The sequence below is a fragment of the Pteronotus mesoamericanus genome, unplaced genomic scaffold, assembly GCF_021234165.1.
Source record: "Pteronotus mesoamericanus isolate MK-2021 breed Mesoamerican mustached bat unplaced genomic scaffold, CSHL_Meso_final scaffold_85, whole genome shotgun sequence".
NCBI lineage: Eukaryota > Metazoa > Chordata > Mammalia > Chiroptera > Mormoopidae > Pteronotus > Pteronotus mesoamericanus.
Window position 1 is genome coordinate 32626925 of NW_026555329.1, and position 72089 is coordinate 32699013.

Sequence of the window (72089 nt, forward strand, 5' to 3'; positions counted from 1 at the left end):
TTGAGTTCCTTTTAGAGGATCTGTTTTTCATAGATGAGGGGAGTTCAGAAAAAGCCTCTCCTGCATTTGCTGTTTTTCGAGTACCTTCAGCTCAAAATAGCCAATATATGAAAGTGGAATATTCTTGTGTGGTATATCCTCAATTCTTTTATTCATCATACTTTATTTAATATGCCCCAGAATTCAGAGTGCTAATAAATCAAGAAAAAAAAATTAGGATCTTCAGGTTAGAAATATGATTTTTACATAAAAATAATAATAAATAGTTTTTAAATTTCTGAATATGGAAGTTAAGTTCTTTAGGATCTCTATAGATTACTTAGAAGGAGATTAAATCTTTTCTATTACCTTTATATCCTACATAAATCTAACTGAGCTGTTTTCATTTTCCTTTATCTCTTTTCATGTAATTTTAAAATTGTGTGCTTTTTTTAATGCCAGTATCTTCAAGATGAGATTCATATGTTCTCACAAGAGTGGAATAAAAGAGAGAAATGAAGACACATCTTGCAATATTGATAAGGTAGTCTTTTTTTTTGACTGGCATTAGGTAGCAAAACAGAGTCATTATTTTGTTCTAAGCTGTGTCTTTTTTCAGTGATATGAGTCACCTGAGTTGCTTTTCAATTATCACTATTGTTTTCTTTAAGGACAGTTCATCTGTGAATGTGCTTTGGTAAGGACACTTGACAGAGAAACAGAAGCCCTCCAAGAGTGCACCATTCTACTCACATTAAGTTTACCTGAAAGGGTCAAACATTTTCACATTAATTGCCTTTGATTAATGACCCTAAGTAGAAAGTTATGATTTTAGAGAATTCCAGTAAAGTGGACTTTATTTGTGGTCCTGATGAATACATTTTTTGTATGATTTTGTTTCTCAGAGATGTGGTAACAATTATAGAATCTTGAGGAAACTTAGGCATAAGATCACTGATCAGGACTTGGATGGTGGGAGATGACAGAGAAGTTGTTGAGGGTGATCACCACTCTCTACAATAAAGTCTGAGACTCAAGTAGAACTCAAGGCAACTTGGACTTGAAGTCATCTAAGCATAAAGCTGTGCGTCTTCTCCAAACCCAGTGTCTGCTTCATCTTTCCCAGTGTTGTTCAAGGTCTCTGTAATTCTTTTGCTACTTCTTTTCTTGACTTTGACCTCACTCTCTGAGAACTGTTTTATACTTCATTTTAATCATTCCATGATCTTTCTTTCTCTTCTCCTCCCTGACCCTCTTTTACCCCACACTTTCTTCAAAATGTGTTCCAATGTTCAGTCTATGGTCACCGCCATCTTGTCCTGCCAAGGCTCCCGTGGTGGCTTATCCCCTGGCCCACTCCATGGCTTCCTAGGGCCTTGTTTCTGATCCGTTTCATGGCTATTGTAAGGCCTTCCTCCTGCCCATGATGTCTCCATGAGTCATACCATAACCACCTCCATGGCTGTGCCTCAACTAATGGCTCACTCTATGTCCAAAGTCACATGCTGCTCTGTGGGCCAGTTCATTTCCCAAGCAGTGGAGCACCCCAGGGCCCCATCCTGTGTCCAGGACTCAAGCAAGGCCAGTTCTGTTGCCATGAGGGTAATAAGTGCCAGTATTTATCAGGGGGGAGGAAAAGTCCCTCATAAGATGGGAAGAAAATTTTTACATGAACATGATGTCTAAAGATCTTAATATGTTGTGTGTGTGTGCCAGTCCATGGTGTGTATAATTATTTGGAAAAAGCTAACTTTTCTTTAGTTTGGGGTTAATTTGAAAATACTAGTTGTGATACATAGTGTTTCGGACTTCACAAACTGCTTCCACATACATTAATAAAATCTCACAAACTTCCTGGAAAATAGATATTATAATTCTGCTATAGAATTTTTTAATTTAGAAATTCTCTGTTTAGAAATAGAAAATCTGATGCTCAAAGAGTTTGTGAAATCTGGACAAAAGATGAATCTTCTAATGCTACCTCCTTTGCTCTTCTTATTATACCTCAACAAATCTTACTTATATTGAACCTATGAAATATGCTCTTGGAAAGGTTCAAATAAGCATCACCACAGAGTTTTATTTTGGCACGTGGATTATTGTGAACTAAGGGTAACAGAGACTCTGAAGCCTCGAGAGAAAATTTAGCCTCTCCATTAAAGAGTTTAAATTGGAGACCTTACTCATAATAAGATTTATTACCAGAAATAACTTTTTATGAACTATCTATCTGGCAGAGCAAACATCTAATTACTGAATATCTGCTCTTCTTATCATTGTAAAAATTACCCTCTTCCATTCTGAAGCCTCAGACCCTTACTTCATTCCTTAACTCAGGATGTTCATCTATACCTCATTTTATCTTTTTGTCTTTGAACTGCTCATGTGTGTGGGGTCTCTGACTCTCTTAGGAATGTGGGGTTCTCGTGTGTACAATATTAAATTTGATTTTTTTCTGTTAATCTGTCTCATGTCAATAAAATTCCTAGACCAACCAAAAGAATTTAGAAAGGTAGAGTAAAACATTTTTCCCCATCACTCTAAATTTAAGAGCCTTGTTATTGTTATTAAGATGTTAGTCATTTTTATTAATAAATATTTACTGAACAAAAGAACATGTATTATTTTGAAACAGATGTCAAATTCTGGGATTAAGAGAATTTAAAAGACTGGCATTAAATAAGCTAAATACAGCAGAAAGAAAATCTTTTTATTAGAAAAGATATTCCCAACTGAAAATGTAAACAATTTAACGTAATTTAAGGATAAATATAGTTTTGAGTTCTTTATGTAATAAAAAATAGGGTGGACACTGTAGGTTAGCTATACAAAAACCATTCACACCAAATTTCCCCTTCCCTTCTTCATATAAACAGGTTAAAAATGTAAAATAATCATTTTTTTCTTGGTTATTTTAAAAGTGGATGTAACATGAGAACCAGTTCTGCACAGAAAATGTCAGCAGACATCACTCAGTAGGGATTCCAGAAATGTTTTTTGAAGGAACAGACTAAATCAGCCTGCTTGCCTTTAGTCTTTTGCCTTTCTTCATTCTTCTACCTGGGATGTAGATACAATTTCTAAGACAACAGGATTATCTTATGACCAGAAAAAAAGGCACATGCACAGGGTGCACAATGGGAAAATGGAAGAATTTATCTTTGAAAAGCTACTCTAGGCTTCTTATTCAGTGGGATATAAAAATCTTATAGCTGTCAAACTAGCCTTTATTGCAGCCAAACAGAATTTTAACAAACACAAAATGTAGTCTTGAAATTGGGGTGCCCCAAAAAACACTTTGCTAAGTATAAAAGAGATAAAAATTAAAAATAAAAAAATCCAGAAAGGCAAAGTTCTGGCAATTTCCAGATGGGAAGGTATTGATCTGGTTGCACGAAGAAAAACATTCAGTATAATTATAGCTTGCTATAGACCACATACTGACTCCGACTGTAACTTCAGAGACAATAATAAAAAATGAGCATTTGAGGTTTTGCCAATTTCAGCAGATTTCCGCAAGAAACGTTGGCCCTTCCAGATCTGGTCTACCAATTTGCAAATCAAAGAGAGATGGTCTTTGGTGCAATCCATGTTAATTGATACTCTCATAATTTTAAGTCCTATAAGTATTGAAAGGGCAAACCCAGGTTCAGGATGGAGGATCAGGAAACCAGAGCAGTGTGTGTGTGGCTGCACAGGTTAAATGCTGCAGGGAGCAAGTATCAGTCAGCATTACAGGAAACGAGAGTGGATCTCTAGCATTTCTCTAGCCTGTCTTACTGCTCTGCCACTCAAAGGTTTAGAATTGGCTGGCAAAAATTAAGAATTTTAACTCACTAACATTCCCATTTTTTAAAAAATTTGCATCAAAGAAATTACATTAAAAAGTGCTAAGAAGATATACTCTTCACTTGGTTCCTTCAATTGTTCCCAATCAGAGGAAACATATTGTTTTTCATCATTAAAATACTGTATGATTTCGTAGTTGAAGTCCTGTACTGATTACATTTTTCCTAAAAGTTGTTTGTTTGTATTTTTAAATCAAGAATGAATGTTGAGGTTTGTCAAATGTTTTTTCTGTATCAATTAATATAATGATGTGATTTTTCTTCACATCTTTTGCCTGATAACATGGTAAATTGCACTGACTGGTTTTCAATATTGAACTAGACTTGCACTTATGAATTAAAACCTACTTAAAAATACATTGCTAAATTTTATTTGCTAATATTATATTAAAGGTTTTGTATCTAGTCATGAGGGATATTAGTTTGTCACCTTCTTTTTTGTACTCTTTGCCTATTTTTGATACAAGAAAATACTAGCCACATAAAATTAATTGGAAAATATTTCCCCCTCAAACACAGTCAATAGCTGTTGGTGTCACTTAGCACTTCACTGAGTCCTGTGGCATGAGGAACTGTATTCCTTCTTATCTTCTGGCTAAAGACAACCATCAATTTCTTGCCTCATAGGCCTCTCCTACATGGCAGCTTGCTTCATCGAAGTGTATAAGCCAAAATAGCAGTAGAGAGAGTGCTAGCCAGCTAGAAGACACAAAAATTTTGGCAATTTATTTTTATTTGAATACTACATTTTAGCTTAGAAAGCAATTTTTTATCTATTATTTCATTTATTCCTCATAGTAATAAAATTTAAAAAGTGGAACAGGTATATTCTTATTGAACAGATGAAAATACTCAGGCTGTGAAATTTTGTGACTTGCTTTAAATTACTTCCCTAAGAAATTAGTATTTCAACCTTAGCCAGGATTCATATGCACTTTTGTCCCTTAAAATTTAATGTAAGAAAGTCAAATAGGTATAGAGCTTACTAAAATACACAACAATATAGAGAAAAATTAAACAAAAAGGAAATAATTAAAGTGTACTGAGTCATTGCTATGTGCCAGGCACTTAAAACAATGACCTCCTCTAATATAATGATATCACCATGAGATGGAAATTTCTATTCTAATTTTGCAGATCTGAAATTTAAACATTAGTATGTTTGATTATATTTTCCAAGCTTAGTAGCCAACTTTCATAATGGCTTCTGGCAACTTTGCCTGCTGGTATTTATACTGCTGTTTAGTCCCCTGGACAATGAATCCGGTTTAAGCGTGTGTCATCCATGGAATATGGTGGAAGTGTGGAGGCTAGGTCATAAAGCATTGTAGTTTACACCTTCCACTGTCTTATTACTCAGTCTGGGGAACACAGCTATCATGCCATATGCACACTCACGCAACATCGTGAACAGTCCAATATGCAGAAGAGTAGAGATCCTGGCCAATAGTTAATATAAAGTTGTCCTTATGAGTGACTCCCCTTGAAATGGAACCACCAGTCATTTTCAGATGACTGCAACTCTGGGAGACATCTGACTGCAACCACATGAGAGCCTTCAGGAAAGTCTTACCCAGCTGAGCCTGACCCGGATTACTGATTTATAGAACTAAAAGAAGTAACAAAAGACTATTGTTACTCTATGTCATTATGCTTGGGAAAAATTTGCTATGCAGTAACAGATAACTAGCACACTAAGATAGCACAGTAAATATTGAGGTCTAGATAGATTTAAACCAAGGTTTCCAAGTTCCTATGCAGTATTTTTTGTGACAGTAATTACAAACTGAAAATTTTCAAGTCATTATATCACTTTTGTAGTGTTTTATTTATATTGATTTGCAAACATTTAGCTCTGCTGAAATAGCAGCTAAATTGGAATTACTAAATTTCTTAAACTTAGATTAAGAAATTAACAATAAATTTTACCTGTCATACATTAACGTTATAAAAGAACTGCATGTGTGATAAATTATAATTATCAAACTATTACAGAAAATTTAAGCTTTTATTATAAAATTCATCTTGCTCTTTTTAAAGTAATACATAGGCATATATGGTAATGTAAACAATTGTTACATACTTCATCCATGTTAATCTAGATCTATAGATGTATACATTTAAGAGTAACATGAGTTATTTAAAATTGCAAAATATTGCTCCTTTTGTCTTGTATAACTTTGCAAAGTATAATTTTTTAGTACTTCTAGAGCTAAGGTATAAAGAGAAAAAGAAAATTGGTGTTTGGCTATACTGAGAAATCATATTTTATTATCCAAAAATAAACTGTTTTATGCCACTTGAGAGGAAGATATACATGTTAATTTATTTTGTCTATTCTCTTACCAAATCATTCCACCAACCAAATCCTTCTAGGAGTCTGAAACAGTGACACTCTCCAGTGTCAGCAACAATCCAAACCACAAACCTTCATGGCATTTGGACATGATTGACTTCTGTTTCTGAAACAGAGAGCAGGAATGTGAAAAACTGTTTTCTTTTCCTTGGTACTTAACATTTATTATGAGAACAGATATTTACAGCTACTGGTTGTGTCCTGTTAGTGCTGTACATTGGATCCCAATTGATAGACTGGCCCATGTGGTATTTATTAAATTTTTAGCTCACAGAGTGTAAGGAGACAGAAAGAAAGAGAGAGAGTCTACTGAACTGGAGACAGAGAGAGGGAGCAAAGATGAGGAGAGGGAGGGGTAACGAGAGGAGGGGAGGGGATAGAGGGGAGAGAGGTGAGGGAGAGAGGAAAGAGAAAAGGGGTGATGGGAAAGGGGGGAGGTCAGAGAAGAGGGGAGGTGAGAAGGAGAGAGGAAGAGACAAGAGGGGAGAGGAGAGTGGAGGAGGAGGCAAGGAGGGGGAGAGGGGAGAGGAAGGAAGGGATGAGGAGAGGAGAGGGAGAGGACCCTTCAGGAGAGGAGAGGAGACTTTTTATGACACAGGATCCCTTAAAACAGGGCCCAAGTCCGAGGTCCCTGACAACCAACGTTGTCCTAAAGTTATGGGAATATGTGATTATGGCAATACTATGCTTAGTCTAACTAAATTAAGCACTCAGATTCCTTTTTGTTAATAATCTTGGCACTTAGGCAACTTCCATCTCTAGACTAATCCAACTAGGTTTAACTTAGTAACAGAACCTAGACAGCTAACTGTTAAACAGTCACCTGACCAGATTTTCTCTGATGAAATAAGACTCTGCTGACTCTTTGCTCTAAGAGCTATTATTTATCATGTTTCCAAGAAGCCTGGGTTCACTCAGTAGCGTAATGGTTGTCTGAGAGTCAGACAGTTCATGTGCAAATATTCTATTTTCTGGATGGCTGCTGTTCTTATCATCTGCAAATGCAGTGGATATGTGCTTAGTATTACATATATACAGTCTTTTAAATTTTAGAAATTTAAGCTACTAAGTATTGAAAAAATTTAATTTTTCAATGTCTTAATACATATTTCTTATTCATTAAATCTCATTTATTTACATTATTTTACAATGTTGTGTTTCTCTGATTTCAAGATAACGAAGCTTCACAATTTTGAGGGAAAACAAAAAAGTCATGTAGAAAGAAAAGAATGGTTTAGAATAACTTAAAAGTGGGAGAGGATGTGAGGGGGATAAATGATGATGGAAAAAGAATTTAAAAGTTAAAAAAATGAAAATAAAAAAAGATGACAGAAAAGACAACAGAGTTCAAAGTCTCTATTAGACTGAAAAAATATAGTTATTCTTAAGACAACATTTAATTTCACATGTAAATGTTCACATTGGTAATTATGTGGCCATAAAAATAGTAGGTAAAATTTTTGGTCAAAATAAAGGATTATATTAACTTAGGGCTTAAATTTCCCTATGATGAAATATAATTAGGCTATAACAGATCAGTGGAAATCAGACTGATGAAATGTTTGTGGGTATGGAAAATATTATATTTTCCATAATATAAATAAAATATTTTTAAAAATGATAAAAACAGCTTTTTAAATAGTAGAATTCTATGTAGTTCTCACTTTATTTTACTTTTCTATGTTTTCTAAGATTTGCTTTGAACACATGTTGCTCTTATAATTAAAATATGTTTCCAATATAGTTGTGATATCACTAATAAACTCTTAAAATTGGTATAGGGATATCTGATTTAGCTCCTGTAAGTTAATAACTTGGAGGTTGTCACTCCCATCCTTACAATAGGAACAAACTGGAACAAACTGAATATGAACAATTTTTCTTATATCTACCAGCGAATTGATTTCACAAGGCAAATCGCCACCCTGGAATTTGTAAGGCAAGAGTCAAACACAGAAAATCATAGCTGAGATTGTCATACTAGTTACTGTGCTTTTAATTTCAAGTCCAAAATTAACACCACAGAAAGAAGAAACACTTAGAAGTAAATGTAGCAAACTATATACAATATTTCTTTAAGAAAAACTAAAAAATTCTAATGAAAGAAATCAAAGGTCTAAATAATAGAGAATTATTCTTTGATCATGGGTAAAAAGACTCAATATTGCTAAGATATCAACTCTTCCCAAATGTATTCATAAATTCAAAGCATCCCCAAAGAAAATCTCAGCAAGATATTTTGTGGATATCAACAAACTGATTTTAAAATGTATATGGAAAGGCAAAATAAACAGAGTAGCCAAAGCAATACTAAGGAAGGAGACCATAGTCAGAAAACTGACACTACCTAAGAAACTTACTGTAAATCTTCAGTAGTCAAGACAGTGTGGTATTTGTGAAAGAGTAGACAACTAGATCAGGGAAACAGAATGAAAAAACACAGATATACACCAACACAAATATAGTCAACTGATCTTGACAAAGATGCAATGATAATTGAATGGAGAAAGGATAGTCTTTCTGATTCCAGCCAAGATGGAGGCATAGGTAGAAATATTTCACTTCTTATACAGCCAAAAGAAGGATAACAACAAACTTAAAAACAAAACACAACCCGAACTGCCAGGAAATCAAACTTCATGGAAGTGTGACAACCAAGGAGTTAAAGAAGAAACATTCATCCCTACTGAAAGGAGGGGCAAAGACAGGGAGGGGTCAGAGAGGGCATGCAACAAGGTGGCAGACCTGACAGGTGAGTCAGTGGCAGACAGACAGGATTTCCCACATCTGTATGCAGATAGCAGGGGGGAACAACTGGGGAGAGAGACCAACAGCGCAACCCAGCATTCCAGCACAGGGAAATAAAGTCTCAAAACCTCTGGCTGTAAAAATATGTGTGGGTTATGGCATCAGGAGAAACTCCCATCCTCACAGGAGATCCACTGGAGAGATCCACAGAGTCCTAGAACACATACAAGCCCACCCACCCAGGAATCAGTAGCAGAAGGGCCTAATTTTCTTGTGGGGAGTGAGGGAAGTGACAGAAAGTGGGACAAGAATGGAGCAAGCTTCATTGTTCCCTCTTGGACCCCTCCCCCACATACAGCACGACAACACAGCGAGTGGGTTGCCCTGCCCTGACAAATGCCTAAGTCACAGTCCCTTGCATCATAACAGTAGTGCCAAGACAAAGAAATATGGCCAAATGAAAGAACAGATCGAAACTCCAGAAAAAGAACTAAGCAATGAGGAGATAGCCAACTTACCAGATGCAGAGTTCAAAACCCTGGTAATCAGGATGCTCACAGAAAAGATTGAGTTTGGTCACAAAATGAAAGAAGAAATGAAGGCTATACAAAGTGAAATAAAGGAAAACATACAGGTAACCACCAGTAAAGGGAAGGAAACTGGAACTCAAATCAACAATTTGGAATAGAAGGAATAAATGAACATCCAACCAGGACAGAAGGAAGGAAGAAAAATTTTTAAAAATGAGGAGAGGTTGAGGAAGAACTGGGACAACTTTAAATATTCCAACATCCAAATCATAGGGATGCCAGAAGGAGAAGAGAATGAATGAGATATAGAAAACTTATTTGAATAAATAATGAAGGAGAACTTCCTCAATCTGGTGAAAGAAAGAGACTTGCAAGTCAAGAACATTCAGAGAGTCCCAAATAAGTTGGACTCAAGAAGAAACATGCCAAGGCACATCATAATTACTTTACCCAAGATTAAAGCTATGGAGAGAATCTTAAAAGTAGCAAGAGGAAAGGAGAGAGTTACTTACAAAGGGGTCTCCATAAGACTATCAGCTGATTTCTCAAGAGAAACCTCACAGGCAAGAAGGGGCTGGAATGAAATATTTGAAGTCATGAAAGACAAGGACCTACATCCAAGATTACTCTATCCAACAAACCTACCATTTAGAATGGAAGGGCAGATAAAGTGCTTCCCAGATAAGGTCAAGTTAAAGGAGCTCATCATCACCAAGCCCTTATTATATGAAATGTTAAAGGGATTTATCTTAGAAAAAGAAGAAAATCAAAAACTGCGAACAGTAATATGACAATGAACTCACATCTATTAACAACTGAACCAAAAACAAAAACAAAAACTAAGCAAACAACTAGAATAGGAACAGAACCAGAGAAATGGAGATCACATGGAGGGTTATCAGTGGGGAGGGGGTGGGGGAGAATGGGGGAAAAAGGTACAGGGAGTAAGAAGCATAATTGGTAGGCACAAAATAGACATGGAGAGGTTAAGATAGTATAAGAAATGAAGAAGCCAAAGAACTTATATATACAACACATGGACATGAACTAAGGGGGGTGACATGCTGAAGGGTGGGAGGGGTGCAGAGTAGAGGGGAAAAAAGGAGAGAAAAAATTGGGACAACTGTAATAACATAATCAATAAAATATACTTAAAAATTCAAAAAAGAGAAAGGATAGTCTTTTCAACAAATGTTACTGGAACATTGGACATTGAAATGCAAAATCAAGGAAAAAAATTAATCTAAGTACAGACAAACAAAAATTAATTAAAAGTTAACCTTAGACCTAAGTGTAAAGTACAAAACTGTAAAACTTCCAGAAGATGACATAGGAGAAAATCTGTGTAATATTGAATTTGTTCCAGTGTATGTAGGTACAAAACCAAAACCATGATCCATAAAAGAAAAAATAATTAGTTAGCCTTTATTAAAATTACAAACTTCTTGCTTGTTACAGGCATTACTAAAGAATAAAATGCAATCCATAGACTAGGAGAAAATATTTGCAAAATACATTAATGGAAGATATTTTTACCTAAAATACACAAAGAACTCTTAAAACTCAATGATAAGAAAAGAAACAACCCATTAAAAATATTCATAGAAAAAGATCTAAACAGACACTTCACTAAAGATAAGTAGATGGCAAATAAAAATATGAAAGTGCTCAACATTGCATATCACTAGTGAAATCCAAGTTAAAACAACAATCAGGTACTACTACACACCTATTAGAGTGGTGAAAATTTAAAACACTGATGACACCAAATATTGGCAATGATGTGGAGAACAGTAACTTGCATTCATTGTTGTTAAGAATGCAAAATGGTAACAGCCATTTTGGGAATCAGTTTTACACTTTCTTATAAAACTAAACAGTCTTACCATATGATGTAGCAATCTCCTCCACAACTATTTATCAAGTTTAGTTGAAAACTTATCTCCACACAAGAACCTTAACATGAAATTTAATGGCAGCCAAATTCATAATTGCCAAGAACTACAGGTAACCAAGATATTTTTCAGTAGTTGAATGGAGAAATTGTGGCACATCCATACTCTGGACTATTATTCAGTGCTAAAAATAAACTAGAAGGTCATGAAAAGACATGAAAGAAAGTGAAATACATGTTGGTAAGTGAAAGAATCCAGTAAGGTTCCAACTAAAAGACATACTGGAAAAGGCAAAACTATGGAAATAGTAAAAGATAAATGGTTTCCAAGGTTGCGTAGTGCAGTGGGATGGAGTTGGGGGGTGGGGAATAGGGATGAACAATTGAAGCTCAGGAAAGATTCTGTATGATACTGTAATGGTGGATACCTAACATATTTTTCAAAACCCATAGAATTATAAAACACAGAGAATAAACTTAATGTAAAGTATGAACTTTAGTTGATAATAATGTTAGTATTGGTTCATTATTGTGCCAATATACCACACTAATGCAAGGTATTAATAATAGGAAGCTGTGAGAAGAAGATATCTTTAATGCTGTACTATCTGCCCAACTTTTCTATAAATCTAAAACTGTTTTTAAGAGCAGTCTAAGTCAGTTCTCATATGGAGATTTTTTATTTAGGATTATTAAGTTCATTAAATGAGGAGGCCATTTGACTGTAGTGGCTCTAACATCATGGCAACCTATGTAAGTAAACCAAAATCTAAGCCTGTAAATGCCTCAAGGTTGCAAAATTAAAATCCTAGAACTAGCCATCTTAAACAGCCAACTAGACTTTAAGCTATAGCCAATCAATAATTTCCTTGCTATGTTTCTGCCTTTTTCATTAGAAAATTCTCTCAGTTTTCTCCTGTCAATGGACCACTCCTAACCACTTCCCATTTAGAGCTACGTGATTCAAATTACTTCTCACTCAAAGAAACTCTTAAAACCTTTAATAAGCCTAAATTTCTCTTTTTACAGGATGAAGCCCTATTCAAGGAACCTTCCCTTCAATTTTTGGCATTCTGCTATTATTAGTCATTATTTGTTAGTCAAATAGAATAATAAAATTAAATTTTTCCCTAATCTTGTGCTCCACTTTCCACTCACTTTATTCTGACTTCATTCACATACCTTTATTTTTTTCTGTCACTTCTACAGCCCTAATATGGCATAATTTTTTTAAAATACAACATAGAATATATCATTGTCATGTGTTGTCATATGTGACGAAGATGGATAAGAATGTATTCATCCAGGCTCTAATTTGCTATTATTACAATAACACTTTTTGCCTCATAAATCCAAAAAATGTTAATAAATCACATTGCTTAACAAATATAATAAGTGGATGCATTTCAGATTTATTAAAATCTAGTAAACATTTAAAAATTCTGAATTTGAATAATTCTAAAGTCATTTCAAGGGCTTGTATTGTGATTCCTCTTTGTGTTCTAAAATAGTGATTTCATTTAAAAGGAGTCTATGGTTGATCTAATACACAAGGTAAGAATATTTTTCTTATGTTCCTCTTGACATAGTACTTTTCTCCATTCTTAACACAGTAATTTTTTAAACTGGGGCCTACCTTTTCATCTGATGCCTGAGATTCAAAAAATAATGTCTAAACATTTTTTTTTTTGGAGCTTCAATTACATTAGTCATTTTTTTAAATTAAATTTTAATTTATTTTTTCAAATACATTTGTCTCTGCGTACCCCACACCACTTTCCCTTGCCCCCTCCCTCCCTCCCTCCCTCCCTCAGCTCTTCCCCTTTGGTTTTGTCCATGACTCCTTGCTATATGTTCCTTGACTTTCCCCTTCCCTTCCTTTTCCCCGCCCCCCCTCCTTCCCTCTTTTCTCTATTGATTTCTTTTCCTTTCAGTGTTGCTGGTCTTATTTTCTATGCATCTTTGTATTGTTGGTTAGGTTTCACTTATAGGTGAGATCATATGGTATTTGTCTTTTGCCCCCTGCCTTATTTCGCTTGGCATAATGCTCTCCAGTTCCATCCAAGCTGTCTCAAAGTTTAGTAGTTCTTTTTTTGTTTCTGCTGCGTAGTATTCCATTATGTATATGTACCATTAATTTTTGATACAATCATCCACTGATGGGCATTTATGTTTCTTCCAACACTTGACTATTGTAAATTGTGCTGCTATGAACATTGGGGTGCATAGGTTCTTTTGTATTGGCGTTTTGGTTATCCTAGGGTATAGTCCCAAAAGGGGAATCACTGGATCCAAAGGCAGTTCTATTTTCAGCTTTTTGAGGAAATTCCACACTGCTTTCCACAGTGGCTTCACCAGTCTGCATTCCCACCAACAGTGGACTAGGGTTCCCTTTTCTCCACAGCGGCCAGCACCTGTTGTTTGTTGATCTGTTTATGATAGCCATTCTTACCGGTGTGAAGTGGTACCTCATGGTGGTTTTGATGTGCATTTCTCTGATGGCTAGTGATGCTGAGCATCCTTTCAAATGTCTCTAGGCCCTCTGTATCTCCTCCTTGGAAAAGCGTCTGCCCAGGTCCTTTGCCCATTTTTTGATTGGATCATTTGTCTTCTTGGAGTAGAGACGAGTGAGTTCTTTATATATCTTGGAGATCAAACCTCTATCTGATGTATCATTAGCGAATATATTTTCCCATACGGGTGGCTCTCTTTTCATTTTGCTGATGTTTTCTTTTGCCGTGCAGAAGCTTCTTATTTTGATGAGGTCCCACCTGTTTATTCTTCCTTTATGTCCCTTGCTTTAGGAGACATATCGGTGAAAAAATTGCTGCATGGGATATCTGAGAGTTTCCTGTCAATGTTCTCCTCTAGGACTTTTATGGTATTGCGACTTATATTTAAGTCTTTTATCCATCTTGAGTTTATTTTTGTGTATGGTGTCAGCTGATGATCCAATTTCAATTTTTTGCATGTAGCCATCCAGCTCTCCCAATACCATTTGTTGAAGAGGCTATTATTGCTCCATTTTATGCTTCTGCCCTCTTTGTCAAACATTAGATGCCCCTAAAGACCTGGGCTTATTTCTGGGCTTTCTATTCTGTCCCACTGGTCTATGGGTCTGTTCCTGTGCCAGTACCAGATTGTTTTGAGTATAGTGGCTTTGTAGTAGTTTGATGTCCGGTATTGTGATCCCGCCTACTTTATTTTTCTTTCTCAAAATTGCTGAGGCTATTCGGGGTTATATATGGTTCCATATAAATTTTTGAAATGTCTCTTCTATTTCTGTGAAATATGTCATTGGTATCTTAATAGGGATTGCATTGAATCTATAAATTGCTTTTGGTAGTATGGACATTTTGAGGATATTAATTCTTCCAATCCATGAGCACGGTATATGCTTCCATTTATTTGTGTCTTCCTTAATTTCTTTTTTCAATGTTGTATAGTTTTCTGCGTACGGGTCTTTTACGTCTTTAGTTAAATTTATGCCTTGGTACTTTATTTTTCTTCTTGCTATATCGAATGGTATTTTTTTTCTGATATCTTCTTCTTCTATTGCATTGCTGGTGTACAAAAACGCCTTTGATTTCTGAATGTTGACTTTGTATCCTGCTGTTTTGCCAAATTCACTTATTAGGTTGAGGAGTTTTTTGGTAGAGTCTACAGGGTTCTCTATGTACACTATCATGTCATCTGCAAACAATGATAGCTTTACTTCCTCCTTTCCTATTTGGATGCCTTTTAACTCTTTCTCTTGTCTGACCTCTGTGGCTAGGACTTCCAATACGATGTTGAAAAGAAGTGGTGAGAGCGGCCATCCTTGGTGTGTTCCCAATCTTAGTGGGAAAGCTTTCAGTTTTTGCCCTTTGAGTATGATATTGGCTGTAGGTTTTACATATATGGCCTTTATTACATTGAGGAATGCCCCATTTATTCCCATTTTGCTGAGTATTTTGATCATAAATGGGTGCTGTACCTTATTGAATGCTTTTTCTGCATCTATCGAGATGATCATGTGGTTTTTGTCTTTTCTTTTATTTATGTGATGTATCACGTTTACTGATTCACGTATATTGAACCATCCCTGCATGCCTGGGATGAATCCCCCTGGATCATGGTGGATAATCTTTTGAATGTATTGTTGGATGTGGTTTGCCAATATTTTGTTGAGGATTTTAGCATCTATGTTCATCAGTGAAATTCGCCTGTAGTTTTCTTTCTTTGTAGGGTCTTTATCTGGTTTTGGGATCAGGGTGATGCTGGCCTCATAGAAAGAGTCTGGGAGTCTTCCTTCCTCTTGGATTTTTTGGCATAGTCTGAGAAGGACAGGGGTTAGCTCTTCCTTAAATGTTTTGTAAAGTTCTCCTGGGAAACTGTCCGGCCCTGGGCTTTTGTGTGCTGGGAGATTCTTGATTACTGCTTCAGTTTCCTCAGCTGTTATCGGTGTGTTCAAGCTTTCTGTTTCTTCCTCCTTCAGTGTTGGAAGATTATACTTTTCTAAAAATTTGTCCATTTCATCAAGATTTTCAAATTTCTTGGCATATAATTGTTGACAGTAGTTTCTGACGATCATTTGTAGTTCTGTGGTATCAGTTGTTATTTCTCCTCTTTCTTTTCTGATATTATTAATTTGGGTCCTCTCCCTTTTTTTCTTGATGAATCTGCTTAAAGGCTTGTCAATTTTATTTATCTTTTCAAAGAACCAGCTTCTGGATTGGTTGATTCTCTGAATTGTTCTTTTCGTCTCTATGTCATTCAGTTCTGCTCTAATCTTGACTATTTCCTTCCTTCTACTTGCTCTGGGATTTATTTGTTGTTGTTTCTCCAGTTCTTCAAGTTGTAGTGTTAGCTCTTTTATTTGAAATGTTTCTATATTTTTTAGGTAAACCTGTATTGCTATGAACTTCCCTCTCAGGATCGCCTTTGCTGTGTCCGATAGGTTTTGGACTGTTGTCTGTTCATTTTCATTTGTTTCCAGAAATTTTTTGATTTCTTTTCTTATCTCATTCTTGACCCATTCATTGTTTAATAGCCTACTGTTGAATCTCCATGAGTTTGCAAGATTTTGAAGTTTCTCTTTGAGGTTGATTTCCAGTTTCAATCCCTTGTGGTCTGAGAAAAAGTTTGGTATTATTTCAATTTTCCTGAATTTGCTCAGGTTTGCTTTGTGTCCTATCATGTGGTATATCTTTGAAAAACTGCCATGAGCATTTGAAAAGAATGTGTATTCTTCTTCTTTGGGATGTAAGGTTCTATATATGTCAGTTAAGCCTCTTTGATTCAGTGTGTCATTCAGTGCCACACTATGTTTATTAATGTTTTGTTTGGAAGATCTGTCCATTTTTGACAGTGGGGTGTTGAAATCCCCTACTATCAGTGTGTTGCTGTCTATATCTTTTTTGAAGTCATTCAACAATTTATAAACTTGGGGGCTCCTCTATTGGGAGCATATAAGTTTACAATGTTGATGTCTTCTTGATAGATTCTTCCTTTACGTATTATAAAGTGCTCCTCTCGGTCTCTTTTTATGGCCTTTGTTTTGAAATCTACTTTGTCTGATACAAGTATGGAGACCCCGCCCTTTTTCTCATGCCCATTTGCTTGGAATATTATTTTCCATCCCTTTACTTTCAATCTGTGTAGGTCTCTTGCTCTGAGGTGGGTCTCTTGTAGGCAGCATATGTGTGGGTCATGTTTTCTTATCCATTATGCTACCCTGTGTCTTTTGATTGGGACATTTAGTCCATTCACGTTGAGAGATATTACTGATAGAAACTTACTCATCTTTTCTCTTTGTACCTGTGTTCCTCTCTCATTCATTCTTTTCCTTCATCTGCTTAAACCAATCCCCTTAGCGTATCTAGGAGTGCTGGTTTGGTAGAGATGTATTCTTTTAGCCCTCTCTTGTCTGGGAAACTCCGTATTTCCCCTTCTATTTTAATTGAGAGCCTAGCTGGGTAGAGCAACCTTGGCTGTAGGCCCTTGTTTTTCATGACTTGGAATATTTGTTGCCATTCCCTTCTGGCTTGTAGTGTTTCTGTTGAGAAGTCAGCTTCTAGCTGTATCAGGGCCCCCTTGTATGTTACTTTCTCTTTCTCCCTTGCTGCTTTGATGATTCTCTCTTTGTTTTTGATAGTTGCCATTTTAATGATGATGTGTCTTGGAGTGGACCTCTTTGAGTCCTTCTTGAGTAGGGTCCTCTGTGCCTCCTGGATCCACGAGAGCCTTTCTCTCCTCAAATTAGGAAAATTTTCCAACATTACTTTTACGAGGAGGTTCTCTAATCCTTTCTCCTCTTCTTCTCTTTCTGGTATCCCTATTATATGGATATTATTGCGTTTCAGGTTGTCCTGCATTTCCCTCAATGCTTCTTCATTCTTTTTGAGTCTTTTTTCCATTTCTTGTTCTTTCTGGGAGCTTCTTTCTACCTTATCCTCCATCTCACTGATTTGATCCTCGGCTTCATCCAGCCTGCTTTGGATTCCTTCTACTGTGTTCTTCAATTCAGAAATGGTATTTTTCATATCCTCTTTTGTCTTCTTGATAGTTTCTATGTCCTTTTCCAGGCTGATATAGTTTGCTGTAAAATCCTGATAGTTTCTCTGCAGTTTCTCATAGTTATCTTTGGGCTGGCTGAGCTCATTGAGCTTCCTTAGAACCATTGTTTTGAATTCAATAACTGATAGTTCCCTTGTCTCTATTTCATTGAGTTCTCTCTGTGGGGAGTCCCCTTTTCCACTCATTTGGGAGGAACTTCTTTTTCTTCCCATTTTGTGAGAGTCTGTTAAGTATTTTTGTCCTTTACTTTTCTTTCTGGGCTTGCCTCTGATGATGTCAGTTGTTCACCCTATATGACCTTGGATTGTTTGTTTGAGCCTTCCAGGAGTCTACGGTCTGTGTCTGACTCCTGCTTTGAGCAGCTCTGTGACCCCTTTGGTCAGGGCTAGGCTATTTTTTGGGATCGCTCTGCACTCTCACGCGGGCTCCTTGAGCGCGCTCCCGGCCGGCAGGATCCCCTGCCTGCCTGGGTCACATGTGCTTGCCCCAGACCAGGGGGCTTATTCGTGACCTCGCGTACTCATCTGGCCCCCCTGGCCGGCGGGCACCCCGGCACTGGTCTGTTTAGGGTCTTCTATTGTGTGTTTTCCCCGCTTTTAGCTCTTTGGGTGCGTTGTTTGCCCTCGCCAAATGGGGACTACGGAAATGGGAGGACGTCAGCTCCAGGACTCTCAGGTTAATCCTGTCTCCGGTCTCTCCTCCAGGGACTCTGGGAAGCTCTGTGACACCTTCGGCCAAGGATCCACCCCCTGTGTGGACTGCGTTTCAATCGCAGGCCGTCAGGTTCGTGCGTGGCCTGCTTCTGCCTCTTTGGGGTTGTGCCTTTCCAGCCCACAATGGAGACTACAGAATGGGGAGGGATTCGGACGCCCAGGTTCCTCCTCCCATTCTTTCCCCAACACCTCCATCTCCAATCTCTCCTCAAGGCTCTCCCAGCCAGTCTGCTCTTAGCCCCCCAGCTCACATGCTCACAAGCTGTGTGCGGAGCGCACAAAAGGCAGGTTAACTGATTCCCTTATGCCTGAGCAAGATGGTAGCTGCAGAGTGGGGGGTGAGTTATCACTGGGGCTCGGCCGGCCGCTGTCTCAGTTCTCTTCACAAAGTTTTCCTCACCAGTCTTTTCCCAGGCACCAGCCCACCTTGCTGCCGCCTCTACCCAGAGATCAAGGAGGGTGGCTGCCCACTGCAGTTTTTGCGTTGGACCTTTAAATGTCTCTTTGCATCCCCAGCCACCTGTCTCTCTCAGAGAGTGCCCCTAAGCTTTTCGCGGTTGCGTTTTGTCTGTATTTTCTTGGTTTTAGCTGCTGTAGTTTAGGGGTCCCTGTTTATGATTCAGGCCCCGTTCTTCTCGGGGGAAGCTAACTGGCCGTTTCAATGTCCCTCTGGTGCTAGTGCCCGTGGGCACCCAGCCCACCCTCTCGAGCCTCCACCGCAATTCTCACCCGTTGGGATGTGTGAGAGTTGAATCCACTGTCCGTGGCTCCAAGTCTCCTCTCCCACTATCGTTCCATTGTTTTCCAGGTGATTACTCCACTATTTAGTTGCAATTCCAGTTTGGTTTTGGGAGGAGGTCAGCGTGACTCCCATTCACTCCTCCGCCATCTTCTCCTCATTCTATACATTTTTATATATAATATTTTAAGGTCATTTTGAAGGAAAATTGATTTGATCATATTCTTAAAATATTTGGGCTACCCACAGAATCATTATGTTAGAACATGGCTGAAACATTTGTAAGAGCATAACTATCTCAATTGCTACATGATATATGCCCTTTGAAAGATAAAGACATTGCTTCAGTATACATTGGTTTAATTTGCACTTTTCAGGTTTAAGTGTATTTATGATTTGCAAATGTTAATATGTTGGGGAAAGAAAAAATGGTATTTTTTTTAGAAGACTGTTATCTTCAATTGTTAACCAAAGACCCCTGGGAAGCCTTTGGCTGCTATATTTTTATGACATAACTATATTTCACTATACTATAATTATTAGTCTACATTTTTCAGTATAATATTTTAGAGTTGATGATGATGATTATGTGATGATTACCTGCAAGTGACTGAACCTCAAGTATGGATATTTTACGTAGGTTGAATTTTTTTTTCCAGTTACCAACAGATAAGATGTAGAGGTACACCTTCCAAAGAACAATTCTTCATTCACCACTTGGGATATTTTAAAATCTAAATTTCTGTCTGCTTTTGTAGCCACTGACTCTAGCCCAGATAGAATATTTTAATGACCTTTCTTTTCCATCTCACATAAAACTTAGAGATAGCACCAAGGAACCACTTATCAGAGGCCTCTCAAAGTAAAAAGCATTTTCAAGCTCATGTCTAACCAGTACATCAGGAAAATGTTAAAAAAAAAAAAAAGAAAAAAAAGAAAAAAGAGGACACGGCATCCTAATGATCAATGAATAATGTTAAAAATCATGCATGAGGAAAAGTTCCATTCAAAAATGTCAGTTAGGCTAAGAATTTTAATTTAACAAAGTATGAAAATTTGTTAATATTTTTTCACATTGTATATGGTAAGCAACTTCTAAGAAACTACCATTTGAATTTTGTTTGGTAATAAAACTATCAAAGAATAGTATTATCATTATTTGAAAAAAAGAATAAAATACCCCTATTCTTTCCAACTACATATCTATGAGGGTATCTTACAATATTTCAGTCAAAACAAGAAAAGACAAGAAAATTAACACAGAAGTAGATAGGAAATATAAGTTGTCTTAGTAAACATAAAAATCTAGCTATTTAGACAGACACTGAAAAATGTTTCAAAAATTTGAATAGTGATATTCTTATCTCTAATGTATTTGTTCTGGAAAATTGGTACTCTAAAATATGTTGAGAATAATAAATTAAAAAGAATTTGAAATAGAAAAACAAAAAATAGAAACAGAAAGTATCAAAAAATAATAGATTTCACAAGAGAAAAACATGAGGTTACTACTCAAAATGATCTTAAGCTCACATGTTCAAATGTACGTCTTCATCCTAAATGATGGCAATAGAAAATATTTGGAAATTAAAGATATATGTCTATGCTCAAAAATAATGAGAATAAACCATTATGGGTTAGATATTACAAAGCAGGCATAAAGCCTCAGAACTGTTTGGAACTAAATTCATAAAATGGTAGATAGTGCCAGTTCTTTGGTGCCTGCCTAGAGCAACTGAGACCCAAAAACTTCCTCCTGGTTGTTTGGAGAGGAAAGAACCATGGTCACAGTATGAAATCAAGATCTGAAATATATTCTCCCCACCCATGGAAAGATACTGAGTATAGCTATAGTTATTCCCTGTGGTTGTGACCCATGAACTTATTTTCGCAAGTGGCATAGACAGCCATCCAATCAAGATATATACCAAACTATATCACTGTTTTCATGAGTGATTTATTAGGTATCTCCAATGTCTCTATAACATATGCCAAGAATCTTATGTGTGACTTGCTTCTCAACTGAGCTGGAGACAGGGCAAGTTGGTAAAAATACAATAAGAAGGTCAGAGAGAGAAAAAAATCAAAATTAGGCTTATGATGAGTGAGCAAGTTAACACTACAAAACACCTGAAAAACAAAACAACCCTAGGAACTAGAGCCAACAAATTTAATTATAAGAATGTGAAAATAATAGCTTTGAAATAATAGCTCTAAGATACATACTTTTAAATCACCAAAAAAAGAAAGATAACATATATGAGTCATTATGAGGAAACCCCAGCACCAATTTGTCAGACAGATGTCTATGGAAGAGAATTAGTTAGAATATAGGATATAAACATTTTTTATTCAAGTTAAAAAAATCACTATAAGAAATCCCCTCTAGACTTATACAATGGAACCTTCTGTGATTATGGAAAGATTCAAATTCTGTATCTGCACAGTCCAGTTTTGTTGCCATGAGCCACTTCCAGCTATTAAGCAATGAAAATACAGCTATTGTGTCTCAGGAACCAAAATTTTAACTTTATTTAATTAGAAAGTATAAATTTATTTAAATAAACACACATCACTAGTACCTATAAGACAGTAAAATAAAACATACTCAAAGAAAGAGATAGATTTTGAAATATAGCTTTCAAGAATTTTTCCATTAAGTCACAATAGGAGATAGATACATAAAAGTATAAGTGATGGAAAATGATAATAGATTGAGACTCTGGAACTTATGTCTAAATTAATTTACAGTAGTAGAAAATAGAGGAAATGTTGAAGAATCAGTATGTGACAAGATAATGGCTGAAAATTGCACAGATATAGAGATTTCAGATTGAAAATGTGCTCTATGATTTAGAAAATAAAGATGAAGACACATCTAAATATAGTCCAGTGAAACTGACAAACAACAAGGGTAAAGAAAAAACATTAGAAATTACAAAAGGGAAAAAGAAAGAGTGTCTACAATTGAATGACAGCTAGACCTACAAAAAATTTCTCATCAGAAAAAATATTGGCCAGAAAAAAGTTATATTTGCAGAATGAAGGAAAATAACTGGCAATCTCTTTATGAGGGCAAAATTACTTTTCACAAATAATACAAATGAAAGTGTTTATTTTATAGATGTATTTTATATTCATGACCCTTCATGAAAGAAGCATTTCAACATGAAGAAATGTTTACCCAAGAGTGGGATGCAAGTAAAGAACAAACAAAAATATTGCAATAAACAGACATCCCAATCAAGCTATTTCATAAATAAGGGAATTTTCTGTGTCAAATAACTGGAAAGTCCTGAGTACAATAAACTTTTGGGCAGATTGAGTCAGTGACCCTACAACAAATCTAATCAAAGACCCAGTTTCCTTTTATTTCTCAGTTCAATAATCTATAGTTGGCTTCATTCTAAAGGTAGGTCCCTTGTAAGGTGACACACTTTGTAGTCAGGATAGCAGCAGAAATGAGTTGTGTTTCATGGATTGACTTTCACATCGAGCAGGAGAATGACAGACTTCAGCTTTACTATGATTTAAACATCCTAGCATCAGTCACTGTGAAAATTAAAATGCTATGTGCTGATTGTAGTATATTTGTGTTAAAAAGATACCTAACAACACCTAGGGGAGCTAAATTACTTCTTAGTAAAAACATACATCCCAGCTCAGAGGTTTCAACTCATTCATTGTTGTGGATATTAGGAAACAAATATATTCACTTCAATTATTGGCTATAATGAATGATGAATTCACTGTTTAATTTCCATGCTTGACAAACGGTGGAATTAAGATTGTAGACTATTTTAAAAAGACAGGTGGAGTACTTCAGTAGGTATTTAAATATTTGACATATTATTTTGTGTTGTTATTCTGTGAGAAGGGTAGAGCTGCTGAATCAATTTCGAATTGTTACAGAAGTATAAAGTTTGATTTCTGTGTTAAGAATTTAGAGATCCATGTTTAAATACTAAAATAAAAATCTATACTTTTCCACAAAGGACTAAATAGGAAATAAAGGAAATGTTTTATATTCACCAGACTGCAAAAAATCAAGAGAAGTAAAAAAAAAAAGAAAGAAAGAAAGAAAGAGGAAAAGACATGATTGATTTAAAACTCAAAGCATACGATTGAAATATATCCAAATATATTAGTAATAAAAATAAACATATGCACTTCACCTATTATAAGACAAGCACTAAATAATTTTTTAAAACACTGGTTACATCCTTTATGTAAAAACACATTGAAAACAAATTATAATGAATTGTTGAAAAAACTATATTTCATAAGATTACCTAATAGTAATCGGGTGTCATAATTTTAATATCAGGAAAAAAATAGAATTGAAAGTGTAATGTTAATAAAAAAGGAAGAATTATAGGAAAAAATACCCTACTTACTGAACAGATAGCTCAACAACAAATATCTACAATATTTAACAGTCAAATGTTTTGTCCGACTTCATCTTGTTGAAGTCTGCCATTGTTCCCTTGGCCTTCAGGCTAATAGCTCCTGCTTTAGACATGCTAATTATTAGAAGAATTCTGCTTGGAGCTTCAGTTTTTATTTACAAAAACATTTCTTCACATTTGGCCTTCCCTTGACATAAAAGAAACCTGAACTCTTTACTTTCTTAAGTTGGATTTGAGGATTAAGTCTCTCTTCTTGAATGGTGCTTTCTTAATAAATAAATCTTTCCTTATGCTGAACTCTGACATTTTGAGTTTTGGTCTTTCTAAGTATGCATTGGGCACATATACTGTAGACCAGTAACAAAGCTTTATAACATTGCTTACAATTATGCATGGCAAAATCAACAGCAGTAGAGGGAAAGACTGAGCAATCCACATCACCCAGAGGAATTTTCAACCTAACTCTCAGAAATTTATGGATCAGAAAAACCTAAAACTTTAATTAAGGCACAGGAGATTAAAATAACAGTCAATCAACAATCAAATAACTTCAACTACAACTCTGTGCCAACTTAAAAAAATATATATTTTTTTCTAGCACACATGAACATTATAAAATAATTGACTACATAATATAAATATAAAATAATATATATAATAAATCACACTAAGTAGAATGAAGCTTAACTTAGAATACCATTAGAATCAATTGTTAGCAACTCATACCTCAGAGAAAGGGAATAAATGAAGGAAGGACTAGCTGTTGGAAGACTGAGTTCCTGTAGTCTGGTTTTAGGACTAGACTGTGGATAGACATGGCTAGAAATGGCCTCCATACGAATAGAAGGTCTGATCAAGTTTAAATTGTCTCATTGATGGCACTAAATGTTAGACTTCAGTCTCTGAATTTTGGCTAAGAAAGAATTCAGAGTCAAGACTCAAATACAAGCAAAAGTTTATTTAGAAAGTCACAGAGGTAGAAGGAGTAAACTGTGTAAGAAGTGAGCCAGCTGGGCTGTGTGGACTTAGGAAAAAAGTTAGAGAAGTGAAAGAAGGGCCTTTGAAACTCATGAGAAAGAAGGACAAAGAAAACAAACCTTGGAGAAGGAGAGGGGTAAAAGCATCGGCATGCTCCAGAGACAGTGCTTATTTGGAAAAAAAGTGGGCGGAGAAAGGCATAAGTGTGCCCCAGGGAAAGAGAGCTACACTGGGTTTTTTCTCTTAGGGCTCTTATCTGAAGTTTCAGGCGAGGACCTTAATAAAATATTCATCAGTTTTCCACATATGTCTTCTCAAGTTTGTGGTCTCCAATGATTGGTTCATGCCAAGACAGGGGATCATCAGTTATCACATCTGGTCCTGATGTCAGCCATGGCATCACCCTATCTGGCCTTGCTGCTTTTCTGAGCCTAGAGCTGAAACACAACTGACTGACAACAAACTACATGTTTCTCTAGTTAGACCAAAATTCAACAGACCTGAGGCTTTATTCCTACGGTTATTTTATTTCAACCAGAATCTCATTGTCTTGAAAGCTTACTGCTTAAGGGAATGGTAATGCAAGGGCTTGTGTGGGAGTCATATTAGGCTATTCTCTGGCCCTCTTGTCTCCCCTAAAGGGGTCCACCACATGTCTAGCAACATGCCAGAGGAGGAAAGGTCAGGGGAGGGTCTGAAACACATGACCAGTCATATTCTAGGGGAAAAAAAGTCACCTGGGATGGAAAGGAGGGTCCCACCCTATAATACTTGTGTTCCCAGTTTTGCCTGTTTTTAGGCACCCAGGGCTTTCCATCCTTGGTGACCTTCTATACCTGGTCAATTGTTCCAACTCTATGCATGTCTGTCTAACTGCGTACAATATCAGTTTCACTAAGTATCAAACTATTTGTAGTGGTGCCTTGTAAAATAAAGTGGGCATGGTTATAATAACTTTTAGAAGCACTGTGGAGGAAACCAAGGAGGCTCTAACAGTATATAAAAGGAAAGAACAGATGAGCCAAGGTGAACTCAGATGGAGTAACCTTGGTCGACAACCATGACCCCATGGTCTCAGGTATATGGGGGAAGGATGACAGACTTTCAACAGCTGTGGGGATGAGTGTTTAAATAGTTTCCTTGTAGTAACATATGAAAGAGTAACCTGTGATTGGACATTCAGGTTATATTTCTATAAAACATCGTGTCACTTGAAGAATGTGGTTTAGTAAATTCATTTTGCTATAGAAACAGATTTCTGTCTGGCATGCTTGAAATAAATTTGCCGCAGTCTATCTCTTCACTACACATATAAAGATCTACTTTCTTGTTAAACAACTAAACCAGGAACACTGTGTTTCCTTCTTAAGAAAGAAATATTTCTCATTAAAAGGCAGAATCATCATTTCAAAACGAGGAACTGGAGATTCTTAAAAAAGAATTTCAGCTGATTAAGGCATTTCAAATAAGGAGAAGAAATCTTAATTCTAGCCCCGACTGGTGTGGCTCAGTGGATTGAACGCCGTGCTGCAAAACAAGGGTCGCCAGTTCAATTCCCCATCAGGGCACATGCCTGGGTTGCAGGGCAGGTCCCCAGTGGGGGGTGCATGAGAGGCAACCACACATTGATGTTTCTCTCCCTCTCTTTCTTCCTCTCCTCTGCTCGCTCTCTAAAAATAAATAAATAAAAAATTTTAAGAAAAGAAAATTTAACTCTAGATCCACAGTATTTTTATTGTAAAGAGCATATATGTTTTTTCCACCATAAACTTGCATTATAAGATTTTATTCTTGTAGGTATGCAAGAGTAAATAACAATGGCTCAAAGTATTTTTAATTTAAGAAAAAATTTTCAACTTTTGTCAACTAAAGGTGACCCTGGCATTTTGATATATTCAAGAATTAATTTAGGCTTTATCTTTCAGCACTTTGAATTTTCTGGCAGAGATCTATCAACACATTCATTCCTGCATTAGAACTTGATGTGACTGCCTTTAGCAATGAATTGCATCTGCAAAAACACTTGGTGTTCTGGTTTGTATATCTGCTAGAACATAGATCTACTATCTGGATCTTATATGTTGCCTCTCCCTTCGATCTTAAAATATATATACTAAGCAAACCCCAAGGCAGTTTCAAATTTTCAATGGTAAGGTTTTTAAACATGAGCAATGCCTAATCAATCCTTCTGTCCAAGAAGTCATTATGAAATCTTATGATATTTGAACAAGTTCCAGTAAGTTTAACACAATTAATGTTTCAAATTTTTTACACATTCTTGAATGTGCCAATTGACTTCTTTTGATTACAAGCCAAACACCAAGACAGCCCTCTCACAAGCAATTGATAGAATGTAGAAGAATTTGTGTACCTCATCACCATTACAGAATAACTATTTAGGAAGCATTTCTCTACTAAGTACATTATCTTTGATCCATAGTCAAAGTGTTCTCACAGCTGAAATGATTATATAGTTTTGTTGACTTAAGTAAGATTTCAGTTTGCATTTCAAACACATTAATTTTTCTGATATGTTGGCTTTAGATGAGTCATAGCAGACAAATCTTTGATGCTACACCCCACAACCCACCATAACCTCCTTTTGAACAGGAACTGTACTCTCAACTGTAAATGGAATCTAAAAACACACAGGCACAGAGCACACAGCCATCCAATAACTACGAATGAACCAAGAAATGTATGTTTCTATAAGAGACTTTCAAGAAATAAGACAGCATGTGCAGTAAGTTCAAGGGACTATTGCATTATTCATTAATTTATTCATTTAAATTTATCCTATTGTAGTCTGAATAAAAGCCTTAATTCATGCTCTAAAGAATACTAGTCGCCTTAGAAAAGTTATTTAACCTATAGATTCTTTTTTAAAGTTTTTATTGATTGATTTTTTTTTGAGAGAGAAACATCAGTTTTTTGTTCCACTTATTTATGCGTTCATTAATTGACTCTTGTATGTGCACTGACCGGGAATGCAACCTGCAGCCTTGGTTTATCAGTTTTATCAGCAGCTCTAGCAAACTGAGCTACTTGCTCAGAGCCAGAATATTTTGATTCTTGATTCTTCCTTTCCTAATTTCCTAATGGTAATACGTACCTTACATTCCTAACCATTTTATTATGAGGATTAAAAAAATACTATAAATTATACAGGATTATGCACACTTAACTTAGTTAAAGTTATTTCTAACATCAAAATGAGTCAAAGATTATTTCCATTAACAAAGATTTAAATATTTATCCTAACTTTCCCAATAGGTATTTATAAATCTCTAATTAGCCTAATTATAGTTTTACTTTATAGCAAATATATCTCATTAATTTTCTTCCACAAGAACTAATATTTTTTTAATGAAAGAAAAGAAGTGCAAAGGCAAAGAAGAAATTAGACTAGTCTGAACTAGCTGGGATACTGAACTGGGGTTCAAGGACTTGTTGAGTACATGGATATATCTCAGAAGTTCTTTACTCCCCTAAATTGTATATAGCATGTTGTGTATAAATGCATAAGTTTTTTTCTTATTGGAAGAAGTTCCTTTATCTTTTATCGAATTTTCAGAGTTTCCCAACCTCTGAGAAATTAAGAACTTCTATTTTAAAGAAAATTGAATAAGGGGCATAAAAGTAAATCATGTAGAAGTTTGTCATTTCAGCTACTGAATTATTAAATATGTTCATGGAACTCTGTGTTTATGGAAGAGCTTTGTACAAACTGCAGAAGTACTCTGTTTTTTTTTTATTATTTCATTCTTTTTTACTTTATCCCCCAGTAGAGAATATTTAAGCTATATAGTCTATGACAATATACGATGTTCAGTGGGATTACTTTTATAAAATTATGGGAGAATTTTAGTCAAGATTTCTTATAGAGTCCATAACAAAGAATTAAATTTTAATGACCAACTCAATAGTCCTTCACAAGGTGATATAAGGCTTAAATTTTGCTTTAAAAGCACTTGGAGTACTGAAAGAATAATAAAAATGCAAGAAATTACTGTATTGATATTTTGTGCTCTGCACCTTTTTGTTTTTTATATTCTCTTTTATAGCTTTTGCTTTGGGAGTTTAGAAAAACCAATAAAAATTGAACACAAATATTAAGCTTTTTTATTTTAGAAATTGCCACATTTAAGATTTCATAGAAGTTGCCTCATAAAGCTGATTGATTTTTAAATTTTCAGTTTTAAGTCATTATATTTTCAGGTCAAATCTTCTCAAATTTGCCTTTATAGTTTCACAGGAAGGCATTAAAAAACTTCAAAACTTTTTTTAAGTCACTTTTTGTATTTATGTTTCACTCTTATTGAAAAGCACTCAATAAGAAGCTCAAATATTGCTTTTCCTTTGTAAGGAAGGAAAGTGAATGGAGTGAAGACTTTGGTTACTTTTCTTCATCACTGACTTTCTTAAACATAATAAAATTGACAAAAAGTTCTTGGAATTCATTCAAAATATTTTAAAAGTAGAGTTGCTCCATCTTTACTCAGAGAAAATTCTGAAGATGAAGTTGGCAGGAGGGACATCTTTTTTAAAGGAGCTTATTAAACAGAAAAAGTCCATAATAACTGAAAAGTAATACAGAGTTATCATAAAATACACCAAAAATAATATTTAAGACAATGTAGAAGACTATGTGTCAGCTCATGATATGCTTTGTACATTTTTATATGTAGTTAAATTTAGCAGTGATTTAATATAAATTTTATCTAACATATAGTCTATCCAAAATTAGCTAAGATTAAATGTCTCTTTTGTTTAGTAATCTTTTGATTTCAAAGCCTAGAAATCTATTTACATTCATAAAGGAAGGTTCCAGGGAGAGTCCAACATATAAATTTATAAGAAATACATGTAGGATTTATATGAACTAAAAATTTATCTGATATATTTGTTCTGTCTTATATCTATATATCTTTTTCTTCCTTCTTCTTCTAGTAATACACTGAATATTTGCTCCCAACACTTTTACCCTTTTTGTGTTACACTAAGGGTCTTTGTCATATGCCTTCAGACTCCCTTCTATTATTGTGGGCAGAATAGATTTTGTCATCCTACTAACATTGGAATAGCCTTATGATTTAATTTGGCCAATGTTTTTTTAACAAACATGCATGGCTGTCATGATTGGGATAATTTATATTGTTTGGCTTGGGCTCTTGTACTGCTATAACCTGCCATTGAGAAGAACACATCTCAGGAAGCCACTGACCCATTATCCTGGGCCCAGGACCAAAAACACATAGAGACATATAACATCAGGCCAGATGCCTGGAGTCCAGACTAGCTTTGTCTTGCCTGGCCTACATGTCAACTGAACCACTTCCCGTATGCAATATGGCATGCCAAAAACTTTTTAGTATACTGATATTTTGAGGTCATGTATATAGTTAAAACAGACTAATAAATAAACTTATTTTTATTTTTTATTATTCTATATTTCTTTTTTTAAATTTTATTTTAATTTATTTTTCCAACTACATTTGTCTCTGCCTACCCCCCACCACTTTCCCTTTCCCCCTCCCTCCTTCCCTCCCTCAGCTCTTTCCCTTTGGTTTTGTCCATGAGTCCTTGCTATATGTTCCTTGACTTTCCCCTTCCCTTCCTTTTCCCCGCCCCCCCTCCCTCTTTTCTATATTTCATTACCTTTATGGGTTCTCTCTTTACTTTCAGTATATAAATTGTCAAATTATTTTAAATATTTGAAGTCCCAAGCACTGCATGATCTTGCAGATATACTACATATCCTAGTACCATTTGACTTTCTGTAGTCTCTATTTCCTAACACAAAATTTGACATAAAACCTGACTGTTAATGAGAATATAGATTAACTAACAATGAATTATTATCCACTGGACTCATGGTACAAACTTGAATGCCCATTCTTGGCTGTGAGCAGAACAAGTTTTCTTAAAATCTTCATTAAAATGGATATAAACAAGAAATAAATAAGAGATTTTCCAGTACAGTGTTTAAGTTAATAATATATATTTTCAGCTCTTGACATGTAGGCATGTAGGTTAACACATTTGTCTAGCAATACTCACTTTGACCTGTCCAAAATTTCCATAAAAATTGTATTACAGTATAGAAGGAAAATCACAAACACAAAACATTGAATCTTGTAACCATTTTATAGTGAGAGTCCAGGATATATTTCCACTAATATAAAATTGACAGAAAGTTGAATTAAAAATCAAGGTCATTAATATGATATCAGCAAGATGATTTAAGAAGAAGCCCCACACATTGTTCCCCGACAGAGATATTGACTTAACAACAATATTTAATACAAAAAGGCTTTCTGAGAACTTGAGAAACCAGTTTGAAAGTTCCAATACCCAGACAAACTCAAAGCCAAAAACAGCTGCATTGAAAAGAGTATGAAAATACATTTTATTTCAACTCATCAGCTTCTCCTCAAGGTGGTACAGTTCATCTTGGGGAAGAAAAGTGCACATTATGGCTTCATCCTTGGAGAGAAAAAGTGAAACATATGTCTAAAATTCTGAGTTTTGGGGAGTTATCTAAGGTAGTGGTTTTTATCTTGCCTGACTCAGAGCACAGATGGAACCAGCATACTTTGGATGCATAGGGACTGCAGAAAACAAGAAAGCTCAGCAGCTTCTGGCAATGCAAAAGAATGTATAATGCTGCGGGCAGAAACTGGATCAGCTCGCAGTGATTGGGAGAAAATTTTGGACTCATGATTTCTCACTTGAGAGATAAAGGAGAAGAGTGGAACATGTGTTGAATATTCCATCTTTGTGGGGATTTCTGCCTCACCTGACTTGGCATATTCATGACACTGATATACTTTGTATTCCTTGGGGTATACAGAGAGCAAAAGATCTCAATTTTTTGTAGCAGACAGAAAACTTGTAATAACATAAAAAGACATCAGAGAGTAAGACTATAAGTTCCTGAAAAAGAAACCAGCAAATCTACCTAATTGCGAAATTATACACACAAAACCAGAGAGAGTACATTCCCATAAAATGTTTAAGAGGCCCATAGAGTTTCTAGCAAGGTTAACTGATAAAGATCTCCCCCTTCACAAAGTCAATATGTAAAGAAGGAAAAGGCTGCTGTTTTTTCAAATGCATAAATCACAACAACAAAAAATAAGGCACATAAAGAAACAAGAAAACATAGCCCACTCAAAGGGAAAAAACTGATAATAAAAATGTAGAGACCTATGAATTATGTAAAAAATAATTCAAAAGGCTGTCTTAAAGAAGCTTGATGAACTACAAGAGAACACATACAGACAACTAAGTAAAACCAGGAAAATGATGGATAAAGAGAATATGAACAAAAATACAAAGTGTTTAAAGGAAAAATTGCCATCCAAGAATACCATATCTAGCAAAACTGCCCTTCAATAATGAAAGATAAAGACCTCTCCAGATTAAAACAAACAAATAAGCAAAAAAACCCCAACAGGTGTATGATCACTAGACCTGGCTTAAAAGAATTTCCAAAGGGAGTTCTTCAAGTTAAAACAAAAGGATATTAGGCAGCAACATTAAAGCATACAAAAATATTAAGCTCTCTAGAAAATGTAAATATATAGGCAAATAGAGGTTCTTGTAATACCGTATTGGTAGTATATAAGTAACCTTAAATTTACCAATAGAATATAAAAGATGAAGGCATATAATAACTATAATTATAAAATTATATAAATGGATGCAAAATATTAAAAATATAAATGGGATATTGGTAACAAACTGAGGGAGATGTGAAGAAGTATCAATTTTTGTGCAATTGAAGTTAAGTTGTTATCATTTTAAAATAGATTGTTATAACTATAAGGTGTATTATGTAATCCGCATGGTTACCACAAAAGTTCTATAAAAGATGTACAAAAGAAAATGAGAAATCGAACAAAGCTTGTCACTGCAAAAATAATCAGTAAAACACAAAAGAAAACATCAAGAAAAGAAAAGAGAAAAAAGTAATTATCGCACATACAGAAAACAACAAATGGCAGTAAGTCCATCCTTATTGTTAATTACTATACATATAAATGGATTAAATCCCACAATTATAAGACACAGAGTGGCTGAAAGTATAAACAAAGAACAAGATCCAACTGCAGACTGTCTCTAAAACGTTCACTTTAGATATAAGGACATAAAGGACATATGTAGACTGAAAGAGCAATGACGAGAAAGACATTCAATGCAAATGGTATATAGAAAAAAGAAAAGGTGATTCCTATATCAGGTAAAATAGACTTTAAGTCAAAAACTGTCACAGGAGGCAAAAAACTCACCAGGAAGATCTAACAATTATAAATATGTGTGCATCCCACATCAGAGCAAATGTCGAGAGAACTGAAAAGAGACATAAGATATTGGCCATTGAACCAAGGCAGAGACTTGGTAACAGGAGGAAGTCATATGCTGTATTGATGGTGCTATAAACATTACCAATCTAGGTTAAAGAAAAAATACCCTCAGATCACCATTATAACTTATGCATCACTCTAAAAGTTCTGAGTAGTGAAATAATTTGTAAACCCAATATTAGGGGAAAACTAGTATCACTGTTTGCAAATAAAATAATTATATATCCAAAAATCCTGGGGAAATCAGATTTATTAAACAATTAAACAAACTGGCTGAGTTCCTATTTAAAAAAACAAAAATCAAGGATTTTCTCTATACCAGTTATTAACATTTAATTCATAAAATGCAAAAAAATCCCTTCAGAGAGAGATAAAGCAAAATAATAAACAAATATTAGAAATATTCCTGATAAGAAATGACTACATCTTATTTTTATAATGATAAAAATTTTACTGTGTAATTAAAGTATATTTGAGTAAGTGGAAAGACATATATTTCTCTTTTGGAAACATTGAATGTATAACATTTGTCTTCTCAAAGTAACTTATTTAAGTTACAAGTTCAAGTTCAAAGTCTCAGTCAATATTTGTGTGTGTATGTAAGGTCATATATAAATTCTAACATTTCTCAAGAATAAAAAATATTCTAGAATAACAAATAACTTGTTTGAACAGTAGAATAGTAAGGAAGAATATTCTCAAATTTATATGACATTACATAGGTACAATAAAAAAGAATTGATACTGCTATCACATATTATAACCCAATGTGAAAGAATTAGATAAAATGGCAAATGATATTAAGGAAAAGTGGCAATTTAGAAACAAAGTTAGAGTATCAATATATCTCAATTATTCAATAAATTTCAAAATTAGCTTTAGAGAACTTAAAAATTAAGATGATGATATTGAACTCTAACTGCTGTCTGTATAGAAAATGTTCAATGTGTTTTTAGTATGTACTCACAAAGAAATGGTGTAGGACTTGATTACTTAGTATTTAAAGGATTTTTGCTATTCAAGTACCAAAACAAGGTTAAATTTGGAAAGAGGTTTATAATAACGATAAAAGAAAATATTTATTATATAAAATTTTTTACATAAAGCTCAATAGCAATAAACAATTGGATTTAAAAAATGGATAGATGTACTGATTAGACATTTTCCAAAGAGAACATATAGATGGCCAATAGGTAAGTGAAAAGATATTCAACATCACTAATTATCAGGAAAACGCAAATCAAAACCACAATGAGATATCACCTCACACCTGTTAGAATGTCTGTTATTTAAAAGACTAGAAAAAACACGTTTGCTAGGATGAGGGAAAAATCGGAACCCCGTGCACTGCTGGTGAGAGTGAAAACGGTGCAGTGCAACTACAATGGAAAATAGTATATAGGTTCCTCAAAAACTAGAACTACCATACCATACAGCAATTCCACTTATGAGTATTTATCTGAATAAAATGAAAACATTAATTCAAATAGCTACATGCACCCTTATGTTCATTGCAGCATTATTTTCAATAGCCAAAATATGGGAACAAACTGAATTGCCCATCAACAGATGAGTAGGTTGATGGTCACCAGAGGCAGGGGCTTGGAGGTGGGCAAAATAGGTGTAAAAAAGTATAAAGTTTTAGGAATGGGGATGTAATGTACAGCATGGCAACTATAATTAATAATAGTGTTGGCATATATGAAAAGTTGTTAAGTAATCTTAAATTTCTCATCATAAGAAAAAATATCTGTAACTATATATGATGGTGGATGTTAACTAGACTTACTGAGGTGAGCATTGCATAATGTATCAAAATATCAAATTATCATGCTGTATACTTGAACTAATATGACCTCAATATTTTTTAATTCTTAGAAATTATTATAAAAACCACTTTAAAAATGGTGGGTAGACAAATTATCTACAAAAGAAACATACCTAAAACTAATGTACAAGTGATAAAAAAAAAAATCTGTACCAAAGGTGAACTTAAAGATGCCATTTTTTTCACTTAAATTGTCAGACAAAATTAGAATACTCAGTGTTGATGAGAATGTAATAATATGAGCTGATATGCCCAACCTCCTTTAAAAACAATTTGTCAACATATATGTTCCTTGAAAAGTGTTTATACCTTTTGATCTAGGTATTGTTCTTCAAGAAGCCTATCCTCAGTAAATTATCGATATTATTTTTCTCAGAACTTATATGGAGCAAAACTTTGGAAACAACTTAAATTTTAAATTATTTTATAAATCATGATGCAATTGGGTAGTGGAATATCATACATAATATTAAATTCTACGTTCAGTAAGTGTTTCTTACACTGGAGTCAGAAGTCTAAAATCCTGCCTGGCCAGGTGGCTCAGCTGGGTGGAGTATACACCAAAAGATTGAGGGTTCAATTGCTGGCAGGGCGCTTAACTACATCGCAGTTCACGCTCTGGTTTGGGCGCATGGGGAAGCAACAGATGGATGTATCTCTTTCACTTCGACGTTTCTTTCCCTCTCTTTCTCTTTTTCTTTCTCCTTCCCTCCCCTCGCTCTAAAAATAAATAAATAAACAAACAAATATTTAAAATCAAAGAATCTGGCCTGCATTCCTTGTGGAAACAGAAAGGAAGAATTTGTTTTCTTGTGTTTTTCTGCTTCTAGAAGCCATTGGCATTCCTTGCAAGGTTCTTGGTCTCTTCATTGAATTATTTTAACCTCTTGCTTGCTCCTGTTGTCATGTTTCCTCTTTTATTTCTCCTGCCTCTCTCTAATAAAGACCCTTGTTGGTTAAATTCAGTATACCTGGATAATCCAGGCTGCTAAATCACCATCACAAGATCTTTAACTTAATCACACCTGCAAGGTCCCTTTCCCCATGTAAAGTAACATTCACAGATTTGGAATTAGGACATGGACATCTTTGGGTGACCATTAGTCAGCCTTTCATTACAGAACAAATTTAAAATGAAAAAAATGAAAATATGTATATCTATTCCCCTAAGTAGTGGAATTGTATGTGTGATATTCATGTATTTCCAAATTTTTTACTATGAACACATAATACTGTTACAATCAATATTTTTCAGTTTCAGCTGTCAGAACCTTCCTAATTGTGACTTGCTTTTGTTATATTAAAAGCAGGTATAAAAAATGATGGTTTTTTTTACATATTAACACATGCTTCATCAAAAATTCACTTTTTAAGGGTACCTGATTTTGACTATCCAAAAAGAAAAAAAAATGAGTAAACACTCCCTCATACATTTCTTTAGATATAACATATATTGTTTGACCTTACTCTAAATAACAATTGTTCCCTATGTATTATGTCTTCTTGACTAAATGAATACTTTAAAGTTTGCATAAAAGTCAAATAAGTATCTTTCCTTGGATACATAAACAAAATAAATAATAGTAAATTTTCTATTTGCATTTTTTTCTCTTGAAATGTTTTCCTAATGCTTGAAATCCTATATAATCCTATTAACCAATATCACCCCAATAAATAAAAAAAGAAATATTAGCAGCTGTTTGCATTGTTTGTTTTTTTGTAAATGCAAATATTTAGTGGCTTGTGGAAAAATTTTAGATTTTGTTCTTCATGTTGCCATATTACTTTAATGTTAGCATTAATTTAACATTGGTAATAAAGTTGTTTTTATCACTGATTTAAAATTATGTTTTTAATGAAAAATATAAATAAGCACAATAAATAAATCCTCAAAATTTGGAAATATTATTTCTTCTTAAAGTGATAGTCTTGACATAATCAATAGCTCTTTTTACTCTTTATCTATTTTGCAGGATTTAATAGGTTGGTCAAAGTTTTTATTTTTAATTTTAACCCAAAATACTCATGCTGCTTATTTTGTATTGCCAACTGAATGTCATTCCTTGGAAAAGTACAAGTTATGAATATTTTTTATGTACGATTTATGTTAAAGTCATTAAAATGATTTTACTCTGAAAGTAGTATTCAGTAGTAATGTTAACAATACCAATTATTTGTTAAACAGAAAGAAAAATCCAGTAACATTTTACTACTCTAAATACTTTTTTAGAGTATCCTATCTCAACTTGCTTATATTATCAGTTTTTTTATTTATTTTAATTTATTTTTACAAATACATTTGTCTCTGCCTACCCCCCACAACTTTCCCTTGCCCCCTCCCTCCTTCCCTCCCTCAGCTCTTCCACTTTGGTTTTGTCCATGAGTCCTTGCTATATGTTCCTTGACTTTCAGTTTTAATAAATCTCTTTCTTGTGGTTGAAAGAGTGCTATAACCCCTTATCTCTGCCTTTGGATATTTCTGTCTTATTTGATAACTATGCCAAGCCATTCTGCTGTGGAATTTATGGATTTCTTGGGTGAAAATATTGGAAAAAGTAATGGCATCCATTTGGGTACTACCTAATATGCCTGTCTTGGAGACTGTCTCATTTACAGATTACCCTTTTGTTTCACTACTACTCTATCTTCGTGTCTGTGTGTTTTGTAGCCCTATTTTAATTTAGTTTTCTTACTGCATATTTGAGAACAGAGCCATCAGAAAGTATATGTGGATTTTCATCTAATACAAGTTAGTTTCCCTTTGGTTTTGCTTTGAGAATGTTTAATTGGTTCCCTTCAGAATCATTTATTATATCTGTCTGGTAACATGGAGCTTTGACACACAGGGGTGCTTGGATAACTCCAAAATCAATTGAAAGTACTATGTCAATCAAATTCCATCATAAATATCTATTAGCTTAATTTTATGAGCCAAGTAAAACTTTTAGCCTGATTTACAGTACTTAATTTGACTTGAAAATATTTGCATTTTTGGTATAGATTTATTATGTTATGCTCATTTTCTCATACTATATTTCATTCTCAAATTTTAGCGAGTTTATGTGAGTGGCTTCCCAAGATTTCAAATGGATATGTCCCCACCTCCAGGCTCCTGACTTGTCTTTTTGGTAGTTGTACTAGCTTTGTCTACTTCAGTCATACATCAAAGGCCCTCACAACTGCCTCTGACCCTGGCCATGACATTCAATGAGCTTCTAGACCATAATTTGATGTAGGAGCCTTGCCAATACCCAGTCACTATGAAATCCTTCACCCAGTGTTGGCATAAGCTCTTTCATTCTGGAAAGTACACAGAGGTCTAAAACATATTAGTAAATAGGTGGATCAAAAACTGGTACATTTACACGATGGAATACTACGCAGCAGAAAGAAAAAAAGAACCCCTACCCTTTGCAACAGCATGGCTGGAACTGGGAAGTATTATGCTAAGTGAAATAAGCCAGGCGGTGTAAGACAAATATCATCTCACCTATAAGTGGAACCTAAGCAACAAAACAAACAAGCAAGCAAAACAGAACTGAAGACATGGAAATAAAGAAAAAACTGATAGTGACCAAAGAGGACAAGGAAGGAGAGAGGCTGATAATGGGGAAAAGAAGGAGAAGGGCCAAGGAACATGTATAAAAGACAAATGGACAAAGACAAGGGGGACTGAATGTAAGAGGTGGAGGGTGGGTAGGACAGGGGAGAGTAATAGGGGAAAAATGGGGACAAGTTAATTGAACAACAGTAAAAAAAGTAAAGAAAATAAATAATCCCAAATTTATAAATTAATTCATTTTTTTTTTAGAATTTAAACAAGTTTATTTTGGATTATGTATAACATTTCTACTTATAATGAAATATCATCTTCCCAAATACTGTTAGTTTTTTAACTTAAAGGTAATCAAGTAATATAGACAATAGGGTAAACATATTTTCATCTTTCAAACATTAAAATTTTAAATTGTTACAAATTTATTCACTATAGAGTATAATGCAAAACAAGTTAATTCACTTTTTTAAGTTTATATTCCCTGATATACAATGATATACAACATATATTACTCTTTATTTAGCAGACATAATCATGGACACAAAATTTACTTTTGTAATTGTTTGCTATAAAGTTGTTTGCTTTTTTTTCAGTCGATAGTAACTGCATCTAATTTTCCTGAATACATGAGTGAATCAAGAATCAAGGCTATTATAAGACAATTGTATATTCATTCATAAACTATACAAATTATAAGTTGCCCAATGTTTCAAGGTATAAATTCATTATTTTGATGAATGCCTCTCTGCAACAACAAATGAATAACTACTTGGTAACTTTATTAGACTGTTTAATGTATAAAAATTGCATAAAGAATGTTAAGTGGGAAAGTCTTTCTTATTACTTTAAGCATATAATTCCTATAACTTAAATAAGAAAAAATTTACTTTGAAAAACATTTTTAAACTTCATTACTTTTCTCCTAGATTTTTAAAAAAATTATTAAAAAATTGGACATCCAGTTATTGTACATTTGTGTTATTTATAGATGTATATTAAACATTAGTCAACTAAAATACAATTTATGACAAAAAATACTTTTCTAATAGAAGGATGCTTAAAACTTGAAAATATTTTGTATTATTACTTAACAGATTCATCTTTGATTTTAGAGTAGTTGAGTCAAACCAGATCTGGAGTCAAGCAAAACAATATATTTTAAAATGAAAAATATTTAATATTTCCATTAATATGGTAGATCAATTTACATCATTATATTTACATTAGCTTAACTAATTACTGAGCTTGTAACACCTTCATCATCTTTTTTAAAGCTATACTGAATATAAAAATGTATTTCTTCAACTGTATGAAATTTTATTACAATAACCATAATTATTGTTCCTTATAAAATACAAATGTGCAAGGAGGCCTAAGCCTTAGACAATGTAATGCAAATAATCAGATACTATGGCATGGTGAAGGCAGCAGACATGTTATAGCATCAGAAGAGAGCTCTGACAGTAAGAAACAGACACGTATCTGAACAGAAAAAGGCAAGTAAAGAGGCTCAGAGAGATCCAAAGTACACCACACTAGGTCATGTGCAAGTGGGAAAGAAGGGTTCAAGGTTAGGTTAATGTTCTCTGTAGGATTCTTTGGGACTACACCGAAAATCTCAATTCCTAAAATATTGATCATGAAGAAGGACAGAGATTTAGGCACTCATTTAGTCAAATTAATTAAGAGCAAAAGCATTATATTCATTGAAGTCAAGAATAAGCTGGTGATGATAACTTTATATGTTAACATTAAAATGATCCTAAAGCCATCATCATCAGCTTAATCCTGACTTCAATGAATATAATTCCCTTTGGTGCTGAGTCCTTGTAACTTTGGTTAATACTAACCAAGTAGAACAGAAAGGTAAGCTTTATCTCTGTTCACTGCCATTTTCAGGAAATAGGTAGAACAGTATTATATGGAATAACTAAGATTTGTTCAATTAGCACAATAGTTGAAATGAAAAACCTCCAGAGTTGCCAAAAAAAGGGATGCATTAATTCATTCAATGTACCTGCTATTTGCCAGACACATAAATGTTTTGGACTTGATCCCGTACGTAATAGAGTTTGTACTTCAGCAGAAAGAGAGAATTAATAATTTTCATAGGTTTTCTTGGGGAAATCACAAAACAGAAGCAACTAACCTCTGCTATATTGGTCGAGAAATGGTCTCTTAAAAATAAGTTTATGTGAGCCCTGGATGGGTAGCTCAGTTGGTTAGGGCATCATCCAGATCCACCAAGGCTGTGAGTTTGATCCTCAGTCAGGGCACATAGAGGAGTCTACCAATCAGTGCATAAGTATGTGGAAAAACAAATCAAAGTCTCTCTCTCTCTCTCTCTCTCTCTCAATCTTTCTCTCCCTTCCTCTCTCTCTAAAATGAATCAATAAACAGAATAATAAAATAAGCTACTTTGAAATTAAAAGGGATGAAAATAAGTCTGTCAGCTTAAGAGGAGAAGATGTAATGCTCTACCTACACAAATGAAAGCCTGAGGTGAGAAAGGATTTAGTCACCCAACTCAGAGTACAGCTTAGCTGGAACCTGGTGTGAAATGGCAGAGTGCTGAGCAATGAATAAGGGTCTGATATTAAAGGGTATTAAGGGGTTCAAATTTTATTCTAGAGGCATGAAGAGATAATAAAGAATTTAAGTACATGAGTGATCAGTTTAATGCTTTAGATATATTACTTTGTTATGTGAAAACATATCTATTCACCAAAACATCTACAGACTCGGATAAATAACAATGACTTATAGTTTGAGCTTCACGTGTAGGTACATATTCATTGTAAAGTCCTTAGTGTCTGAAGAACAGGTTCAGCATCATTTCAAGACTGTTCTTTGCATGTGTTTTGTATGACTTAGAAGTAGAAGGATACATTTTAGATTAGCATAGATAGAAAATTAAAATAATTTGTTGTGTTTTAACCAAAAATTAATATAATTTACTAAATTATGCTAATAGTTAAGTATATGTTATAAAATTAATAAAAATTATGAACCATTGATGTTTCCCAATATTAAACACAAGCAATGAATATGCTTATGAGCAAGATATGATTTATTACGTGAAATCTTCCTTCAAAGGGTTACTTTTGTTGTGTATTTTTATGTAATGTCTTCAGTAAAAGAGAATATTTAGAATAAACTACATTATTTACATGATGTCCCTGAGGTCTGTTTTCAGGATGGTCATTAGTTATGATCAGTTATCTCATACATAGGCATCTTACTTTTTGAGAATGAATGAGTATAGTTGATGATAGCAGATTATTGGTGTTTTCTAACAACAAAGTAAACTGTATCTTCCCATAAATGGCCCCATTCATTCCACCAATTTGAGAAGATTTAGTTAAGGACAAGCAAGATAAGTCATTAGATGCCTCTTAAGTGTTCTTTATCATCTTCTTCATTAGCAAAGACAATTATTCATAAAACTACCCTGGAATGAAGGGCAGATTTAAGCTTTGTAAGACCAATATAAGAAGAAAACAATATTATAAACATAATATTTGATAGGAGAGTAAATATTTACACTAAGAAGGGAAATTACATTTAAAAATTAATTAAAATGTGAAAAACATCACAAAATTTTAAAAATCTAGAAGATATAATAATATTGACACATCTCTAGTATATTATTTGGTTGCATACTCTTTGATCATCTCTTCATGTGACATCACTTTCCATCAAGTGAACAGAAAGATCTAACAATATAGTTAAAAATATTGATAATTGGGATTTATAAAATATTTTATAATTTACGTAGAGACATTTGCATTATTGCTTCAGTTTTGTGCTCTACAAACATAGGAACACTGGTAAAAATAATATCCTATACAACTTCTACCATCAAAGAAAAAAATGCATGGTATTGTGTTAACTATATCCTCTGCATTTTTAAACATATTTTTTCACAGGAATTTTCATTTTGGCAAGGTATCAAAGAGATCTATTCTTCTCCTTGAAATTTTGACATTTGAATATTGAAACAGTTTTTCACAGACTAGTTTTTGGTTTTGGACATCTTAAAATCCATTACTTTCTCCTCCACTACTTAAATATTTCTAGTACTTAGCACTGTAAGATATGCTCATGTAATGACCAGACCTCTGGACTTGTCACTTAGGCAGAATGAGTCAACAAGTGAGCAGTAGAAGTTTTTCTGAACACCATTACACATGAATGGCTAAAAATAGCCCAACTTCTGTGAAAGTTATTACAAACCATATAGCCACTAAATCCAAATATTTTAATTGTTTCAAATTCACATTGGCTGGATCCCTAAAATGACATTTATTAGCCAACATCAAAGAGGGTAAGTCAAAGAAGAAAGAGACTGATTGTAGTTAAAATATACTAGTTTTTTCAAATTTATAAAAACATATGATCATGCGAATGCATAGTAAAAATGACCTTCCCAGGAGTTGATTGCATCATTCTATAATACATACAAAAGTTTTATGAGTGTTCCTCTCCACCCAGATTCCAGAATAATTGCTCATTTCCTTGCTTCTTCGAGGTGGTAAGCTCTCTACTCACCCTTCCACTCAACACATATTATTAGGAGACCTGCAGAACTGCACTATCCCTTAAGGTTTTCCTATACCATGCTCGTTCTTCTCAAATTATTCCTCTACTTAAAAATGTTTATTAACTAACCCTGGTTGGGTTGCTCAGTTGGTTGCAGCATTGTCCTATACACCAAAAGGTTGTGTTCAATCCAGTCAGGGCACATACTTAGATTGCTGGTTTGATCCCGGGAATGGGGACATACAGGATAACCGATCAATGTTTCACATCAGTGTTTCTCTCTCTCTCTCTCTGTCCCTTCTTCTCTCTCTCTAATATCTTCAGGTGAAGATTTAAAAAAAATACTTACTAACTAACCACTTAGCTTATCTATCAGTTTGCTATGAGGAGTCTTGAGATACTTACTCTCTTATCCTTCAGTTTTTACTTTAACTATAACATCTTTATCAAGTCCTTATCCAACTGCACTGTTGGTGCCATTTCTTTTTTTATTGGAGCACTTCATTAATTTCTGTCACAACACTTATCTAAATTAGTAATTATATATTTATTTGTTTATTTACAAATAGTTCACTTGTTCCATACACAGTACCAGCTACATAATAGATGCTAAATAAGTTCTTATAATAAATTCACACAGCCCCCACTCCCAAACAAGCTGAGATTAAGTTCTTACATTTGGAGGGAGGGATGGGAATGGAACAGAGGGCGAGATGCAAGACTGGTCACAGGAAATCAACAGGCAACTGTACCTCGCAAAAGGTGTCTTTTACTTTCCCAGTATGTTTCTTAGTTTGTTCTCCTTGCACCAGCAAAAATAATGAGTGCCAAATAACGATCAGATTATTAAAGTCATGGCAACTGTCCCAGATGTCCCACCATAGCCACAAGAACAGGCATTAATTCCATTGATAGTTAAACCAGTGTGCACATCTGATAATCAAGGAATGCCAAAGCACATTTGGAATCAAAACTCTTGGTAGGTTTGCTACACCATAATCACTTCTGGTCTTATTATTAAATTTGCAATAATGTGATCCAGGATTTTCTGGATCCCATTTAGTTACTGCATTATAGAAGAGTTTAATTATATTGCATGAATGAGTGAATATATTCAAGTTTATCATTATTTCCAAATTTCACAGATAACAGATATTTATGGTTAAGTAATGAAAAAAAATTTTTTAAAAACTGAATTTAAACTTTTGTGGGAAATAAAATCATATAACTTCATAAATAGAAAAATTATCATCAAAATGTTTTATATCATTTTCCTCCTAGGAGATATCATGTTCAACATATTAGGAATTAAATGTTCTGGGAGATTCAATATCTGTTTCTATTTTTGCACATGCCTTTTGTTAAAAGTTCAAAAGTAAGTTTACATCCATTAAATCATTTGTGGGTAAGTCTTATAAGTCTACTTATATGGCAAGTAGACTCATCAACATTTAGTCTATCCCTGTTTTCTCATATTTCTTATATTTTAAAGCTAAAATAAAATATTTCTGGCCCTGGCTGGTGTGGCTCAGTGGATTAGAGTGCTGGCCTGTGAACCAAAGTGTCGCTGGCTCAATTCCCAGTCAGGGCACATGGCTGGCGTGGGGCCAGGTCCCCAGGAGGGAGCGCCCGAGAGGCAACCATACATTGATCTTTTCCTCTCTTCCTCCCTCTCTTCTTTCTCTAAAAATAAATAAATAAATTTAAAAAAAAAATCTTTCTAGACAACTTTGCATCTAGCAAATGTCAAATGCCAATCTAACCAAGGGAAGTAAATAGAAATCTTGAGGATTTCAAGAAAGTGTATGTTACTTGATAAAGCACCTTGCTCTTTCTCTTTCATTACTTTTTCATCCTGACTGGAATGTAACCATGAAGAACAGAGACACCAAAGCAGTGATATTTCAATTATGAAGAAAAGTCTCAGAACCTCACAAAACTTTGACCCTGAAATCCTTGAGCTGTAGAACCAAGGCCAACAACTGCCTACTTCTTGGCATTTTGTTTGCATGGTAATTAAATACATATCAAGTATATTTAAGCCTCATTTAAATTTAAGTTAAATTTACAGATGGGTAAACTAAAGTTCAGTATCACTTGCACAAGTTTATGCAAAGAATAATAGACACATCTTAGACATAAATCAGGATGTTAGGGGAAAAAAGTTCCCCATTCACCAGGACTTCATAATCTAAGAGAGAAACAAAACTTGCATTAAAAATAATAATATTAAATATAATATTTTTATTATTATTTAATAATAAAAATAGCTAACCCTTTTTGAGTAGTTATTGCATATCAGTCACTTTTCTAGCCACTTTACATACATTAACTCTTTTTATTCCCAGCATAATCCTCTTACATAGGTGCTCTATTATGCAGTTTTACAGGGAAGAATAACAAAGGTATGAGGAGTTATGAGTTTTCAAGAAAATGGTCGTAAGAGACATAAACCAATTAGTGACAGAACTGGCATTTACACTCAGGATGTCTGGCTCCAGCAATTATGTTCTTAGCTCTGACCTCATACCATTTCTCACTGGTCTGCTTTGGTCAATTTTAATGAAGTAGATATTTCATACTAATTTTAGGATAACATATTAAAGAGTTTTTAAAAAGTTTGCAAATGCAATAAATGGAGGGAAAATATTAACACATATAGCACTTAATACGTGCCAGGCACTGTTTTTAAAGTAACTTACATGTATTAACCCTAATCCTCATGACAAAATAACAACCCAATGACTCTGGAACTATTTATTATCTCTGTTTTATAGAAGAGAAATTGAATCCCAGAAAAGCTAAGACATTTGCTCAAAACGGTGAAGCTTGAATTCTAACCCATGAAATCTGGTTCCAACATTTAACTCTTATGTACTTCAGGAATGAAGCACATAACCTTCCCTAATGCACAAATAGTAAAGGCTAGTAAAGTTCAGATGTAAAGTATTTGCTGAATAGTCAGGGAATGCTCCATGGAATGGAAAATCTGCTCTGAATGAACTTTCAAGGGAGAAGAAAATAAGTGGCAATAAGCAATAAAATTGAGATTTAGAAGTTATGAAAAATAAGGAAAAATCTGGGGATAATTCCAGAATATCAGTCAAATAGAAGTACAATGGCATTCAATGAGATCAATTGTATTTTTAAAAGCAATGATTTCATTCTAATTGTTAAATTTGATAATTTTTTTAAAAAAATCCAAAGTTGAACAACTTCTACTTTCACCCACCAATACTTGTTTACTCAATTCTTGAATATTATTAGTTTATTCAGTTTAATTCCATGACAATTAATGTTCTGAATGACAACTCTAAGCTCCCATGAAAATAAAACTTAAAAGCTATGGTTTCTGCCTTCAAGGAAATTACAATCTTCTACATTTTTATGCCATATAACTGTTACCAGCTGTCATGTTTACCACCTCCCTTTCAATTTTTGCATCTAACTAATTTTAAGACATTACTAAATAACTTAATAGATCAGCTAAATAAAAATTTATTGAACAGCTACTGTCTCCCAGACACTGTGCCAGGAGCTCTGATTGTGGAAACTTGTTAGGGAAAAAGACACATTAACCACATTATACTGTGGTAAGTGTAATGGAGCAGCAAGGTCCATGCACTCTGACATCAGTAAAGAGTGTCATACTGGAAGGGATTAAATAAGAATTGGAACTATAGAAATGATGCAAAATATTTAATTCAAGAAATATCACCGAGTGCTTATTATATACCAGATACTGTGCTAAGTGATAGTGATACAATACTGAAAAATTCAAATGTTCTCTATACTTGCCAAGCTTATAGCCCAAGAGAATAAACACAATCCTTTGAGACTGCAAAGGGGTGAAGAATAAAGAAATAAAAGATGATAGGAAAAGAAGGAATGAAATAACAAGGGAGGCACCACAAAAAAAATTTTTTTGGAACCAACAGTTTGTTAAACCGTTGAATCAGCAGCTTCTAAAAACAGGGTGGTGCTTCAGGGAATGAAAGCCAAATTGAAAGCAGGGATCAATTACAACAGGATCCAGTAATTTTACAGTTTGAGAAAGGTCAGATATCCAGATAAATCTGAAAAGAGCAAGAGTCAGTGCATATAAGGGATGGTTAAAAAGCACTCTAGATTGATGATTCAGACGTATTAATTTTCTTTGAAAGTGACAGCTAGGCCTTCCAGCTATGCCCTACCAAGTTAAAGTAGTTTTTTTGTGTTTTTCTTGGCACCCATGAAGAAAAGTTCAGAATCTATGGAAATGATGGTGTATTTCACTCTACAAAGTTGTAGACTTTGTGACTAAAAACTATGCAATCACATTTGTGTTGCTCTTATGAAATGCAGACCTATATTTCTGTGAATCTAATAGAAAAACATTTCTAATAATTTCTTTCTGTTTCTTTTCTGCTTCTTCCTTTTTAGTAGTAAATTTAAAATTCATGTAGAAGTTTTGTACTGATACTTTGATAAATATGGTTTGTTTTTTAAGTGCTATGTTAGACCTGGTATGGGATAGTGTGATGATAAGATAGTTTGAAATTTCTCGTCAAGATAGCTTTGCAAGTTCAGGCTTTAATCAGTGCCCTTTGCTCCAAGTATAAAGCAATGACATAAAATATATATGAATAAGCCAGACATATACAGCAAGATCTTTAAAAAAGGTAAATACATAAGTGTACATAAATACATAAATACATCCATAAATAAACACAAAACTACCATATCAGCTTGAACTATAAGTCTACCAAGCTATCAGTCAGAAACAAATAGAGATATATGGGAAGTCCATTCCTTCTATAACAGAGAATTAAAGCATCCTAGAGCAGACAGAAGAAATCGGTTCATTTCAATGCGTGACACAATGACCTGGGGCTAGAGACCCTCCAGCATATCTCCTGAAGAAAGAAAGCTGAAAAATGCTGCTACTAGATCTGCCTAGACCTCTGGTTTATACAGAACTACGCACCTCAGTAAGGAAAATAGCACAGAGAAGCAAACCTTCTAAACAGCAACCTAGCCAAACTACCCAATGTCTCAGTATGTAATTAGATATTATGGCAGGACAGAGTTTAGCTTTCAGTACAGGTATATCAGCTCCTACCTAACAACCATCTAGTTGATACTCTGGACAAAGTACAAAAACAATTACCAATGGATCCTGAGTAGTAAACAAAATCAGAATGTGGAGAGTCAAAACTTTGAGGGGTAACCAATACAAGTGTTCTCCTTCTGTTAAAGTCTTTCTCTGCTGGAGGGAACTCCAAAAGGAGATTCTTGGGAGGAAGCATGACCTGCTGGCTGTGGAAAAGGCAGCCTAGTGCCAGGCAGAGTCAGAGGTAAGGACAACCAGGCAGGAGGCAACGAGGGAGATAAAAGCGCTGGAAGCTGAGGCTGTACACCTGCATCCCCAATGAAAAGCATGAACTATTCTACAATATTCTAGTGGATTTTAAAGTAACAATCAAAAAAGTAAGATCAGTATGTCAGTGTTTAGGATATAAAAAATGTTAAAATTATGAATATAGAGGAAAGGTTCTGAGTTAATCAGGAAAGTTTAAGATAAGAAAAACAATAATGTTACATAGAGAAAAATAAGACAAAATATTAAAACACAAGAAAAAATAAAATACATTGGAAGTGAACTTTAAAAAATATACCAACAGAAATAAAATCTAACTTAAAGGCAATTGAATTGCAGAAATAAGACAACATAAATTAATATATTGAAGTAAGATACAGGAAAGATAAAACAAGACAAAGGAAAAATTAAATAATATATACAATGCATCAAAGAGAAGTAGAATTCAACCCATGAAAACTTGCTATTCCCCAAATCAAGTCATATCTTTTAATAATTGCTGTTCATACGCCATTCAGTTCCAGTATTAGAGGACGGGCAACCTATAGAAATCTGAAATAACCATTCTCAGATCAAGGAGTACTATTCTAATCTCCATTTACCATTTTGACCCATCATATTGTTCTACTGTAAGAACAGAGCAAAAGCAGACCACAGTTCATTCTCATTCCCTCAGCTGATGAATAATCAATTGAGGGTTCTACCACGGAGATAGTGCCGTTCTCTCTTCCCACTACAATTCAAGAATTCAAATTGAGCACATGTAATAATTGAAAGGGTTTCTCATTTATATTTTGTTGCTATATCAATGAAGTTGTGCACCGTCACTGATGCTAGCCCAAAATGCTTTTGCCCATAAAATATCTTTAAGAGCCCTAGCTGGTGTGGCTCAGTGGATTGAGCGCCAGCCTGCAAACCAAAATGTCGCCGGTTTGATTCCCAGTGCAGGGTATGTGCCTGGGTTGCGGGCTAGGTTCCCAGCAGGGGGCTCGCCACATGCAACCACACATTGAAGTTTCTATCCTTCTCTTTCTCCCTCCTGTCCCCTCTCTAAAAATAAATAAATAAAATCTTTAGTTTAAAAAAAGCCTTTAAAAATGCCTTTTATCTAAATTTTGTTTTACAATAAAAAATATAAATAGCAACATTTTGAAGTTTTTTGTAGATTGTATTGAAATTTTGAAGAACGTAAACAGCTCTTTGGATAAAAATAGAAAACACAAAATATAGATAACATGAAATTGGGAGGAACTGGACCAGGCAGCTAGCATGAACATACATAAGAAACAGTCCTTTAAAATGTTAACGTTGCACTATTTTTTCACAAGTTGTAGTTTGCTTATGTATAAAATAACATGTTATAAATATATCTAACACGTTTGATTTCTTTAGAAAAGCATTAAGAAAATGTTCTCTCATTCTAATCCTGTTTTATGAACAAGTATCCAATTACTAATGACCATAGTATCTCAGAGTACCAAAAACTAACAAAAATTTTTCAAAAGGAAATTGAAAAATGTAGAAAATCATATCATAAACATTGTGATAAGAATTTTCCTCTCTAAGCATTACAGGACTTCACATGCAATACTTAATGAACTTGTACAATCACATTGTTTGATACTGAGCTTGATTACTTGGCAGAGCAAAAGATTACAATAAATAATTAAAATATAAAAAGATTCTTTAAAAATTCACTGTATATGCCTTAATGTTTATTTCTACTATATGTACATTATAACTCTATCAGAACTTTCTAGAAAATATAGATGAACTCACTGATAATATTCTAATGAAGTATACAGTATAGGAAATTAAGTGCTTTAAGTCTGAACATCACCTTGTCATAGTCATTCACTTCAAAAAGATTAAGAATAGACAACATAATGTAATCTTTTAAAATTAATTAAGTTAGCCCTGGCTGATTTGGTTCAGTGGATTGAGTACCAACCTGTGAATGAAACTGTGGCCGGTTCAATTCCCAGTCTGGGCACATACAGGGCACATGCCAGTAACTAAGTTTCTAGAACTTAACAAGTTGATTTTATTATTTTTTTATTCACTGATTTGAGAAAGGGGGAGAGAGAGAGATAAATATCAATTTTGTTGTTCCACTTATTTATGCTTTCATTTGTTGATTATTGCAGGTGCCCTGTCCTGGGATCAAACCCACAACCTTGGCATATCAGGATAATGCTCTAATCAACTGAGCTACCCAGCCAGGGCCTTGACAAGTTGATTTTTACTTTTTTTTTTAAATTGACCGCAAAGAAACTAAAATGACAACACTAATTTTTTAAATGAATACAGTAAAAGGCCTTACTATATCTGATTTTAAGACATTCTGAAAATATACTAATTAAGGCAGCATGGAACTTGAGAAAAGTGACCTATAAATCAATGAAAGATTGCTTTATAGGCAATTCAAAATTTAATTATATCAACTGGATATACATATGGAAAAACAAATGAATGGTGACCCTTATCACAAGTTATGCACAAAAATTTATTCAAAATGGGTCATAGACATAAAAGAAAATCTTTGCAATCTTCAATTCACCAAAGTTTTCTTAGGACACAAAAACAGTGAAACATAAATTTTTTTCAAATGAAAAACTGGACTTCATTAAAATTTAAAACTTATTCTTCTAAAGACACAATTAAGAAAATGAAATGGCAAGCCACAAACTGGGAGAAAATATTCATAACACATAAATCAGACAAAGGTATAGATAATGCTTACAACTCAATAATAATAAAATAAACCATGCAAATATTTTTTTAAGAAATAGGCAAAAGAGTTACTTCTAAATATAAAAGAAACAATGGCCTAGAGATATATGATGTACAACAGCATCGCTAGTCTTTGGGGATATGAATTCAAACTACACTGAGATACAACACTATATCCATCAGACTGGGAAAACTAAAATAAAATTAAAACAGACATAGCAATGACATGAGCTATTAGAACTCTCATACATAGTTGATGGGAATATAAAATGGTAAAACTACTTTGGAATAAAAGAGTTGGGAAGTTTTTTAAAAACTGAAACATACAATAACCAAAGATTCAGACATTTCTCTTTTACGTATATTTACTCAAAAGGAACAAAAATATATGACAACACAAAGATTAAATCATAAATGTTCATAGCAGCTTTATTTTGAATGGACAAAAACTGTAAATAATAGTTTGTAAACAATGTTTAACAAGTGAATAGGTAAACAAAATGTGGTATATTCATTCAATGAAATACTAACCAGCACTGAAATGAAAATATTAATTGATGCTCTAACATGAATAAAACACAAAATTTTTATGCAAGGTTAAAGAAGTCAGGCCAAAAAACAAAAAAAGAAAAAATACAAATTTTATAATTCCATTTATATACAATTCTGGAGAATAAAATAATCTATAGTGACACAAAGTAGGTCAGACATGGAGGTTCAGAAGGAATGGATTACAAAGTGGCACAAGAAAACTTTTGGGAGAGAGAAATGTGTTTTATCCTAACACATGAAACACAGATGCAGCAGTCCGGTATTTGATTAATATGGTTACACCGACTGGTGGATGCCCTGGCCATTGGTGCCAGCCCTTCGGGCCCTAGGCTAAAGGCCTCCTGCACTGGAAGGGCCAAGGAAGGTGTGCATACCTGCCATACTGAGGCTATATAAGTTCCCTTAGGAACTGAAGTTTACTGTGGGTTGTGAAAAACAAGAGTAAGGGTCCAAGAGTCCATTACCATGGGTGCCAGTTGCAAACCCATGACAAGTTCCTCCCCCCAAGGGGCCACCAAGGAACACCAGTGGGACTTTACCTGTGCCTGCTAGGGCCAGGTGACAGTACTTTGCCCTGGGAGTATGTCTTGGGGAACCGGCAGGAAGATGTTATTTTGTTTTCCCAGCCCAAGGTGTAGCAGAGGCTTCTGTGTACTTCAGGAGGATAGGTGCCACCCAAGGTTTAGCAAGGAAGTTGACAGGAGATGCTTGTCCTACCCTAGGCCACTCATTCAAGGTTCACGGGCAGTCAGACAGGCAGGTCGTCCACCCCTGGAATGAGCTAGAGTCGGTCTTCAGGGCATCTTTCAAGAGGTCATTGTACTTTTCAATGAGGCTAGCTCCAGCGGGGTTGTATGGTAGATGGAATCTCCAATCTATCATCTACCCATTCTTGTACTTGATTGCCCATGAAATAGGTGCTTTGGTCACTATCAGTGGCATCCAGGGTCCCATATGCAGCACAGAGCTGCTATAGGCCTCAGGTAGTAGCTCATTGTGTGGCTTGCTTGCATGGGTATGCTTGCAGCAAGCCAGTAGTTTTGTCAATGGACATCAAGGCATAATGTGAGCCTTCAGATAGTGGTAGGGGGCCAATGTAGTCAACCTGCCAGCAGGTCAGCATGGTGTCCCCTTGTCACAGGCCACCCATATCCTGGGGCAGCTGACAAGGGTATTTCTCTGCACAGACAGGGCATTGCTGACAGACTGTGACTACATCAGAATAACAGCAGTAGGCCCCAAGCTTTTACCACTTCCCATAAAGTCTTTTGTCCCATATGGTGCATCTTTCAGTGGAGCCACCCAGCCGTGTCTTCTGCTGGAGCCTCCTCCAACTAGGAGATGTGTGCCAGGTCGTTGGCCCCCGCTTTGCCCAGGCTGTGGAGAAGTTGGTGTCCATTAATATGGTAAAGCATTATTACCTTTTCCAGTCTATGTTCATAAATGTCCTTCCATAAGTCCTCCCTCCACAGGGCTTTTGAGCCACTTGCCAATCATCTTGCTGTCAATAGGGCAGCCACAGGGCCCAGCTGTCTATCAGTGGCCCAGGTTCTTAGGTTATGACTATCCAGACAGCTCTTAACTCAGCCAATTGACTACTCTGTCCTGAGCCATCTTCCATCCATATGCTGTCTGTGCTAAGCAGGTAGGCTACCACCCTCCATGTGGGTGGCTGGCCCCTGCAGGAGTCATCAGTACAACAAGCATCCTGAGGCACAGTGGCTCGTCCCTCTTTAATAACAGGCCCAAGCATGGAAGAAGAGTAAGGACCTCCATGCCCAAGGCTTGGTAGGTAACCTGGCCCAGGAGCTGCTGAAATTCTTGGCTCAGAGGGCCTGTTGCTGGTTTGCTTCTCTGTTGGAGATTCCCACTCAATTTTGTCAGAGTGGCAATCTGTGCTACTGAGCTCTTGGGTAGGTTTACAATATCCTGTACCCACCCAACAAAGGGACAGGTAATATGTACTTGAGCCTCAGCTGGTCCAGTAAATGGCTTCAGTAGCCAGTAGATCCTGGTAAACAGCATTCACATGTTGTTCTATTGGGCTGTATTGAGCCCCTCTCCTCTTCCAGAGCTGGGACCAGAAGCGAATTGCCACCTTGGTGTGCCCTTGCCATTGCCAGAGGCCCCAGGCATAGCCTTGAGGGGTGATGTGGACATCTTAATCACACACCTGAGATTCTATGACACTCCCGTGCTTTTATGGTTTTTACCATTTGCTTAGCAGGCTTAAAGGTGATGCTTTTTTCCCAATACTAGGTGGCTCCTTTGTGGGTGAGGCAATAAAGAGGGTGCACTAGCTGAGATAATTGTACTAGTACCCCAGCAACCCTGAAAATTCTTGTAATTGCTTTGGCTTCTGCAAGATGGGAAAAGCCTGAATCTTATCTACCATAGCAGCAGACATCACCTTTGTTTTACACGACCAAACAACACCCAAGAATTTGACAGACAATGCAGGTCCCTGGATTCTGTTGGAATTGATGGCCCCTCCTTGAACATGGAGATAAGCCAACAGCTGAGGAATGGTGTGCTCTAACTCTGTAAGAGAATTAGGGCTGACCATAATATCATCAATGTAGTGATACAGTTTCACAGAGGATGGTACAGTCCATGCAACTGTCTTCAGCCACAAAGCCATGACACAGAGCAGGGCTGTGCAGGTAATCTTGAGGTAGAATAGTAAATGTCCACTGCCTTCTCAGGTGAAGACAAACTGGTCCTGGCTTTCAGGAACAATATCAATAAAGAAAAAGGCATTAGCTAAATTTAATACATAATGGTATGTACCCACCTCATGGCTGAGCCGGTCTTGGAGGCTAGCTATGTTAAGCATGGCTGTAAAAAGAGGAGGAATTACCTTATTTAGTTTTCTATAATCTACAGTCATGTGCCAAGTTCCATCCTGCTTTTGGACAGGCCACACAAGTGAGTAGTAGGGGTTGTGGACCAGTCTGATGATGTTCACCTTAGCCAGTTTTTCTATGGTCTCCCCAATCTCCTTATGGTCACCTGGAAGATGGTATTGTTTGGTGGCCACTATTTTCTAGGGGAGCAGGAAGTGACACAAGGGGGTGTCTGGTATGCCCCTTCAAAACAGCCTTCACAACCTGTATTCAGAGGTGAAACTCCCCCATGGCAGTCTGTAGGTGCCTACCAGCTAGAATGACAATTCCTAGGATATAATCAAAGATAAGGGAAATATACACCTTATAGTGGCATGGTGATAAACGCGCTATTCCAAGAGTCAGTGTTACGGTTTGCACCCAAATGGACTGTCCTCGGTAGCCATCAATGGCAGTTATGAGCCCCTAAATCTCTCTGAGTTACTATAAATAAGAGAACATTCTGAACCAGTAGCAATGAAAGCCAACACTCTTTGTGCATTCTTTGGGGGCCAATAAATACCAAGTTCTACATGGGGCTTCTGGTCCCCACTGTGTCCCTTGGCCAACCCCTCTATGCAGAGAGCTTGTGGATCATTTTCTGGATGGACCAGAAGGAACTCCACAAGCGAGGCAGCCATGACATCAGCCAAGCAGGGTGTCGGCTCTGGAGCGGTGACGGAGGGGCACCAAAGGGACCTTTCCAGTCAACAGCGCCCATTCCAATGTTCAGACGGTAGATGTCATTACAGGCTGGAGCTGTTGCTCAGGTTTCAGTTCCTGTCACAGGCTTACAGGAACACAGTTAGGCTTTTTGTCTCACATATCTTTCTCTGCCCCAGCCTGTACCAGATAGATCTATAGCTGTTTGTGGGTTACTTTCATTGGACCTTTCTGCTTATGTCTCATAGTTAGATTCTTTCCCTTTTTTCCTTCCTTGTCCCTCTTTTTGACCTGTCTTATTCCTTTCTTTTGTCTCAATAGCTCTACTTCTAGGTCAGCACTGTCTGTGCCACTTCTTGTACAAAATTGCCTACCTTGGCGGACCACATAGGTATCAGGGTGCCAGAGTAAGCTGGGGGTGCTGTTTGCACAACCTGGTTTCTCATTCCTGTGGTAAATCCATACCTGGCTCATTGGACTGCAGGTTATAGATGACGTGTCATATGCCTGGCTCCCAGATGAACTTTTGGAGTTCCAGTAAGCTGGTCCAGCATGTGGTAGAGTAGGGTAGAGCCCCCTATTAGGCCACACTACCCTACAGCCAGCCCTTAGTCACATAAGGAGTGTGTAGCTGTGGGACTGCTTGGACTCCAACCCCATGAAAACTTTGTCTCAAAGAGGGATGGGTGGTGACAGAAGACAGATGTTTTAATTCATCCCCTGTAAGCAAAATGCCATCAGCCCCTATATCCCACAACAGCAAGAGTCACCCTGCCATGGATTTGGACCCTTTCTATCTAAACTTTAGCAGCCACCTCTACTAGCTTGGCAGGGGTGTAGGGGAGCACCATAGTGTGCGAGGTCTGCTGGGAAGGTGGCACTGGAGTGCACTGCAGCTGCTGGGTCTTAATCTTCTGAGCCATAAGCAAATGAGCCATAAGTTCCCCTTCTTCTACCTCTATGGACTTCCTGCCCTCATCTATTACGGTGTCTTTGTCTGAGTCACTTTCACTTTCAAGCATAGGATCCTAGTTACGAGGATTCCATTCCGACTGTGTCACGATCGCCTGTATACAAGTGGGTGCTAGTCCCTGTATCCTGGCGAATCAGCATGGGTACCGTAATTGCTCACTGGTCGGTTCTAAGAGTCTCCCTAGGGCATTCTTATTGTCTGACATTAAGAGATGCATGTCTTTCTAGTTTCAGTTCTTCTAAGTGTGCAGAGCATGCCTGTGCCTCTATCTGTCTCAGTTACCCTCTGCAGCGCTGGCAACATTTGCCAGCTCATAACAGCGGCAATACGGCAGAGGTCTTTCTTTTTCTCTAGTGCACTCCACTCTTCCACATGCTGCAAGGCTTGTGGGAGACCAGTGAGAGTTTTAGGAGCATCCCCCAAATCCTGTCGAGGTCCCCAAGGTTTGCCACCTCATACCACATATAATTTGCTGGCCAGCCTGGTATTCCTCCTGGCATCCCCCCACTTGGCAAAACATTGCCCAGAGTCAATACAATTTGGGGAATTTGGGGAGTATCCAAATCCTGCTGACAACTATCACCAATTTTAACATAGGAGTTTGAGCCGGGGGATCTCAATTTGCTCATTTGGAGAAGCCGGGGAAAAAAACCACAGGGAAGACTGGATGGAACAGACATAACATTTATTACTCACATTACACGGAGCACTGTCAGCAGCAGATCCCTGAGGAAGGACCACATCTCCCGAAATCCGAATTGTTTTTTTTGAGAGGTCAGAGATACTGGGGGCAGGTGTCTTGCTCGTGACTCTAAACTACATTACCTCAGAGTGTACGTGCTGAGAGAAAAGGTCAAGAAGCAGTGACAGGACAAGAAGCCACTCCCAAAGGGAGATAAGGAGGGAGTTACAATTCATTTCCAGAGCGATACACATTCCTTATGGCTGGGGGCTCTCCAGTAGCCAGCCTTCCATTATGGGGATTGAAAACCATGTCCAGCATAGCTCCATGTATGTTTTAAGGGATTGGAGAGATAACTTTTGTCATTTTAAGAAAATTATAATTCATTTATTTTCTTTAAATTTAAACCTATTTTCTAGTAAAAATTATTAAATTTGCAGCATTTTAGGAATGATGCAAACCTTTCAATCTCTGTGGATAGTTTTTAAGTTTACCTACTTATGAAATAATTTTTCAAAAATATAGTTGAATATATCAAAAGCCACTGAATTATATACTTAAAGTGAGAGAAGAGCAAAATCTTTGTTAATGTTTATATGAAAGAGAAAATTGAGGAAGGGTTCTAAAAAGGGCGACTTGTCAGGGAGACTAGTAAACTTTTAAGGGACTTGAACACCACACATTTTTTGTTTAACATGAAATTCATGTTTTACTATGGAAAGTTTTAGAACAGGGCAGCAGCTTAACCTAGGCTATACTTCGAGATTGATCTGGCAGGAGTGTATGGAGTCGATTGATGTTAGAAGGGATGGAACTCCTACTAGAATTCACTAAAATAAAGTCAAAGTCAAATTACAGAGCTTTAGTGTAATTAGAAGCAGCAGTAATAACTTTTATAAAAAGTGAGTGGAGGATAATAAGAAAGTTTAAAACTTTGTCATTCACCAGTTAAGGGGAAGAATGAGAAATGAGGAATCAAAGAGAACTCTAGCTCCTTTTCAGTGTCTGGGAGAATAAAGTCTTTTTTTTTTTTCTTTACTTTTATTGTTAGCATTATTACAGATGTCCCCATTTCTCCCCTAGAGTTTTCATTGTAGACAAAATAAAGAAATGATTTTTTGAAAAAAGCAGAAGACTCAGAAAACATTTTTTTTTTTACCTCCACCTTAACTGCCTAAAAAGAATATTTCAAAAAGAGAGCCACAGATAAATACAAAGACTGCAAGCTAGTTGTCTAGATGTAGTCACATGGGGGAAAGTCAGTGAGGCCTGCTTGTTCACATTCTTCTGTTTCCATTTGTCTCTCATGGCAGATACTTGTTTCCTAATATTTATTTGTTCATTCGATCTTCCTGTGAATTGTGCCCTGCCTTTTGAAGTCCCAGACCCATACCTCTCTTCTCATTAGCAAAGCGTGGCATATAAACCTCAATTGACTGACTGCCTGAGGGCCTAATATTTTGTGGAACACCCTATGCACAAAATTAAATTAGAGTTTTCTCCTGTTAATTTGTCATATGTTAATTCTATTAGTAGACCAACCAAAGAAACTAGAAAGGTACATTTTTTTCCTCTTCTAAAGTGGGAATTCATGACGAACACAAAAGTCTTCATATTCTTTGCTCATTCATTAAGTTCTCTCTCCCTCTTCCCCAGATATCCTTCTCACCAATTTTGAATCATTTTTTCCCAAGATTTTTGTCACATAGCCAAACCACTGGCCGCAGCTCATGAATTACTATAGATTCTTATATTTGGCTATTTCTCCTTTTAGGCAAAATTAATCATGTGCACTCCTCAAAATTCTGCCCCCCTAGAAGAATTTCCCTTTGATGCAGGTAATCCGGCAGTAGGGACTTAAAGTTCCATGACTCACTGTGGATTCTTGGCTTCTTGAAAGAAAGCATTCAAATTCAACCCACCGTAGAGTTTAAAGTAAAAGTGAGTTTATTAGTGAAGTGAAAGAACAAAGCATGGTGACTCCATAGAAAGGGCAGCTCCTCCCTAGTGGGATTTAATTATTTTATTGAGGCTTATTTAAATGAGGAGCAGGGCATTTAATAAGGGGAAAGAATATACAGAATTTTTCCAGAAAGGGGATGGAGACTTCTTGGAAGAACACCATGAACCATGCTGTGTCCTTACATGGGCATTCCATTTCTGATCATGGTGGTGAGGGGTGTGTCACTTACTACGCTAATGTATTCACAGCATATAATAAGGCTAGATGTTACCATTAGGTGAAATTAGTCGCCATGTTGGATCGAGACGATCAGCAGATTGTAAGTGATAAATCCATTGGGGTTTGGTCTTACAATTTCCTTAATAGTCCTTGTAACCCTTATTGATTACAGCTGTTTCTCCACATAACGCTCTCTTACCTTCACCTTTAGGGATGTTCCAGAAAGGAGCTGTAGTACTGCAGCTCTTGTCTTTTAGGTCATGTCTGTGGATTGTACAAAACCATATGTTAAAAAAGCCTAAGTTTTCACTTTCTTAGTCAACTCTTTGTAGAAAATGTCTCATGAGGAATTTTTTTATTTTTGGTATTTTATTAACATAGAGTACTTTTTACCACAGAGAAAATGTTTTGTTTTGTACTTAATCATTTTATTTTGTAAATGAAAATTAATTTTAGACTGTTAAAGAGAATAAAACCCATTTATCTGAGCAAAAGGTGTTGCTGCCAAGGAGACGCAGACTCAGGTATCAATCAAAATTGTGTTGCACACAGACAGAAAGAGGAAGCCACGTTTTATAGAGAAGTTTTTCCCAAGTTCTCAATTTCCTGCAAATGAGGTTTCTAAATTGTACAGTTCTGATTGTATTAGGCAGGTCTCAATTCATTGATCAAAAAACAAAGCTAGGTTTTCCCTGCAGTTTTTGACTCCAATGAGGTATTACAAGCAGGACATAGTTGCAGGAAGGTAGGAAGCCTAGGGTTCAGTCTGAGGTTCCTCCTGGTATACAGAGCACATGAGAAGCCCGTCAGCACATGGCTGCTAGGTTATATTCTTCATAAAATTTGGGCTCTTTGTTGACCATGTAAAGTTTATTTCAGCAGATAAATTCCTTCTCAGGGTTCACATCTAGTTCATCTTCTTTCTTGAAGCCCACAAAATTTCAAGTGAATTTCCTAGACAAATTTTATAATAACATTGATAAATAATAAATTTGAGTACAAAATAAATTTAATTAGAATAGGGTTTCTTAACCTCAGCACTGTTGATATGTTGTGACAGACAATTCTTTGTTGTTTGGGGATATCCTGTGCACTGTATGTAGTATGTTTATCCCTTTATCCCTGGTCTACTCACTAGATGTCTATAATATTCTTCTCAGTGTAACAATAAAAAATGTCTGCAGATATTGCCAGATGTTCCCAGTAAGGCAGAATCATCCACATTGAGAACCACAAAACAAGAACTATAAATTGCTTTATTATTATGCATAACATTGACTATAAGATATACTTCCTAATCACTTAAATGTTAATTGAAATGATGAAAGAAAAAAGCCAAAAATCTAGATTTTACAATGTCTCTTAGTCTTGTAAAAGATATAGTTCATGTTATTTTTTACACTTAGACAATCATATCAATTCTCTTGGTATAATAAAAAACACAAGGTGTAATTGTGTGCTTTAAATTCTCAGTTATGAAACTAGAATTTGGTAAGACGAGCCATGCCTTTTAATTATTACCATGTTATCATTAATTTATTAATTAAGAGTTGGTATCTTTTAACTCAGAGATTTAGAGAACAAAATGAAAATATAAACTGTATACCAGCATGTGATTATTTATTCATGTCTATTGAACTGACAACTCTTTGGAAACAAAAATAATCATACTTTACACCTTCTTCCTTGAGATTAAAATCTTCCTTATTTGTAACCAATATTATATGTTACCATATTAAATGGTCAGCAAAAAAAATAAAAATAAATAAATGGTCAGTAATTGTTCTTGAATGAAACAATAAAAAATTAAGGCATAAAATACTTTTAACACACATTTCCTTACACACTAGTTAAATAAAAACAAAGTAAAAAGTTCTGTAGAGAGATTGAGTTAATGATTTAGTAACCTACGTAGATACCATATGTTTCAGTAACATTCAATAAAATACAGACATCCTTGTAATACATAGTTGTATTAGACTTTAGGAAATTTGGAGAGTGTTTTATGGCTGAGTAGTATTCCATTGTATATGTGCATCACATTTTCTTTATTGGATAAAGTTTATCCAATCATTGGTTGAAGGACACAGGATGTTTCCATGTCTTGGTTGCCATGACTATAGAGGTACATATATGTTTATAAATGTTTTCAAATTTGTGGGTATATACCCAGAAGAGGAATTGCTAGTATAATTGGCAATTATACTCTTAATTTTTTGAGGAACCTCCAAGCTGTTTTCCATAGAGGCTACACCAATTTACCTTCCCACCAGCAATATTTAAGCATTCCCTTTTCAACACACTTATTTCAATACTTGCTATTTCTTCTTTCATTGGTAATACCCATCCTAACAAGTGTGAGGTAGCATCTAATTGTGGTTTTGATTTGCATTTCCTTTATAACTAGTGAAGGTGAACATCTTCACATATATTTGTTGACCATCTATATGTCTTCCTTGGAAAAGTATCTAAGTTCTCTGCCCATTTTTTTTAAAGATTTTATTTACTTATAGAGAGAGTAGAAAGGACAGAGAAAGACAGGGAGAGAAACATCAACATGTGGTTGCTTCTCACGTGCCCCATACTAAGGACCTGACCCACAACCCAGGCATGTGCCCTGACTAGGAATCAAACCAGCAACCCTTTGGTTTGCAGGCTGGCATTTGGTCCACTGAACCACATCAACCAGGGCTCTCTGTCCATTTTTTAAATCAGATTATTTTTGTTCATTTTGAGTTGTATGTCTTCTTTATTTATTTTGAGCATTAGACCCTTATCACTGGTATTGTTTGGAAATATCTTCTCCCATTCAGTTGTCTGCTTTTTTGTTTTGTTGATGGCTTCTTTTGTTAAAAAATAAAGATGAAATATTGCTATTTGCTATGTAGATGGACCTTGAGGGTATCATACTAAGTGAAATAAGTCAGGCAAAAAAGGATGATAATAGTATTATTTCACTCACATGGGATATAAAACAAAAGTGTAACAAATGAAAAAAAGAAACTCATAGATACAAACAATAGAATTGTGGTTACTGGAGGGGAAGTAACTGTGGTGAAGATGAAGAAAAGAAGGGGATCAAATATATGGTGACAGGAGCAGCATAGACTTTGGGTGGCTAGCACACAATGGAGTACACAGATGTTTTATTATACACCTGGAACTTATGTACTGATATTAATCAATGTTACTCCAATAAATTTAATTTAAAAAATGTTTTTAAAGTAATGTCCATCTTAAAACTAATTTTAAATGGCCAATATTAAAGAGAAAACCACAGTCCCAACCATTATCACTTGTGCTAAAACCATGATAATGAACCAAAACTTAATACCTGACCTAATTGTAGTTTTGACCTTCACCAGAAATGTAATCTTAATCAAACTGTCTGGAAAATTTTTGCCCATACCAATGAGATAACCTGTCATATAAGTCCTTTTCATCCTCCAGAGGAAGAAGAGACAATCTACATGATAAAACCCTTCTTGTCACCTTCTCTCCAAAAGGAAGATGTCCTGGTTTAAAAATAATCCCTTCTTTTCGCTGGCTGATGTGGCTTGGTGGATTGAGCACTGGCCTGTGAACCAAAGGGTCGCTGGTTCGATTCCCAATTAGAGTACATACCTGGGTTGCAGGCCAGCCCCAGCAGAGGGTGGGCAAAATGCAACCACATATTGATGTTTTTCTCCCTCTCTTTCTCTCTTTCCCTCTCTCTAAAAAAAAATAAATAAAACCTTTAAAAAAAATAAAAATAAATCTTAAAAAAATCCCTTTTTTTCTTTTGCTAATAATGCCCCTGCCATATTCTTCTTATAAAAACCTCCTATTCTGTACAGCTCCTGGAAAACACCCTTCTAATTGCTAGATGGTGTGCTGCCCAATTCATGAATCATTTAATAAAGCCAATTAGATATACAAATTTATCCTGTTGAAATTTTGTTTTTAACATCGGTTTGCAATTGTGAAGTATTTTGCATGATTTTCATGTAACAAGATTTTGTAACAAAAACTAAAATAATCATTGTTAGACTTTAGCAATCATAGCTATCACCTGGAAAGTTACCTTGAAACGCTATTTGATATTCTGTCATGTGCAAACAAATTTGTAAATTATGTATTTTATTTCCAAGATTCTTTTCAATGACCTTTATTCAAACCTTGCTGCACTGACCTTCGTTCCATTCAACATTTTTATCATGTTGCTTTATTTACTGAGAGCTTCCTTCCTTGTCCTTCCATTCATATACCTGCTCTCATGGATGCATTGTCCTCAATTATTGTTATACAAATTTTAAAAACTTATCTTCTATTTTCTAGTCTCATAACTTAAAAAGAAATATTCAAACCAAGTCTTAGAAAAAAAAGAAGTATACATATTTTTGTTGAGGTTTCCAGGACACATCCTGGAAATTCTAAGGTCCCATGAAGAAGCATTTGAAAATTATAGCAGTCTCCCTTTATCCACGGTTTTACTTTCTCTGGCTTCAGTTACTCATAGTCAACTATGGTCCAAAAACATTAAATGGAAAATTCCAGAAATAAACAATTCCTAAGTTTTAAATGTTATGCCCTTCTGAGTAACGTGATGAAATCTCATGCTTCCCTGCTTCGTCCCATCCGGGTCATGACTCATCCCAACGTCCAGTGTATCCAGGCTATAAACTCCCTCATCTTACTCAGGAGACATTAGTAGCCATCTTGGTTATCAAATCAGCTGTCTCTGTTCTTCCTTTCTTTTGTTCAAGCAACACTTATTTTACTTAATGGTGACCCCAAAGCACAGAAGTGATGTAATTTGGATGTGTCAAATAGAAGCCAGAAAGTGCTTCCTTTACATGTAAAGGTGAAACTTCTTGACAAATAAGACATTTTTTCATTTTACATCATCACAAGAAGGGTGAGTAAAGTATAATAAGATATTTGAGAGAGAGATAGAAATATCACATTTACAAAATATTTATTATTTATTATATTGAACAGTGTATTGCTATAAGAATTATATTTTGGCATGTTATGGTGGTAGTCTCTTTTTGTGCCTAATTTATAAATTAAACTTTATCATAGGTATGTACATATAGGAAAATAAATAGTACATATAGGGTTCAGTACTATCCAAGGCTTCAGGTACCCACAAGAGGTCTTGGAACATATCTCCCCATGGATATATTGGGACTACTATACTTCTCAGGTATACCAAAATTTACCTATTTACAACTAGTTGACATTTAAAAGATAATGCAGCAATGTCATTTTCATTAGGTTGACCAAAATGCTAAGTTTTTCTTTCATATATTGTTTCTCCTATATATTTTAATTAGGTACCAGATTGAATATTTATTGGTAAAACTTAAGATATCAATGAAAGCCTTTAATATGGTAGAAAATATTTAATTAGGGGTTTTCAGAATTCCTTAAAATACTTCACAGGTTAACATCTATTTTTATGTTTTTAAGAACAGTTATGTTTATATATTCTAAATAACAAAGAAAATGTTCACTCGCTATTAAAGAATAGGAAATTTGAGAAAAGCAACTGTCTTACTAAATACTTTGTTTTAAATTTCTTTCTTATTTTCATCTTAAACCTTCACAATACATATAACTTTCCCAATATTAACTTCTATTTTATAATTCTAAAATTATGGTTTAAGTGAAGAATAAAAAAATTATAAATAAAATTACAAACTTCCTAATTTATTGATAGACTAAAGTTTGGGGAGATATAAACTGGATATGTTTCAGTATGCAAATGAAAGTCATATTATAAAAAACTCAGGAATTTTATAGTGTTTATTAGAAAATGACAATGGTAATGTACATTTCTGTTAAGTATCAAAATATCAATGTGAAGCATTAATAGTCTGGTAAAATGGCTAGATTCTGAGGCAGTAATCTGTATAATTTGAACATAAAAATATGCTTTATATATACATGTGCTTACTATTACAGTCATCATATGAATATTACATATTGTCTCTGTATGTACCTAATAAACATTATATATTGTAAAAGTTATATTTCATATAAGTGTCTCTAGAAAGTAACATTAAATAATCTTCAGAGTAGATCAATAAAATTTTAGAAATAGAATGAACATTCAATTTTATTAAGCATTCTATCTTATCCTATAGCAGATGACATTACAATCCAGAAATGTAAAATGGTTACTAAAGGACAAATATAGTTGACAGCGGGATTGGAATTCCAGGCCCACAAATCCCATGCTCTAAGTTTGTTTCTTATTTCCCTGTACCAACTAAATTATTATTGGTTATATATAAATTATGTCTACACTTGAATAGGCTTTAGGTTTGTTCTGAGTCTAAAGGAGATTGTTCCATTAAGCTTCTTAATTTCATTTTGGATACATAAATGCTTGCTGGAATTTGGTCCCAGTCCTGGCTTCAGACAAATCTATAAATCCTATGAAACCAAAACGTTAATCAAAAGAATGGATGGAAGCTTTAAAATGTTAAACAATGAAATTGAACTAAAAGAATTTTACCATTTTTTTTCTTTTTCTCTTTACCATGTAACTTTGAACTGATTCCAAATCTCCTAGAGTATTAGTTTGAGCTGAAGAGTTCAGTAGGATCCTAACTACCCAACTTCAAAGAACTGTGAAGTGTAGCACTTTTCCACTTTGAAAAATATCTTTTAAATCTCATGTGGGCTTTATCTACCCATGGCATTTTTATTTTAAGGTATGGTTTTAATTTTTACACTAAGGCAAATACATAAACAAATACAAAATATCAAAGAGAGTCTACCAGAAATGCAGGCATAAGGATTCTCTTTTGCTGTTCAAGAGTACAAAAATGGGTTATCCTTAATTTCCTTGTCATGTAGTATAAGAATCACTAGTGATTTAAATGCAAGGCTTTAAAATCTTAGTATTTATTTATTTATTTATTTTCCTTACCTGAGGACAATTTTTTCATTGCTTTTAGAGGAAGGGGAAGGGAGAGATAGTGCCAGAAACATCAACACGAGAAAGATCTGTTTGCTGTCTTCTGGTATATGCCAAAACCAGGGTAGAAGCCCCAACTGGGGACTGAACCATAGCCTTGGTATGTGCCCTGACTGGGAATCAAACCCATGACCTTTTAGTCTATGGGACGACACTTGAGCCAACTGAGCCACATTAGCCAGAGCAAAATTTTAAAATCTTCATCTTGCACTGACAGGTAAGACTCAATAGGTAGGCATTATCCCAGAAACTGAAACATTGCCTGTTTGATTCTTGGTCTGGTAACATTCCTGGATTATGGGCCAGGTCCCTGGTTGGGGGTGTGTAAGAGACCACTGATTGATGTTTCTCTCCCATATTGATGTTTCTCTCCCTCTCTTTCTCCCTCCCTTCTACTTTCTGTAAAAATAAATAAATAAAATATTTTTAAAAATAATAAATAAATGAAAGCTTGATCTTTAACCGACGGTGTTATTTCAGATCTTTTCTATGTGAAGTTTATAATGACAAAGGCGGGGGGCAAATAGACTATGCAAAAACAAAAGTCAGAAACATGACCTCTATCTAGCCTAGAGATTTTTGTTTCATTAACATTGTAATATAAAGAAATTTTTAGTAGAAGACTACAACAATTTATCAATGGTAAAGAATTAAGTGAGATATCTATTTTGAAAGAAGCATAGAGAAGAATTCTATAAATCACTTATGGAAATCACTTTTAGGTTTGTTTTTCAAGTCAAACACTTGAGAGATGAACAAACGCATTTCTAAAACTTAAGCCTAAATGAACATATTTAGAAAACTAAATTTCAATACCAGAAAGGAATATACCTCAGTTTGCCTTATAGTATTTACATTTTGCAATGGATACCCTGAAACAAAAAGAAAGAGAAAGCACACAAAGGAACAACTTCAAAAGAATGAACCAGAGTAATGATTCATATATATATATATTTTTTTAATGTTCCTCTTGTTTGTGTTTGTTGAAGCTTTTATTCCATTATGATGCATTTTTATTAAGTAAAGTGCAGGAGAGAAATGAAAGAATTCAAAGTGTTGGGTGGAAGGATCAAAAATATACTTGAATTCACTACAGCCAAAGGATCATTTTTGCTGGAAAACTCCCAACTTAACTCCCTTTGACTTGTTATTTTGTTCTTACCTCAACTATTTCCTACTTTCTCCAACATCTCCATCTGACCTCTGACCCTTGGTCTTAGCATAATATTACTCCTGTCTCTAGGGAATATGACAGCCACCTGCTGAGGACCCTCTCAGTATGCCTTCACCACCTGAGAATCTCTTTACATTCCCCTTTTAAATTATTATTATTATTATTATTTTATATTTAAGAAACTATTCCACCTTCTTCAAGTTAATTTATCCCCATCTTTCTCTTACCTCCTTTGTTGGGAAACACCCTGCCTGGTTTCAGGAGCTGTAACCCTGCCAAAAGGCTGGAGGGCCCCAAGGCTGAAAATAATCAGGAGGCCGTGGAGAAACAGGCTCCTGAGGAGACATAATCTTCCTCCCCCACTCCCTGGCAGGGGCGTAGCACCTGCCTCTCTGCTTTGCCTTGTGATGGTCCCTGTCAATGACGGGTAAGACCTCTCGGGGGAAGGGCAACCTAAGCCACGAATCGACCAATACAGGCAGCAGACAAGAAATTGGGGGACGTGGAGAAGGGACAAAAAGGCCCCTGTACCTCTTGGCTTGGCTTGGACATGGCCAGAGTCCTCACTGCAGCCGAGGAGCAGTCTCCTTATCTCTTGGTGGTTCCCTCCCCACACCTGGCTGTCTTGAAACAGTGCAGGAGTCAGCTCAAAATCAGGTCTGGTGGTTGCCAGGGAAATCAGGCCTAAAAGTAAATTCTTTAAAGTGTGCTTTGTTCTTCCCTCAGATCTCTGGCCAGCTCATGATGCGAAGGACATTTACACTATTTATACCCCTTACCCTTTATCATTAAGGCACTTGCCCTTATCTTCATTCTCTTTTGTTTATACTGGTCTCCTCTTGGACCCATGTAAATCAGTGAACTCCTGTCACTTGTTTTCTTAAAAGCATATATTCTCTGTGAAACTTAACTTACTAATGTAATGAGATTACGTATGCATTCCTGTTACCTAGCCCCACTGATAAGATTTTCAATGAAAGCCTTGGAACAAAAGGTGATGGGGCCTTCCCCATTGGAGGGATGTACCATGGCCTTCTCCAGTAGGAGGGAAGTGCCCCGTCCGCTCTCCTGGCAAACAGAAAAGTGTTTGCAACATTTTGTGTTTATCCCCCTCTTCGATGACAACCCTGGGAGGGCTTTGCAGGATTCAGGGCCCTGCTCCCTTCCCAGCTCGCCCCTGCCGGTTTCCTTCAGGGTCAGGGAGCGCTGCACTCTCTGTGGGGCTCCTTCGAGGCGGCGGGCACGGTGCAACACTTCAAGAAGTTCCTTCATTCGCTATCTACTCCCATATAATCATGTTTAATATCATCTTTTTAAATTATTCCAGTGAGTAAAAAAGCTTGATGTAAAAAAAAAAGAGAGAAAAAGATTGTTTGAGGTATTAAAGGAAATTATGGCAAGATTTCTGCATAATTGGAATAAAGTAATCATAACCTTTTATTCACTTTTTCTCCAAAATTTCCACAAAAACGCAAAAAGGAATTAAAGGCCAGTGACAGAAAAACAAGTACCATATTATTTCAATCATTCATCCAATCTAATATACAAAATAAACTAACAGACAAAATATAATCAGACCCATAGCTGTTCTCTGTATATATGACCAAACCCCCCTGATAGCTGTCAGAGGAGTTTAGGGGGGTGAATGAAAAAAGTGAAGGGATTAGCCAAAAAAAAAAAAAAGACACCTCATATATATATCATAGATGACCACAGACATCAGTATGATGATTACCGGAGTGAAAGGGGGGTGGGAGGAAGTAGAAGAGGGTGTACAGGGTGTTAATGGGATAAATGGTGATGAAAAGGGACTTGATATGGGGAACACACAATACAATATACAAATTATGTATTATAGCATTATACACCTGAAACCTATATCATTTTATTAACCAGTGTCACCACAATAAATTCAATAAAAAAGTAAACAAAGAAAAAAATTAATAGCATATAAAGACAAAGAGAATGAGACAGAGAATATAGTAAATGTAATGATCATACTGCAAAAGCAGGGGAGACCTCTACGCAAGATTTGGCTTAGAAGTTGAGATTGAAAACGCTACATGGACTCCAACAGAGTATTGAAGGTTGATTACTTATATAACTGAGTCTCTGAGGAGAGCAGCACAGGCCTCCCAAGCAGGTCTGAATTGGCTTGAGAGCAAAGAAAGCAGACTGGCCTGGATTTTTAATTACATTAAGGATGTGAAAACAGAAAGAGCCCACATACGTGGGCAGACTTGCATGGACAGAACCTTCTGGTGGTACAAAGGTGGGAGAACCCAGGCTTTCTTATCAGCTTGCTCAGATGTGAGATACAGGGATTCAGGAAGGGATGAGGCTTAAAAGCTGCCAACCATCAAACAGTGGGGTCCAACTCCTCATTACAGTAGACATATTTCAATAACTTTTTGAAATAAAGAATGGAAAATAACTTATATGAGGGAGAAAATTAGAGTTATTTTAAGCAGAGACAGGAAATTTTGTTTTTATTTTTATTTTTTTATTCCAAATACATTCTTCTCCATTTTCCCGCCACCACTTTCCCCTGCCCCACCCATGCCCACGTCCCACCCTCAATCCTTCCCCACCTTGGCTTTGTCCATGGGTCCTTTATACATGTTCCTTGACTTGACTCTTCCCCTTCTTTTCCATTACCCACCTCCCTCCTTCCCTCTCATTACTGTCGGTTTCTTTTTTCTTTCAATGTTGCTGGTTCTATTTTCCTTGTTCGTTCATTTTGTTGATTAAGTTCCACTTATAGGTGAGATCATATTGTATTTGTCTTTCACCCCCTGGCTTATTTCACTTAGCATAATACTTTCCAGTTCCATCTATGATGTCGCGAAAGGTAGTAGCTCTTTCTTCCTTTCTGCTGCATAGTATTGTGTGAATGTACCATAGTTTTTTGATCCACTCATTTACTGATGGGCACTTAGGTTGCTTCCAGCACTTGGCTGTTGTAAATTGTGCTGCTATGAACTTTGGGGTTCACAGGCCCTTTTGTATTGGTGTCTCAGGATTCTTAGGGTATAATCCCAGCAGTGGAATCTCCGGGTCAAAAGGCAGTTCCATTTTTAGCTTTTCTGAGGAAATTCTATAGTGTTTTCCACAGTGGCTGCACCAGTGTTGGTGCAGTCCCACCAACAGTGTACTAGGGTTTCCTTTTCTCCACAACCTCGCCAGCACTTGTTGTTTGTTAATTTGTTTATGATGGCCATTCTGACCAGTATAAAGTAGTATTTCATCAACAGAGACAAGAGGGAAGGCGGGGAGCAAGGAAAGGGAAGGGAAGGGGAAAGTCAAGGAACATATAGCAAGGACTCATGGACAAAACCAAAGGGGAAGAGCTGAGGGAGGGAAGGAGGGAGGGGGCAAGGGAAAGTGGTGGGGGGAGGCAGAGACAAATGTATTAAAAAAAATAATAAAAAAATTAAAAAAGTAGTATTTCATTGTGATTTTAATTTGCATTTCTCTGATGGCTAGGAAATTTTAATTAAAAGTTGGAAAATTTGAAATACAGAAATCCTTAGAGGCACATAGAACTGTTAGGCTGGTGTGAGATTTATACTTTTCAGTAGCAACATATGCGAGCCAAGGGCCAATGAGGTAAAGCTTTCAAATACATAAGGAAAATGATTTCTCAATTATTAGTCATGTGTGAGAGCGGAAAAGGGTCATTTTCAGACATTCAAGGCAAGCAATTTATTTAACACGATGAGTTCTCTTAGGAAATGACCAGAAGATATTGAACTATGGTTAAACTAAACAAAAAAAAAAAAAGAAAGAAAGAAACAAACAAACAAACAAAAAAAGAAACAAAAACAAAGAGCAGTCAAGGATAAAATTTGGTTTTTGCCCCAGGAGAGCAACAAATCTGGATTGGAGCTGAAAGAAAGACTCCAAGAAATAAAAGGAGGAGGAGAAAGAACAACAGGGAGAGGAGGAAGAAGGAGGAAGGAAGGAAAAAAACAGACATGCCTGAGCATCTTCTAATCAATTAGCATACAGAGAGAAACATGGAAAAAAGTGATATTACATAGAAAACTCAGAAAATCTATAGAAAGTATTATCCACAGGAAAGATTTCCATGATGTAGGAAATGCAATTATAGTATACTAATTCAACAGTGAATAATATTTACAGTTTCACAGACATATAAACATCAACTATTGATTTACCCAAAAATTATTATTCAATTATAAACAAAAGATGGAGCAGAAGCAGGAGTAAGGTATAAGAATGGCAAATCCTTAGCCACCATGTTAGAGCTTCAGTAGATACAAAATGCATCACAGAAGTGGCCTAATAGAAATGTGAATGCAAGTAAAAGCATAAAAATACTAGAAAGTGGTTCTTTGAGAACAGAAAAACACTTGAAAATGTAATCCCATAGTATTCTTTGACATTTTAAGCATTAGGCATTTCTTACTTTGAAGAAAAGTAATTAGATTTTTAACAATTAGATATCTAAAATCAAGTGGCCATGAGAGAGAAAGGTAGGCTTAGTTTTTTAAATATGCGGGGCTTATACACAGATGACTTATGGAATTGTACCCCTGAAACCTGTATAATTTTATTAACCAGTGTTTCCACAATAAATTTAATTTAAATAAATAAATAAATAAATAAATAAATAAATAAGTGGAGTTTGACATGATGGCATGACATAGCCCTTAAATCATTAACTTGTTGATTTAGTATTAGGGTTGAATGGGATCAGAGTAGAGATGCAAATACTAGAGTCATAGAAGAGAAAAAATATGTCAATCAGAGAAGAAAATTGTTCAAGGAATAACTTCTTCTGTATAAGAAACCAGTAACATAGATTGAAAAAATATATGTGATATTAAATTACAAAGAGATTGA